Below are 72,089 nucleotides of genomic sequence, written 5' to 3'. Positions count from 1 at the left end.
GGGTTGACTTTTTACAAAATTGAGCTGGCACTGTGGCCCCAGAATCAGGATCTGAAATCTTCTGGGGCAAATGGGCACAGAAGATCATGGATATTTGCTCATGGTGTTTAAAAGCCAACTTCTACTCTGTTACACCACTGTAAATTGGTAATTAAATACATCACATTATACTGTAGATGTAATGTAATATACATGGGCATGTATGCGAGCTGAAGGGTTGTTTTGGATAGATAGGAGACAATGATGTCACGCTTAGATTAAACCAATAGAAGTTGGTTTTGTGTAGTACTTTTCATACTCCTAGTAGCCCAAGGTGCTTCACAAAACCTTATATAATCACAGCATAGTGCATATTTCAGGGTCACACCTTTTCTTTAGGGCTCAATCAAAAGCCCATTGGAATCAATGGAAAACTCCCATTGACTTGAATGAGCTTTGGATCAGATCCTCAGTGCACAATCCTGTTGGCTTTTATTGGAGGTTTAGTTGCAGCAATGTTTCCGAGTGTGTTCTTTTGCATCATATTGGGGAGGGGGGAGGGTCAGAGCGAGAACCTGATATCCAAACTGTAGGCTGAATCCGGTGGGGTGCTGGGTATCCCTTAGAGATGCTGAGCATCCTCAATCCCCATTGACGTCAGTCAAGTCAACAGTTCTCAGGATCAAGCTCAGTACTAGTAATGGGATGGAACAAAACTGTTCCCACAATGAAATGTCCTATGATACAATGCCACACAATCAGATGACATGGAGACTTGTTCTTCAGTGGCAGTCATTCAAGAGAGAGGAATAATGTGGAAAGATAATAGAGCCAACATTTTCAATTTGCCAAGAGTTAAGTTCCATATTTTGGCCTGCTTTTCAGAAAGTTCATTCAAGTCTCTATGAGCCGGAGGTGCTCAGCACCTCTGAAGATCAGGCTGGTTTTATTTAGGTGCCTAGATATAGATGTAGAAGCCTAACTTCAGTCTTTCAGGTTTGAAAATGTTGGCCTAAATGTGTGGCGAGCATATAAATGTGTGATGCACTCTCGTGTTATGGAAACCCAAAGGGTTAATGTTAACCAGTACAATGTCATCTCTTAGGTCACTAAGGAGCACCCATGAAAGGTTTTCCCTTATCAGGAGTCTCCCTTATTCATGTCTGTTCAAACATTTACATTTTCAAGTATATCAAAAGATCCTTTGCTTCTGACAGGCTCTGTGCACTGCATGTGCCATGAGACAAGCAACTTTTGCCCTAGTAATTACTTATGTATGGTGATAACCATAGCAACATCCCAGGTAGATAATGTCATGCAAATTACTGCAGCTCCGGGGGTAGAAGATGTTAATACAGCATGTACTTGCACCCTGGTCTTCAACATTTTGCAGAGACTTCCCCGCCCGCCCCCCCGAATACATGTTGTTTTAAAATTTGATTTCAACCTCCTCACTATGATCAAAAGGGAGAATAAGTCCTCGTCCTAGTTTCTCATTGATATTCACATAGAGGGAGAGTAGGAAAGTCCTTCTGTGGTTCTGTCCTGAATAATTTTGTATGCATAGTGGAACTTCCATAGTGTGCATAGGGCATTAAAGTCCAGATACTTGGGTACATTTTGGAAGCACAGGTTCTGCATAAGTAAAACTGAAGTGGGGGATGAACCTTGGCAGGGGGTTAACCACAGATGTTTTCACTGAGGTGTAAACCTCCCCAAATCATTTACAGAGATGATGGGAAAGTGGCTTTGCTTTTCAAAGCATCCTGCTGTGGCTGAAGCCTTAGCAGAGCCAATTTATTGCCACCAAAATGAAGAAAGCAGAGAGGAAGCTGCTAAAAGTTACTACTCCTTTTGAGTCACAATCAGAGCACTAGCGTGCACACGCACACACACACACACACACACACACACACACACTGAGAGTGATAAATCTATACAGATTCTAATCTGCCTATAAGCTACTCCATGTGTGACTTTAGTTATAACATTGTGAGATTATAATAGAAATAACTTTAGATATAACTAGTGGCTTTTGTTAAAGAGGTAGAGACCAAAGCAGGAAAAGGTAAAGGTTTTCTTTTTATGGTAAAGAATGTGATCCACTGATTAATTTCACCTTTCTAGTTAAATATTGGTAATGTGAGTATTATTCCTGTGATCAGTGTCACAAGTACTGATTGCCAAAGGCTGATCTGTCCCAGACCATTAAGTCATGATATTTCCATTAATGAGAGAGTAAGATTTTAAAGAGGACTTTCTGGTAACTTTCAGATTCAGAGTCTGCTAGGAGCTGAAAGAGATACATGTAGCTAGATTCCAATTTGCAAGCAAGATACTGTCAGAACAAATTGAACTATTTATCAGGCCAGCATTGAACAGGCTCTATCATAAAAATACAAACTCCAACTTGTGCTTCTTGTGGTAGAAAATGGAGACTGAATTAGTGAAATAATTGAACAACCTGATTTACCCCAAAGGTAGTAAAGTTGGAAAGTGTAAATTAAATGGAGTTAAAATATTAGTAATCTGTATCCTCGAGTGTATGGTACAGAGAGATTGTGAACTGTTAATTTACAGATCTGCCTGTAAAGGCCAGGTTGGAAGGCTTAATCTTTTTCTTTCTTATTTATATTTGAGGAAAGACCTAGTACTTTGGTCACTGGGCCACATACTGGTCAGTCATGCCAGCATAGATCTGGAGTAGCTCTATTAACTTCAGTGAAATCTGAGAGCAGAATTTAGCCCATTTACTGTTAATCAAGTCTGTTGTTAAACCTCCTAACAGTGCTCAGGGCTACAAAGGTCCCTGACTTGAGCTAGAGATTTTGAACAAAAATCTAATGAAATGTCTATTTAATAAAAATGGACTGCACCACAAAGAAACTTACAAACTCAGTGATCTAATTTATTTGACAGAGACTGTTGAAAGTAATTGACAGCTGGAGTTTTGTCTACTTTTATCGACCTTGCATAGACCATACACTTATTTGCCATTTCTTTCTTTCTCTGTCTTCAGTCTTAAAAATCTTGCAGTGGTGCCTTGAGGGTGGTCTCTCACCAGACTCCAGATGACAATGAAGAGAATGGTGAATTCCTTCAGTTTCCAGGGACTAGATAAACTTGGAATCAATGAAAGTGAAGAACCTTTTCAAAATGAAGTTTCTAATATTTGCACCCCTGAAACCTTCTGAAACCAGTTGGCCAGTTTGTTCTGGTGATAATTATCCATCTCTTTGGGGGTTTTTTCCCCCCATTCTGAGGTTGACTTCTCTGGAGAAATACTGAACTCGTTCAGGGAGGGACAATATCTTTCAAAATAAACATAGCTAATTTTCAAGAGGTTGTGCAGTCTCAGTCTGATGGCAGGCCTCCAGCAGCTGCATAATACCATGTTTTACCCCCCCCCCAGGGGCCCCCCTCTACTTTGGTATTTAGAGTATAGGCTTGTGTTGGAGAGAGATACTCTTAACACTTGAATTAAAAATGAAAGAGACAAGTGTAATATGGAAATGTCTGCCACAACTATTAAGAACTTCTGGGGAAGATTAATAATAACAACAACCCAATACTTAGCACTTCCATAATGACTTCCATCTAAGGATCACAAACCACTTCACAGAAATGAATTGCTTAAGCATCAAAGCACCTTTGTACGGTAGATAAGTATTATCCCCATTTTACAGATGAGAAAACTGCTGCACAAAGAAGGGACTTACAGAAGGTTTACCCAGCAGGTTGGTGCCACATGTGCAATTAAGATCCACAGTTTTATGACTCTCAGTCCCCTGCTCTAACCATTAAACAATGTTGTTTCCCTAACTATACTTCACAGCTTAAACCTTTGTTTTTGTTTTTTGTTAAAAGTTGTCAAGGGAAGAGTCTGCCAGTATGTGAAAGTGCTATGTTGATCAGATATACAAGTTAGCAAAGCACCTATGTCTTAACAGGTGGCTAAAAAATAAAAATTGGAACTATATGTCAAAATGATGCATGTTGAATAGAGAATGATTTATGTGGATAATTTTTATTTACTTTTCCTCCTCCTCACAGTTTCCTGCCTCACTGGCTGCTCACTTTTGCTTGCTGTTCCAGGAAACTTTGCATTATCACATGCAGCAACACACCTGAAGAGAGAAATTCTTTTGTCATTAGTAATAATTATAAAACCAATTCTATGATAAACCTGTTCTTGACCACAACCACTCCCTCTTGAAACTAGAAGTCTCTCTCTCTCTCTCTCTCTCACACACACACACACACTCTCTCTCTCTCTCTCTCTCTCTCCCATCTATTGAATGCTTTAATCAAGGGTGACTTCACCATGCACAAAGGCCAAATATAAATGGGTTTTGTGCAGGAAACTACATAGGCACTGCGAGGAGGTGGCCTTTGGGCCCACAAAGACCATAGCTACAGGGAAAATTCAGCTTTCATTTGTAGCTCTGTTCTTTCACAAAATATCATTAGAATTGAAAACTGCTTGCTCGGTTTGAAAGTTTGTCACTGATTTATTTCCCGATTCCTCTTTCTCCCCTGCCTCAGTCCCTTTACCCTACCACCACCAGAAGGGGGCTGAACTGAGGCTGACTCAGCTGGGATCCCTGAAGACTAACATGAAAACAAAGCCTCCAAGGAGGAAGTCTGGAGGTGCTGCTCCACTCCAGAGCAGGAACCTTTGCCAGGTACCCAAACTCCAGCTGAGGGTATCGTGATGGGCCCTGTTGGACTGTTAAAGCAGTGAACCTGGGGAGGGCTGCAGGACATTACTGAAGACATTGAGATAGTCCTGGTTGGACCGTATACTCTGGAAGGGGTTTGTATTGTTTTCGCACACAGACTGTTTGTGACTCAGCCGGAGGACTGAGTCACTGAAGACCCTCCTGATGAGTGCAGTGTCCAATGGGACACTATGAGTGGAGAAACTGAGAAAAATTGCAGGCATGCACACAATTGGGTCGGGGTGCTCACAAGAGGTGGGTGCCACCCCATTACAGTGTGGAAATAAGTTGCTGTCACACATTCTGTGCATTTGGGAAGTTATTCTGCCTTTCAGATGATCATTTCACTGTTAAGGTTTTGCAGTAGAGTCCAAGTTTGATTAAGTTGGGGTACACATTGCTTGTTGACAGCCTTATGAAGCCTTGGAATACGTTATTAACAGTGATGTAGGCAATAGGAAGTTGCAGAGGAATGGCCAATTCTTTCCCCTTAACTTCTTATGTCTGTATTTTTAAGATTTTGGGTGGATGGGATGTGTCCTGCCACAACCTTAACTGTCAGTAAATGTAGTTTTTGTTTGCTAATAAAATCTAATAACTATAAACCCCTGAAGTAATGCCACTTCAGAAGTGAAACATATTGGTGATTATAAGGACCTCATCCAAAGCCCGCTGTAATCAATGGAAAGGGCTCTACTGCTGTCAGTAGGTTTGGTTCAGCTCCTAGCTGTGCAAAGTAACACTGCACAACAGTTTAGGACAGAAAGTGAAGAATACCATAAACTAGAAAAATCTACATTTGAATTCTTTTTGGATCACTAAGGTCATTTCAAAGAAAAATTATAAACAAATAATAAACTACACAGACACTTAAATACCCAAGTAATGTACATTACTATAATAATGGAGAAGGCTGCTCTTTTAAACAAACAAATGAAATTGAAATGGGCATCTCAACTGAATTGTACTTAATATCACATTCAAATTCTTTGTCCTTTAGATCTTTAAAATTCTAACTTGACTGTTAAGGATGCAAAAGTTTAATTAGACAAAAGCTTGCTCGCAAGAGGAAACAAATCATCTAAATTTCTTCAGACAATAACATATGAACATCTAGAGACTTGTTTGAAAGATTTCATGCAATGCCTTGCACATTTAACTCATGTTTGCACACAATAAAAGTTTTATGAGGTTCGTAGTATATTGGCTGTTCATAATTTACAAGCCAGTCAAACAGAATACACAATAGTTGCAAAGTTCTAATTTTGTGTTTGTGTGTAAGCACAAACTTGCAAAAAGGGTTGGTACCTTTAAAAATGGGAATGTGGATTTCCCTTAATTAACAATTATCTTGTTTTTGTTTTTCAGCTATCAAAGCTGCAACACACCAGCTCTTAATTCATCACATGTATAGTGGTGTAGTAGGTATAGAAAGCTGCAACTTCTATAGAAACACATATTAGCAAGTGCCAGAGCTGTGAAGTGAGTAGAAGATTATTTAGTTTATCTAAATAATCTGATAGCTATAGTACACAGTTGTAAATGTCAATGAGCCAGACAGGCTAATTCCTTGCTTGTGAAGTAGTGTTAGTATGCACATTATATGTGGTTTATGCTAAAATATAAATACAGGATTACCTCTTAGGTCGTGAAATGGAATTGTATATGAAATAAACATTACATCGAGGGTCCTCCATGACTGAAAACTGTTTATGTCAAATACAGTTAGTTTAGTAGGGTTGATGGGCTTTATTCAAGGTTCCTAGAATTTATCTGCCAACCATAAATAATTATTTAACAACTAATAGGGCAAGGCCAGAAATATAATAGCTTTTATGTTGAAATTAACATCAAGTGATCTGTAGACATCTGCTCAGCAAGCCAAACGTAGTCCACGTGTTGTATGTTTTGCATCACTGCCTCAAAATAACAAGCGGCGTTTATATTTGGAGGGGCAGTTTTCCTTGTTAAAATGAAGAAAAAAAAATACACTGATAGAAAAATCACTTGCACTATTAGGATCAAATGTGTGGTGAACATTAAATAGCCTTACAAATTTAAATAATGCTTGATGTAGAGATTTCAGGTTTGCAGATGCTCTTGTTTCCTGATGTGGAGGCAGTGTTGGTCAAAAATAAAAAGAAGTGGCTCTGGTTGTCAGAAAAAATTGTTACCCCTGGGCTGAGGGAGTTTAGCTATTCAAGCTCAGCTGCGGTCTAGAGAGTGTGGAAGCCTAGACCTCAGCAAACTGGGCCTGTTTTTTCCAAAATAATCAAAAAGACAGATTTCCAGAAGGGGACTGAAAATGTGATGTGGGAATGGTCCTTCCTAAAAGAACCAACAAAGCTGTATCTTCTAGAGGGTCTGTGCAACCCACACTGTCTTGTATATGGTCTAAAGTGGATATTCCAGTCCGTTCACCTAGACCGCTGCTTCAATTCCCACTGGCTTCCAGAGCCATTGCAGGTACTCGTCACTGTTCAGAACCACATCCTCATTACTTTGAACTTTCACTGGGGCCCTGACCTTCTTTCTGCTTTTAACTGAAAAGTATTAAAGAGTTTCCAAGTTGCTGAGTTGCATGGTTTGTTAGGGAAGGTCTGTAAAATGCAGGAACTGCAAAAGCAATCTTATTTGCTTTATGCAAGAATTGACAGATTTCCATTGTAGCTGTCAATAGTTAACGTTTTTATTTCTGTATTTACTTTTATTAATGAAAAGAATAAATCAATATAACTTTTTTGACTAACCTGAACAATAATGAATGAATAAATTAGCAAATGGTAAAGGCTAACCACCTAAGATAGTACCATCCCAAAACACAATTAACGTATGTAGAAATGGAGCTGACGTTAGTAACCAGGCCTGTTTTGGATGGTACAATAGGAGATTCAAGGCTGTGGCTTGCCATTGAAACAAAATATAATGCTCTGACTCAGAACATGCCACTCTATGGCATGGGGTTATGTCTACACAGCAATGTAAGCCTGTCTGTGGGCCTTGGCTCAAGGCTACCCCACCCTTGCATCTATGCTGACCCAGGGTCCCAGGACCCTGGCAGGAGGGTCCGAGCTCAAGTCAAGGCAGGACCTAGGGCAGGGGTTGGCAACCTACGGCACGCATGCCACCTTTGGCGCGTGAGCCAATTTTTGCCTGGCACGCAGCTGCCAGCCATGCTCAGCGCGTGGCCAGCTGAGTGAACGGAACCCCAGGCTGGCAGAGGCTGAGCGGGGCCGGCGGCTGGGACCGCAGACCAGCGGCAGGTGCGCCCTCTGGGTCCCCCCTCACTGTGCTTGGGTTCTGTGGATCCCAGGAATGTGAGCCGCCGGGGCACGGGGCCCTCAGCCTGCTGCGGGAGGGGCAGCGGCAGCAGCTCACACTCCCGGGAGCCGCAGAGCCTGAGCGTGGTGAGGGAGGAGCTGGGGGGCGCACGGGGGCCGCCGCCCGCATGCATCCGCTGCAGCCCGGCCAGGCGCATCCCCTGGCTCCCCCTTCACCGCGCTCGGGTTCTGCGGCTCCCGGACATGTGAGCCGCCGCCACTGCCCCTGTTGCAGCTCCCCCTGCTCTCCCCCCCCGCCCGCTGCCTCAGCACTCCACGTGGAGCCAGCGTTGGACCGGCATGGGCCTGGTAAGGGGAGTCCCGGGGGCAGTCAAGGAGCAGGGGGAGGATTGGATGGGTTGGGAGTTCTGGGAGTCCTGTCAGGGGGCAAGGAGTGGTTAGATGGGGCATGGGAGTCCCAGGGGTCTGTCTGGGGGCGGGGGTGTGGATAAGGGTTGGGGCAGTCAGGGGACAGGTAGGGGGTAGGGTCCTAGGGGAGCAGTTAGGTTGGGGGGGTCTCAGGAGGGGGCAGACAGGGGACAAGGAGCAGGGGGGGTTGGGGGTTCTGACCGGGGCAATCGGGGTGGGAAGTGGGAGGGAGTGGATGGAGGCGGGGTTAGGGCAGGGCTCTCCCCTCTTTTTTTCATTGCTGAAATATGGTAACCCTAGGCAAGGGGGGAGCCTGGGGGTGCATGGGGGCTGGCACCCACATACATCCACTGCAGCCTGCAGGAGCCCCCGGGGGGGGGCGCCAGGCCACAGCCTGGGCAGGAGGAGCAGGGCGGGGGCGCAGCTGCTCCCCGCTAGTGATGCCACCGCCTTTGCAGAGCTGCTGCCCCCCTGCACCGTGCCAACTCCTCCATGGCTGGGGCTCGCTGCTGCCGCAAGCGGGTCGCTCTGGCTCTCCAGTGCCACCGGAAGGCGGCTCCTCCCTGCCGAGCTGCTGCAGTGGCCCAAGCCCGGCAAAGCCAGTGAGTGGACTCAGGGCGGGGGCCACCTGGGTGGGGGGGGAGGGCTTGCGGGGGGGACTGTGCACCCTCCAGGGGAGTTCAGGGGGCAGGGACAGGGGAACCTGGTCTGGGGAGCAGCCCCTGGGCATGGCTGGCCCCTGGGGTCTATAAAGGCTCATTGGGATTTGCCCCTCAATGAACCAGTGTGCGGGGGGGGGGGTTTACAAGGTGGAAGTTTTGCCTAAGGCGCAAAATATCCTTGTACCGGCCCTGCCCCAGGGGGTGTGTGCGCCCCAGGTTAAGAGCCACTGCACTAAACTGATAAGATCTGCATTTTAATTTAATTTTAAATGAAGCTTCTTAAACATTTTTTAAAAACTTGTTTACTTTACATACAACAATGGTTTATACACTTAGAGAGACCTTCTAAAAACATTAAAATGTATTATCGGCACGTGAAACCTTAAATTAGAGTGAATAAATGAAGACTTGGCACACCACTTCTGAAAGGTTGCCGACCCCTGACCTAGAGTCTGACCCCTATTGCTTTGCAGTGTAGCTACAGTCCAGCTTGACTCAGGTCCTGGGAGTGAGCCAGACGTATCCACAACTCCATGAGACAACTTCCTTTGTCCTCTCTATCTCAACAATCTGCATCGATTCTATTGAAAATGGAAACTGCCCCCCACTTCTCCCCATAGGCAATTGGCGGCAGCAGCAATTCAGGCTAGCATTAACCAGTTGTCTTCTGATCGTGGATCTGCAAGAAAACTATCAGAGAGCCTCCTGGGTTTGCAAAGGAGAGCAAACCAAGCAAGACATTTGCAAAACAAGCTGCTTCCTTGTAGCATACAGGGCAGGCAGTAAAGTTTTTCCATGATGCACCACATTCCTAGAGCTAGAATGGCCACATTTTGGGAGGGGTGTGTGCTAGGGATTCTGGGATGCGGTTACTTTGAGATGCAGATCTCCACACTGCAGTTTGGACACCAGATCCCTAGGTTCAAGCAGAGGTCAGAAAAATTCTTAACCCAGGGTTAAAATACAATGTGGACTCTTAAGCCCAGGGTCCCCTAACATGGGTCAGCTGACGTGACTCCCACTACCCTAGGCTTACAGTTCAGTGTAGACACCCTGGGAAGTCCACTTCCATTGAACTCAGTAGAAGTTTTGCTATTGACTTCAGTGTAAATAGGCTTTTTTGAAGGAAAGGAGGATCAGATCCTCTGCTACCCTCACTTTCTCTGCCTCAACGCCAGAGAACGTCAGGGGGGGCAAGTGAGGCAATTTGCCCCAGGCCCCCACAAGAGTTTTTCGGGGCCTCTGGAGCTGGGTCCTTCACTCGCTCCGGGGGCCTTGGAAAACTCTCGCCGGGCCTGGGCCCCCGGAGCTTCCGCTCCGGGTCTTCAGCGGCGGGAGGGTCCTTCCACTCCCGAGTGGAAGGACCCCCCGCTGCCGAATTACCGCTGAAGTGGGACCTGCCGCCAAAGTGCTGGGTCCCGCTTCGGCAGTAATTCGGCGGCGGGGGGCCCGTGCCGCGGGTCTTTGGGGCACTTTGGTGGCGGGTCCCGGAGCAGAAGGACCCCCCTCCAAATCACTGCCAAAGCGAGGGCCCCCCGCCACTGAAGACCCCAGTCCTCCTGAATCCTCTGGGCAGCCCTGGAGTACGTTAGAGCAATTTAGGGCTGCTGTACCTTACACTAGCTGTCCAGGTCTCCAAAGGTCTGATGGGGAGGGCATAGAGGAATACATAGTGCTCTGGCCAAACCCCACCTGCTCCCTGTGACTGGGACTGCAGGAACGAAGCACAGTATTGGTCTAGGCAAGCTCTACACCCACTGCTGACTCCTCCCACCAAGCAAGTGACAAGTAGTCTCTTTTCTCTTGGCAGTGACTGGGTAGTGCAAAGGTAGTGGAATGGGCCAGAAAAGCTGGCCGGGGATGAAAAAAGGCTGGCTTGGTTAATCTAAGACATTTCCCCAAGGAGCCAGATTGTGATTTTGATGTTCCCTGGAGCATTTCCAAACTACACATGAATAACAAGAAGAAATTCCCTTGGTGTGAAATTTACCTTGTTGTGAAGGACCCATGCTAGACTTTCTGTAGCACCTTAGCTCACCAGTTGGGCTTCAGAGGGGCAGGGAGCTGCTGAGAGGAGGAACTGTTTTCTCACTCATCCCACATAACCCTCCACAGAGAGCAATATTGAGGATTGGCTGGGGGAGGAGCTATGAGGTCCATCATTCTTTAGATATAGCAGCCCTAACACTGGCACAAGTGGTGAGGTGAGGCTGTGGACATTGCTCCAACTTTGTGAACTGGAATAATGCCCTTGGCAGGGCTGCATTGCAGCCCTGCACCTAATTTGGTGGGGCGGGTTGGGTTTTGCCTCCCTACCCCATATGATTCTGATGACTCAGGTTTTATGTGGATGAAGTGAACAGTGACTTAAATGAAGTGGTGCATAACTTGCTATTAGAACTCAAGCTTTAGAGCTACACTGAGGATTCATAATAGCCTATTTTGCTGCACCAAAATGATTAAATTACCCTATATAGTACAGAATACATGGCAAAGCTGTAATTTTTATATGATTCAGAATGCGACATTATTGTATTTCAGCACGGGCAACAGTGTAATTTCCACACAGTCACTGCTTTGTCTTCCATGAAAAACAAACTCTCGACAAGCAGATGCAAAAAGTCTGCTGAAGATTTAGTATTATTGATGTTTACGGTATTTATTGTGGTGCTGCCTATTAATTACTGCATTTAGAGCACCCCCATCTTCTGTGAGGGGTGGGCGTCTATTTGGAAAGATGCTTCTCGAGAAAGTGTTGACACTAATTCAGCATCACTGTGTTTCTAAAGACTTTTGGGGCTGATTCTGCTTTGATGTGCCAGTGCAAATCAGGACTAACTCCACTGAAGAAAATGGGGTAAAGTTGGGATGAGAGAAGAATCAGACCCTTTGATTTCAACGATTCCTTACAATTCTGCCCTAGTACAGGCTGGTGGAGAATGGGACACTATTGATCCCCAGTTTTCATATCTGAGGGTGAGCAGAAAGCATGAGGGGTGTTATTCTTAGGGTACGTCTACACTATGGGACTATTCCGAATTTGCATAAACCGGTTTTGTAAAACAGATTGTATAAAATCGAGTGCGCGCGGCCACACTAAACACATTAAATCGGTGGTGTGCGTCCACGGTCCGAGGCTAGCATCAACTTCTGGAGCGTTGCACTGTGGGTAGCTATTCCGTAGCTATCCCATAGTTCCCGCAGCCTCCCCCGCCCCTTGGAATTTCCGGGTTGAGATCCCAGTGCCTGATGGGGCAATAATCATTGTCGCAGGTGGTTCTGGGTAAATGTCGTCAGTCACTCCTTCCTCTGGGAAAGCAACGGCAGACAAGCATTTCGCGCCTTTTTTCCCTGGATTGCCCTGGCAGATGCCATAGCATGGCAATCATGGAGCCTGTTTTGCCTTTTGTGACTGTCACCGTATGTGTACTAGATGCCGCTGACAGAGGCGATTCAGCAGCGCTATACAGCAGCATGCTTTTGCTTTTGCATGACAGCAGAGATGGTTATCAGCCATACTGTACCATCTACCAATCCATAAATTGGTAATAAGATGATCATGGCTACCAGTCCTTTTGCACTGTTCCATTTGCTGTCATAAGTGCCCCTGGCTGCTCTTAGCCAGGGGCGCAAAAGCCAAAATTGGGAATGACTCCCTGAGTCAATCCCTCCTTTTTGGTATCTAAAAATAGAATCAGTCCTGCCTAGAATATGGGCAAGTGTACTAGAGAACCACTGTATCAGAGAACCAGAGAGCACAGCTGCTCTGTGTCAGATCCTGCAGAAATTATGAGCTGTATTCTATTCACAGGGGGTGCTCCTGCAACAACCCCACCTGTTGATTCCGTTCTTCCGTCAGCCTTCCTGGGCTACCGTAGCATTGTCCCCCCACTTGTGTGATGAAGTAATAAAGAATGCAGGAATAAGGCACATTGACTTGTTAGTGAGATATGAGTGGAAGGCAGCCTCCAGCTGCTATGATAGTCCAGACAGGACAGTAAGGAGTGTGTAGGAGAGGAGCCCAGCATCCCTCTGCTAGTTCAGGGGCACTTGAATCTTTTCTTTACACATGAAGGGTGGGGGCTGATGGAGCTCAGCCCCCTGTTGCTATGACGACGATGGTTATCAGCCATACTGTACCATCTACCAGGAAAAATTAGGACCAGGTGCCCTTGATCGACCTAACAGATGCTAGTCAGGATGGTTACCAGTCCTTTTGCACTGCCCCATGTGCCAATAGGCTGATGACGAGGACGGGTACCGGTCGTATTGTACCATCAGCCAGCCATAGCGTGGGGGGAGCAAGGATGTTGGTGTTGAGTGCTGCACCATCGCGTCTATCTGCAGCATTCAGTAAAGATAGGGTGACATGTAAAAGAGTCAAGAGAGGATTGTTTTCCCTTTCACTTCTGGGGGTGGGGGGGGTGCGTAAATTGCCGAGCTATGCCCTGACCCACCGCGGACACTGTTTTTGACCCTAGAAGCATTTGGAGCTCAGCCAAGAATGCAAATGCTTTTCAGAGACTGCAGGAACTGTGGGATAGCTTGAGTCCTCCAGTCCATGAGCGTCCATTTGATTCTTTGGCTTTCCGTTATGCTTGTCACGCAGCAGTGCGCTGAGCCCCTGCTATGGCATCTGTCTGGAGATATTTAAAAAATGATTTTGAATTTCGTCTTCTGTAACGGAGCGCTGATAGAACAGATTTGCCTGCCCTTACAGTGATCACGTCCGCATCGTCCATGTGGGAGCTCTTTCTTTATTTTGATTTTTAACTGCATCACCACCCGTGCTGATCAGAGCTCCACGCTGGGCAAACGAAATATTCAAAAGTTCGCGGGGATTTTCCTGGCTACCTGGCCACTGCATCCGAGTTCAGATTGCTGTCCAGAGCGGTCAGTGGTGCACTGTGGGATACCACCCGGAGGCCAATACCGTCGATCTGCGGCCACACTAACCCCAATCCGATATGGTAATACCGATATTAGCCCTACTCCTCTCGTTAGGGAGGAGTACAGAAACCGGTTTAAAGAGCCCTTTATACCGATATAAAGGGCCTCTTAATGTGGACGGTTGTGGCGTTAAATCGGTTTTACGCTCCTAAAACCGGTTTAAACGCATAGTGTAGACCAGGCCTTATATTCTACCAGGCCAAATACTGTTCAGTATTCCACTGCTGTTATGGAGGCTGGGTCTGTCATTTAGAATCTGTTTGCATGGTGTCTGAGCCGAGGGGGCTCTGATAGCTAGCCTCTGCCAGAATACAAATATTTCTGCTTCTCCCCTCTCTCTGGTGGGCCTAATGCTGGTTCTATGTATTTGGACAGTAAGTGTGAAAATCACTTGATGGAAGGGCACCAGTTTCTTCAGTCAGTTTCCTCTCAGCACCAGCTGCAGCACAAGACACCAGCTGATCAGATTCTTCCCTTCACACTCCCCCTACTCTCACCCCTTAAAAAAGAAAAACTGGTGTTACTGCCACAGTTCCGGTCCCAACACTTTTGCCAGCTGTGGGCACTCTTGTGAAGTTTCAATGTGTGCCAATTCCTATGAAAGGGGTGTCAGAGGATCCACTCCCAACTCTTGGCACCAGCCCCCACCCCCGACTGACCCCTCCCGGACTGTGCTTGCCTGTGTAAAAATTGTGCTGTTGGCTCCTTCTGGCATACATTGAGGCTGTCTGTGCACTGTATTGTAATACAGTTTTATTTCACAGGGGTTTTATGGAGGATGGGAGGGCTTATCTGGTGCTAATTTTAGTGTCTTTCAACTCAGTGTGCTGTTTATGAAGTGTGACATCAAACAGATGATCTGCCCTCTAGGAAAACTATGGTAGATAATGGCCTAAGAATTTCCCAGTGTGGCTGGTGTTTCATGCATCTGTCTCTGACTGTGATCTCTTTGGGGCAGGTGCTCTGTTATCTCTGATTTATATACATTGTCAGTGATAAATAAACAAGGCTAACTCTTACTGTTATCACGGGAAGAGACAAAGAGAAAAATGGACTTGACATTTCGTGTCATTTAAAAGATGTTGCTGTTTGGGTTGCTGTGAGAATGCCCCGTGTTACTCCTGGGTGGCAGTAAAGGGCAAGGTCACCTGCTGCAGGCATATTAAAATGAGTGTTCTACAGCCAGCCATGACTCATGAGAGTTGTTGGCCGGCCAGCCGGCCGGCCGTGGAGTGAGTGCTGTTGGAGGATGATATCACAAAGGAATTTCAGCATGGTGATGCTGAGCACTGCCACACCTAACTTTTAGGCACCTGGAAAATCACTGGGATTCACAAGGCTTGAGTTCTGTACCTACGCACCTTATACAATGACTGGGTGGGGACAGATTGGCACCCAAGAATGGGATTCACAAAAGCCTTCCTACTTGGTGACTCCTTGCCTAAACTAGCCAATGGGAGATGCTAACCAGAGGGATATGTGCTAAGCCCGGCCCCTCTCTTGGAGATAAATGCCAACGTCCAGGCTTCCGGGGAGACTTGAGCCGGGGTCTCCCACATCCCCAGTAAGTATCCTAACTAATGGGCTAAAGTTTCTGAAGGAGTTCCTTCTGCTCTTCCTCCTCCTCCTCATCCCCTCCCCAGGTCATTTTGTGTAAGCTCTGACCCTTTTCTGTGCTTTGGCATCACTTGTATAGGTTGTTGTGGCAGTGAAGTCCCACTGAATCGAACCAAACATCTGGGACAATCCAGATGTTGTTCACTTGTAATTAGGGTGACGGTGAAGAAAATATTGGGACACATGGCAGGGGGGTCCGCCGGCGGAGCAAAAAACCACAGTGCTGCTGGCAGAGCGAAATTTTGGGACAAATTGCATCCTGACCAAAGATCGGTCGGGATGCGGGACAACCGCCCAAATATCGGGACGGTCCCAATTTTATCGGGACGTCTGGTCACCCTACTTGTAATCAAGTGAAAATCTCTCACCTCTGAACTACTTCTGCTTTACAGTACATCTAGAGCCTGTTCCTGCACCCCTTATGTGAATAGTTTCAACAACTTCAATGCCACTTTTCATGAAATGTAATCTCAATGTTTGGGCTAAGAAATTGTGATTCAATGGTACCTTCCTGGATACCAGTTTGAACGCACTTCCCACAACCCTGTTAACTCTATTAAGATTTGGTTAGTAAGGTTAACAAGGTGAAGGTTTATTAAGGTTACATGAATGTAACTGCACACAGAATTGGGTTTTCTTGTATTTAGAATTAATTGACTTTGCTCTGCAATGTCTGGTATGATTTGTCACACTTTATATGTAGGATGGAGCAATACATTTAAAACCCAAACCTCAGCTGGTTGTATTAAAGCCAACAGAGCTTTGCCAATTTACACAAAGCTGAGGATCTGACCCAGATGCGGTATGAAATTAGGGCCAATATTTTCAAACCTGGGTGCCTAAAATCAGTCACCTAAATATTTACTTATCCACTTATATAAAAGTGGATTGATTTCCAGAATTCCCACAAATCTCATTGAGGCCAATGGGAGCTAGAGGTGAACAGTGTTTTTCAAAATCAAGCTGATATTTTTATTTAAGTGCCTACATATGGATTTAGGAGCCTAACTTTACACATCCAGGTTTGAAAATATCGCCCTGTATCCTTTTCACTTCAGTTTCAAGATTGAAATGACATTATTAACTGCAACTATCCCTTCTAGTCAAGGCTGACACTGCAGTAGCTCCACCTGCTGGAGGATAAAAAGAGAAGAATGTATGTATGTATTTAATTCATTCTGGTTTAAAAGATATAATAGCGTACTTCAAATATTATATTTTAGCAGATTATATTATGCCACTTCTTCAAACAATCCCCCCTTCTCTTCTTTTCCTCATTAATAATACCCACACCCTCCCTCCTGAACTATTATCGTGTGTGTTGCCTTGTATTTGTCTTATCTTATTTAGATTCTAAGCTCTTTGGAGCAGGGCATATGTCTTATCTATGCTTGTAAAGCACTGTGTAAATTTATTCACTATATAAATGTTTGATAATAATAACAATGATCTTTTGTTTTTACTAGCTATGCAGTCACAGTGTTCTGTGTGAATCTAAATGAGGAAAAAAATAGCAATGTTATCACCGAATAATTAGGGTATTTAAGGTGATTTGTAACTAACCTAAGGAGCGCTGCTTTATATATTTGTTTTTCTAAAATAAATAAATAAATCACTGTAAATATCTGCCTGAAAAATGTGAAAGAGAATCTGCTAAAGAGAGACTCCACTGCTGAACTACAATTCTAAAAAAATCAATGGTTAAACTCTATTTGTGGACTCTTTGTTATAGTTATTTATTTATTTTTAAAGTGTTTGATAATTTTAATAATCAGTAATAGCACTTATTAAGCATACTGTATTCACAAAAGAATAAGACAACTTTGGAGCAGGAAATAACTGTTGTGATTCTTTTCTCTCTCACCTTTGCTATTTTTAGACATCAGTTCATTAAGGAACTTAAGCATGTGCCTAACTTTAAGAATATGAGCAGTCTCATTGAAGTCAACAGGAGTATACATCTATTTAAGTATCTTGTTGAATCAGGGCCTAAAACCCTCAATTTTCCTCTTTCAAGAACAAATCTACATTAACTTTGTCAGCATCTCCATAACAACCTTATTTTTAGAACTGTTCCCTAGTCTGCAACGTGACAGTCTACATCGCATCTTGGGATTTGAGATGGTTCAAGCTGCAAAATTTGAGTCTGCAACCAGATTCCAAATATACTATATTTCACAGGCGTTTATACCCATCTCTACCTAGGAATGAGCAATGTGTGGGCTTATATTCCCAAACAAATAACTAAGTTCAGATGGAGCTAAGGTTAAGTGTTTTAGTAACTTAAGAGTAAAAATAAAATGTTTTGGGGTGTTAATTTAATTTCATTTATTAGTGATGTGAATACAGTTCAATTCTGAGAGTATTTTGAGAGGAAAAGGAAAGAGCTTCTTCTGAGTCATCTAATCAATCTGTCGCGGCAAGACTGGTTTATACATACAGCTTTAAAAAGAATCATACTATTTTAAGTGTTTGCATGTTATGCAGTGTGGGAGGAGGACTGTCTCTCTCAAAGGTTTCAGCTACATGTATGGAATGAGTGCTAATAGATGGGGAAGGAGTTCAAAAGTTAACAAAACCAAAAATATTTAGGGCCAGAGTGCTAGCTGGTGTAAGTAGGCATTCATCATAATCAATCATAGTATGATTTGCCTCAGACAGACAGTCTGGCCCTTTAGCTTTTAGGAGAAAGGCTTGGATTTCCTAGACTGGTAAGCTTTTCTGTTTCTGCCTCTAACTGATCCATTTTGTGTCTTTGTGATTAGTGGGTGAAAGTCAGCCAGAGGTGAAAGTACGCTGGTATGGTCTGGTATGGCGTACCGGCAAGAGCCAGTACGCTGTGCCGGACTGCACCAGCTTCCGGGGGGGATTTAAAGGGCCCGGTGCACCGGCCGCTGCGGGGAGCCCCAAGCCCTCTAAATCCCGGCCCCAGCCCAGCTGCCGGAGCTGCGGGGGAGAGGGGATTTAAAGGGCTCAGGGCTCCATTGCGGCCAGAGCCCTGGGCCCTTTAATTCACCCCTGAGCCCTGGGGGTTTCCAGCCACCTCTGCAGCTGGGAGCCCCGGGGTGATTTAAACACCCTGGGGCTCCCAGCCACAGCCCACGCCCAGGGTCTTTAAATCTTGAGAGGCCCTGCCTCTTCCTGTTGAGGCCACGCCTCTTCCGGGTGAGGCCACACACCCCCTCAGGACTCCGGCTGTTCCAGTAAGTCCTGTAAGTTACTTTCACCCCTGAAGTCAGCCATACTTTAAAGACTTAAATGAGTCTCTAGTGGTGCATAGGCCTAGTGCTGGCTTTCTGCATGATGTGAATTAGGGAGAGACTTTTAATTTAGTAAATGTGTCATGGATTGCAGTGATTCCAGAAATGCAATGCATGTACATGCATAACAAAGAAAAGAGGAAAATATGGCTACACTACTTTTTGCTTTTGGAAAGTCCCACCTGAGTGTGTTCGACTTAAATACTTCTCACTGTGACCTCACAAACTGCAATCACCATTCACAGTCCTGTATCGCACATGATGTAAGAAAATGTCAGTTTAAATTATCCTTCTAGGTACATTAGACACTGATTTCATGTTATTACCACATAGCATATAAACAGTGTAAGTGCTTGTTTTACTTATAGACAACTTTATCCTTCACTTCATGGGAATAATAATATTCACTTAACCAAGGGTCTAGCGGGACATCTGTGTGGCAACTAAGTGTTGTGACATGTGTCCTAGTGCCCAAAAAATTCATATGCTACCACTAGGATGTAAATAGGGTTTAAGAATTGTAAACATTTAACCTATTAATAGTCTATCGGTTAAACGGTTAACCCTTAAGGAGTTCACATAGGCGGAGAACTAGGGGTTATGGGGGTGCTGCAGCACCCCCACGTTTTATGCAGCGCTCTGCTGCCGCCCCAGGCCTGCATCCCGGCTGCGGGCACAGGGCCAGCAGCCGGGATGCTGGGCGCCGGGCAGCAGTGAGTTTAATCGTGAACCAAAGCCGATAAGATTGATGCTTATTGGTTAACTGGTTAACCAGTTAAACTTTTACATCTCTCTAGCTACCACAAAACATACTTCTATTTCTGGAAAATGAAAATAGAGGGAATGAGATAACTGAAGTCTGTTTATGGTTTAGGGACTTTTGTAGGCAAGTGGGTCATGCTTTATTATTATAAGGTTTATATAGTTTATGGAAGTTTGATAAATGATTTATAGATGTGCTAAGTGTGTTGCAGACATGGGTATATGCATTATAGAAGGTTAAAAACACATCAATAGAAGGTATTTTAGATAATTAAAAGCCACGGTCTTACACAAACTTATCAGTCAGCTTATTGGCCTATAACAATTGATCAACCATTTATTAAAACATCTATTAAATAGTTTATAAAAGGCTAATAAATTATTATAAGTGGAACCCTATGAGCAAGTGTGACCAGCAGCTTAATAGATGTACATTTACTGTCTTCATGTGGGCTTCTGTCATGTCTGCGTACAGTTTAAGAATGTTCTGTAGGGGAAGAGGAGTGATGTAGGGATGGGCTCAAGCCAAACAAGTTGAGTGGTGCGCTGATCTGGGATTTTGGCTGGGGTTGCTATACTCCAAAAATACTGATCTGAATATTCCCAAAGCTCAGCAGCATTTGGATGTGGCATTTTGGGTTGAGACAGAAAGGAGAACCGGTGGCAGTGTTTGCCAAGTTGAAAGCTAAATGAATATTGAAGAGTTGTGTCAGTTCAACTCTGCCGGTGTGCTCGCAGCAGTGCTGTTTAAATATTGTGACTTTCAGAGAGGTTAGCTTTGCTGGTACACTTACATTTTCTTCAAGTTAAAAAGCAGGCCCTTTGAACAAGAGAGACCATTAAGTAATGTTTAATCGGTGGAAGTATTGCATTGGGGTGGGATTTCCAAAAGCAACAGTTAATGGGAGTTGGGCACGTAACTCTTTTAGATGCTTTTGAAAATACCACCCTTAATTGTTTAATACAATTGAAAAGGAAATATGAGTGACGGCTTCAGGCCAGCCAAATTAAGGACTAAATTTTGCTCTCTGATACCATCTTCAATGAGAGTTGCATGCATTTCTCTGAGGGTGTTGTGTCTGAAAACCCAATCTTGCATAGTGCTAAGCAGCTCCTGGAGGAGCTGATTTCAATGAAAGTCGTTGCTTGCAGGATCAAGCTATTGGAGCATAAATTCTGCAGCTTTATTGGGAATAGCAGTACTGCAATTTCATTGGGAACAACATTACAAAGTCAAGTGGAAGTAACATCACAATTCTACTGCCAACCAGTACGCTCTCTATAAATATCTAGAGATTAACTACTGTTTAAGTAGTAATAAAACTGAAACCTTTCTGATATAATGCCAAATATTTAATAAATGAATGTCAATAGAGCCTATATAAATTTACATTTTCTTATATAAAACTACAATGTTATTTCTGGTCATTCAAGCCTTTTTGAAATCCAACTACATTGTAACATATTTCACAGGATAATTATATACCATTAACTTCTTGCCTTACCTTCCATTCATATCATCATGTGACCCCTTGTTCCAGATATTGCAAAAAAGTGGAACCATCAATTTATCCTATTGCCTTCTTAAGCTCAAAAGCTTTGGAGGTTTGAGTTGAGTAAACTTCCAAAAGTTTAAATGCTTCTCTGAACCTCTTAAATTTGATGCAGGAAATTTTATGGCCCTGTCTTTTGGGAGATTAGACTAGATTATAAAAGTCCCTTATGGCCTTAAAAATCGATGAATCTAGGAGTCAAAATGTGAGCCTCAAACCTGCAAAGACTTACATATGTGCTTAATTTTAAGTATGTAAATACCCTATTGGACTCTGGAAATGTCATGAGAAAATATGCTGCCTCATGAAATTTTATCTTCTGGGCAGGTCAGAAACGTCACAAAACCAACTTTTCTTCTGGTATATTTCTATTTCTAACTCCTTTGAGAGTGAGCACAATTTGGATGTGACATGGAGTGCAGGAAAAAGTCAAATATGAACAAGCAGAAACCCTTATTATCCACTGCCCACATGATGAGTATCTGGAACTTGCATATCTATTTGAATAAGCAGAGGAAAATTTGAGATGTGCCACTCTTATGCCATATGGTTTCTGATCACAAATTCATCTTTAGTATATTGCTGTATGCTTACCAAAAAATGTTCAGTTCATCCAAACCCGTTTTGTGTCATAGCACTTTTTAAAAATCAAATTATTTTTGCCTTTGTGATAGTCTGGTTGCTTAAAAAAACTGAGGTGTTTTCTTTTCTCTCTTTTTTCTTATATTTTATTTTGGAATTTCACCTAGCTTGTTATGAGAACAATTTATTACATTTCTATCTATATTGGAGTATTTTGACAAAGAATGTGAATGAACTTGGTGGTGCATTAAACCAAAGAAATGAAAGATGTTTTTGACTTTAAAGAAAAAGATTAGAAGCACTGTAAAGGATCAAAATATATTATATGCTCTAAGGCCTGATTCAACAAAGCACTTAAGTTTTTTGCTGTATAGGGTTGGGATTATGCTCAGGTTCATTGCTATATTGAGAACTGAGTAGGTCACAAAACTCTTTACTTGTTTCTCTAGAAAATGTTTATTTTTCTTTCTTCTGAAATATGAGCCTAATTTGCTCCTCATTGGTTTTGTGTGATTCATTAGATTCGTTTACCCACAGCTCCACCAGGGAAATTCTTACTGGAGAACGGTGCATTTTGTGCTTGAACACCTCCTAAAAAGAATTTCAACTACAATAAGTTCTGATAGCAGTCCCTGGAAATAGGTCTGTTCTCTGGGTTTCCTACTGTGATTCTTGCTCCTTTTTTTTGTTAAGGCATCAAAAACATTGTAATCTTTCTCCTTTAACAACTTCACAATCAAGTCTCAGTATTTCTTACACAATTTGCATTATTCATGAAGCTCTGCATTAATCAGAAAGACTCAAAGTTTTAAAAGTTTTTATATTTGAACATCTGTCTCTCTTGGTGCATGCACTTGGTTAACAATGGAACATTGCTTGCATGCTCTTCCACATCCTAACTCATCCTTTATTCACATGTGCTTTATGCATTAGACATACTCTCTATTCTTCCTCCCTCTTTATCACTTAGAATATGTATGCTGATGCCAAACAAATTCAAGCAGCAGCAGGTTTTTTTTTTTAAAAGGAGATAATGGAAAAATGATAAAGCGTGGAAGCATTCTGTTTCTTTTAAATACCACAGCCTCATTTGTTTTTCAAACTAGAACAATATTATAAGAGGGTCTTAAGCAAGCCTAACTAGCTGTGTTGAGATAATGTACTTCCATATACCTTTGGTCCAAAGATTGTAAGGGTTTTACAAACATTAACTAACTAGGCCTTATAACATCCTATGAGGTAGGTAACTATATTACACCCATTTTACAGGAGGAAGAATATCACAGTGAGCTGTCTTTTTAAAAGCAGGCCTGAGTCCAGTCCATCTCCCAAGTCCTGGCCCTTTAAGAACAGTTGTTCTGGGATTCGTTGCTTCCCAGAAGGATCCTGTGACAACAGCCTAAAACAAAGCCTGCTGAAGGAAGGGGTCTACGCTATAAAAGAGCTGCCTGCGACTTGGAACAATGAAAGACTTAGGGAGTCTCTATTGTGGTGTGGGGAAGATGCCATGAAAAGGAGATGCGGGGGGAAGGGGTGTGGTCAGAAGCTGGGAAAGGCGCAGAGAGAGGTCTGAGAAGTCTGAGGAAGGAACTCAAAATGGGCTATTGGAAAGAAGCCTGAGAAAATACTGGGGTGAAAGTGCAGGAGGCTGGTAAGTAAGCAAGTGTAGGAAGTGGCCTGAAGAAAAGTGAAGCAGGGGTGTGGAGTGGAGTGGACAGGCACTGAATGGTTGATGTCCCTGGGCCAGAGCCCAAAGTAGACAGGAGCCTCGTCTCCTTATAATACTCCTAGAGGAGGTGTTGAAAACCCTGCAAGGGAAGGGGTTTAAAGAAGAATGTGTGACGTGACAAAGAGATTGGATGGAAGGTTTGGATTTTTGTTTTATTTGGTCTATTTTTTGTAAACTTTCCTTTTCCCTGGAAGGGGAGGTCTTTTGATTTGGCTGGAGAAGTAAAATCATGAATGCACCAACTACACCAATAAAACCTGTCAGCCAGCAGATAAACCAAAGCTGTAACCTGACATTGGGGTGAGGTCAATGACTACAGCAAAGTCATTGAGGAGGTAAGTGACTTGCCTACAGCTATGCAGTGAATATACAGTGGAACTGTATCTCCTAACATCCTTGTGTCAACCTTTTTCTTTGAGGCCCCCGCAAACGTGCTATAAAAACTCCATGGTCCACCTGTGCCACAATAACTGGCTTTCTGCATATAAAAACCAGGTAGCAAGGGGTAGCAAGCAGGGCAATTGCCCAGGGCCCTATGCCACAGGGGGCACCGTTAAGCTAAGTTGCTCAGGCTTCTGCTTCAGCCCCAGGTGGTGGGGCTTAGGGCCCCAGGCTTTCTGTCCTGGGCTCCAGCAAGTATAACACTGGTCCTGATTGGCAGCCCTCCTGAAACTTGCTTGCACCCTCCCACCCCCAAGGGGCGTGGACCCCTGGTTGAGCACTACTGATGTACAGTATATCTCAGCTGCAATGGAGAATACTTTGTTTGCTTCATAAGCTTATTTCATGTTATACTATAATTGATTTACAGCAATAAACTTTGTAGTAGTGAGGAAAATCTAATTAATGAAAGAGATTATTTAGCTAAAAATTTAAAATGGAATGCAAAACAGTGGTCTGTTTATGGGAACTCTAGCATTCCTTGTTCTTGAACTCAGAATATGAATTATCTGCTTTGTTACCTTTTTCTGCTATTTTTCTTGTTCCCATCTAGTATCTGGCTATAAGGCAAACATCCTAACTTACTGATCACCCTGAAAGAAAGGAAGGAGAATAAAAAATGGATATGTGTAGTTAGGAGGAAGTGACTTAAATTCAACTCTTGCTCATGTCAGTGGTACAATTGAAGTTCACTTTCAGATACTCGTGTTCTGTAGAAGCTAATGGAGTTACTCTGGATTTACATCAGTGTCAGTAAAAACAAAGGTTAGCCCACAGACGTCAGTGGGACTATTCATCTGAGCTAGAGCCATGGGAGGAGTTTCCTTGATAGCTCTGGCACACTTAGCATATATGACTTATAGGATCATAGAATCGAAGGACTGGAAGGGACCTTGAGAGATCATCTAGTCCAGTCCCCTGCACTCATGGCAGGGGTTATTATTATCTAGACCATCCCTGACAGATGTTTATATAACTTGCTCTTAAAAATCTCCAATAATGGAGATTTCACAACCTTCCTAAGTAATTTATTCCAGTGCTTAACCACCCAGACAGGAAGTTTTTTGTAATGTCCAACCTAAACTGCCCTCGCTGCAATTTAAGCCCATTGCTTCTTGTCCTATCCTCAGAGGTTAAGAAGAACATTTTTCTCCTTCCTTCTTGTAGCAAACTTTTATGTACTTGAAAACTGTTATGTCCCCTCTCAGACTTCTCTTCTCCAGACTAAACAAACTCAATTTTTTCAATCTTCCCCAGAGGTCATGTTTTCTACACTTTTAATCATTTTTGTTGTGGACAAACTGGAGAAAGTCCAGAGGAGAACATCTTTCCTAAAATGTAGTGCCTAGAACTGGACACAATATTCCAGCCAAGGCCTTATCAGCGTAGAGCAGAAGAATTACTTAACGTGTCTTGCTTATAACACTCCTGCTAATACATGCCAGAATGATGTTTGCTTTTTTTGCAACAGTGTTACACTGTTGACTCATATTTAGCTTGTGTTTCAGTATGGCCCCCAGATCCCTTTCTGCAGTGCTCCATCCTAGGCAGCCATTTCCCACTTTGTATGTGTGTGTAGATGAGCGGACTCACCCCTGTGGCGCCTCCTGTTGGTGACTTCTGGGAATTAGCTCAGTTCCAGCTCCAGAGCACCCTCTGCAGGCCAGTGATCCACCTGTCCTCTGGCCCCCGTGTCCCTCCCTGGACCCGGTGCCCTTTTTCCTGGGGTTCTGCCCCCTGGCAGTAACCCTTCAGTCCTAGGGTCTCCCCTCCCCAGGGAACCCCCACCCACTATTCCCACCTCACCTCAGTATCAGGCTACTGCCAGTCATTGTCTAGCCCCCATGCCCTGGGGCAGACTGCAGTATCAGCCTACTCATCACTGGCAAGGTTGGGTTTGGACCTGCTGCCTTGGCCTACCCCGGGCTGCCTTCTGCAACCCCCAGTACCTGTTAGCCCAATGCTAGGCCACAGCCTGGGGCTTTGCAGGCTAGAGCTCCCCAGCTCCTCTGCCTTTCCCCAGCCCTGCTTCACTCAGGTACCTTGTGTCTAGCTCCCTGCAGCCAGGCCCCTCTCTCTCTACAGAGACTCAGACTGTCTCTCTGTTTGGGCTGCTGGCTCACAGCCTCTTATAGGGGCCAGCTGGGCCTCATTGGGGCATGGCCCCAGCTGCAGCCACTTCCCCCAATCAACGCAGCCTAAAAGCTGCTTTCTCCAGCCACAGCCCCCTCCCAGGGCTGTTTTTACCCTTTCAGGGCAGGAGCGGGGATCCACCCCGCTACAGTATGCAACTGATAGTTTCTTCCTAAGTAGAATACTTCGCATTTTTTCCTCTTGAATTTCATCCTATTTACTTTAGACCAGTTCTCCAGTTTGTCCAGATCATTTTGAATTTTAATCCTGTCCTCCAAAGCACTTGCAACCCCTTCCACCTTGGTATTGTCTGAAAACTTGGAGTGTACTCTCTATGCCATTATCTAAATAATTGATGGAGATATTGAACAGAACCAGACCGAGGACTGATCTCTGTGGGACCTCACTCGATACGCCCTTCCAGCTTGGCTGTGAATCACTGATAACTACTCTCTGGGAATGGTTTTCCAACCAGTAATGCACCCACTTTATAATTACAACCAAAAAAACTATTTCATATGATTGATTGGCTAAAATGGAAGACCAAAGTAAAAATAGAATTCAAAGCAATGCTTTGTGAACATGGATTGAGACACTATTAAGTACACAGGATTTCTCCCAGTGGATCAGACTATTGGTCCATTTAGTCTGGCCTGTGGCTTCCAGCAGTAACCAATACCTGGTGCTTCAGAGGAATGCCTGAGCCTCCCTTGCCACTGCCATAATACACCACCCAACTGTGTAACTCTGTAAATGGAGCACCTTCCTGAACCACCCCTTCATCCCCCACTCCCAGCCAGTTGCCATTTAGCAGAGAACAAATGGTCCTTAACCTCCCATTCCAGATAACTCAAAAATGTCATCATATTTAAAAACAATTCATTGACTTAATCTCTGGTATTTTTCCCCAAGGTAAGCTAATGCCATGTCATTAAACCAATATTTCATAGCATGCTCCTTGATGAGTAAACTAAAAATCAGGATCATATGATAATAAAACTCATTATTCTACTCATATGAAACAAGGAAGCGATTCACCAATCTTCCGTTCTGAAATATTCATAAGTTTTATTTTCTTTTCCTACTGACACAAACAGTCAAAAACCCAGCCTGGAGGAAATGTCCTTCGTTTTTGGAAAATGAGTTGGTAATTTATTCAAATAAATCTGTGTAGTCATTTTGAATTAGCACATTGTGGAATCTACTAATAAAATGAAGTCAGTTTACATTTTAAACAACCTTTAATATTTGTAAAAGTAAATATCCCTTAATTTCTCAGCAATTTAGATGTAATGAAAATTGTCAGAAATTTTAATTTCTCACCATTTAGCTCACTCACAATGGCTGTCAAATAGTCAAGTGATATGACGTAAAGTACTGCTAATCGTTTCAGCACAAGACAGTACTTCAAAGGTAAGGCAAAGGATGTGCAGACACTAATGAAATTTTATTATCAGAACATAGAATTAGGATTGTGACAGGAGACAATGGTGGCAGTGACATGCAGTTAGAGTGTTAAGCTTCTGAAGTCTCCAAACCGAATCTTGCCGACAAAAATAGCTGGAGCTTTGACTTCTGAATAATCCTAAATGGAAATTGAATGGTCACAGTTTATGAAATGAGCAAACTATAGGACATTACAATAAAGGCTTATCCTGTATTTTCAGGCTATTAACTGGGTGTCCGTTATATCCTGGAATAATGGTGTGGTCAGCAATCCATATGTTGGTTTTGTGATGGGCATGTATTTTTGTAATTCCTGGGGAAACATGGAAAGATCAGAAGGCAGAGCAATATGCTGATCTGTAAGCACGCACTCTTTCACACATCACTGAAAATAGCTCTTGTTTTGCATTATCAAACCAAAGCTGTCTATATAATTGTAAGGAGTCTTTCTGCATAGGTGAGCAGGTGATCTATTTCCAAACTATAAGAAGTTGATTGGGACTGTCAAATATCAAAGGGGGGTGTTAATTGACTTATAGCCTTCTGTTGCTATTTTTGTGTCCGCTTTTATAAAATTAAAAGAAAATCTGTTTTACACAATCACGAGAGTCTGATATAGGACCAAATTTTACCCAGTGGGGTTGCAAAGATATAAGTGATGACTGGATTTGGTGTTAGTGGGTTGCCCTGAATGTAGCTTCTTAATAATTGTAGAGCAGTTTTGTCCCCCTCGCTCTCCACTCTCCTCAAATTAAAAAGTTGATTGTCCTTGGGAATCTGTGTTGAGTGTGTGTCTACTTGTGTATCCCATCCACTGAGGGGAAAATGACACCAACTACATGTTCAATAAATTCAGCCTTTTCTTAATTTCAGTTTAACTTGGTAAAGCAGAAGCCAGTGTTTGGAGCATTTTCTTTTTCATTATATGGGACTGCTTTGCACATCAGGTTTTCTCTTAACCCACTGATAACAGACACATTAAGTTAGAGTTTCAGGGTGAGTCATCCTGGCAGGGACATCTGAGCTAAAAGATATCTGGGAAGAGTTTGCCGAAAGAAGGCACCAGTGACCATATTATGGGTTCCACCAGCCGTGATAGAGTTAATGAGGCCATGAGGCCAATAAGATTACCTGGCATCACCTGAGCGAGGGAGGGGCCAGGGTTAACTGAAATTGAAGCAGATAAGTAAGGGCCGGGACACTATTATAAAGCCAGGAAGCTGAAAGTAGAAGGGGGACTATGTGGGGGGAGTCTGCAGTCTCTGCCTAGGGGGAGGAGGAGGAAGTCCAGGAGGAGAGTAATCCCTGGGATCCAAGAAAGAGGGTGGGGGAAGGGTTAGGAGAGGGTGTAGTAGTCACAGGGAGTAGTGTAAGCTCCAGTGGTAAACCCAGAAACAGGCAAGAAGATAGAGAGGATGGAGCCCAGGGAAACAGCAACAGGGACTGAGGCTAAGCAGACATGGATTGCTGGTTGTAGGGTTCCTGGGCTGGAACATGGTTTAATGGGTGGGCCTGGGTTCCCCTGCTGGCCACTGGAGGCGGGAGGCAGGCTTACAGGGCCCCTGAATACCTTGGCCATGGTCTCCACTGAATCCCTTTTACCTCACACAATCCAACAGTTTGCGCTTTGCAATCACTAGCTCTACTTCTCAGATGCCTCTGCAGAGCTTCTGCTAGATTTGGGGTATTAAATCACCAGAGGTGTTTTGCCCATAAAGATTGGGCTGGGAAAAGGCTATTTCCAAGCTATACTTTGCCACTGCAGAGTTGTCCATTACAATCTATTTTTTAATCTAGTTTTCAATGTGGATAAGTTTTCCATTATTTTCTTTAGGAGACTGCACAGGGGGAGGGATAGCTCAGTGGCTTGAGTATTGGCCTGCCAAACCCAGGGTTATGACTTCAATCTTTGAGGGAGCCATTTAAGGAACTGGGGTCTCACAGTGAGAGAGTTTTCTTAAGATATCAAATAAGTTCACACCATTTTAGAAAGTTTAAACCCAATCATTTTATTAGGAGTACCATAGAACTGAATAACACAGTTTTCTAACTAAACAGATTAGGTGACAGTTTGTATCACTAAAATCTAATCTCAGATTTTCACTCCATTTGGCTGGATGGACCTCCTGAATTTAGATTCCTTGTCAGTTCAGTCTGTGCTTGGTGCTTCCTGTTCAGGCCTATCTCAGTCTAATTCCAGTGAACGTGTCTGTTCCATAACTTCCTTCAAGTGGCAATCCTTTTTTCTCCATCTATTGCTTCTGCATTTTCTCTCCCCCACTCTTTTATTCTCCAAACCCTCCCTTTTCTACCCCTCCGTGTCACCCTTTTCTCTCTTTCTGCTTCAAGGCATTCCACAGTACCTCCAGATGATTGTTCTCACCTATGCCATCTCCAGACAGTTCTAGGTAATACATGTTCACCTATGCTCAAACAAGGTGCCTCTGACCACCACGCCCACAGAGTTGAGCACAAAAATGTAAGGATTCAAACTTTGCTAACACAGAGTCTTGCAAAAAGCAAACTTTAAACCTGAATGCTTGAATATTGGCTGAAAATGAATTGCATGTTGTATATCCACACGTTTATATATTTACAATTAGCACTATATTGGTTAGTTGTGCAAGTCATCAAATCAGGCATAAGAACAGTACCATGTGACTTGCATAAGTAACCAACATAGTACAAATTGCCATTACAAGTAAGTACATAGTGCAAATTATGTTTGGGGCAGAGGTGGTACCTTATATGGTTTGCAAACACTTAAAACATTGTGGGCAATACCACAATCATAGTAATAAATACAGCACAGATTTTGAATTGTAATATTCACAGCCCTTTCAATCAGGGAACAGAAATGGTGTCATGTTACTTATGTGACCAGCCAACACTACATGAATTGTGAATATTTGCAACAAACCAGTCTAGAGGTCAGGGATTAATTACGGGAAAATCACTGATTTTGAAGGAATACATTTGAGAATTTAACAATTAGTTAATGGACAACTTTTAAAATGAATTTAAAAAGTGGTCATAAAAATAACTCCTTGTGGTTATTTGCTCAGGAAGGTAGAATGGTCCATGATCTAGCCTGGGATTTGGGAGAATTGGATTCAATTTCATGCTCCTCTTCAGATTTCCTGTCTAACCTGAGGCATGTCATTTGACACTCTGTACCTCAGTTCCTCCTCTGTAATAGCACTTCCTCTTCTCACAGGGGTGTTGTGAAGATAAATACACTAAAGACTGCGATACTCAAATACTATAGTATTGGGGTCATATAATTATCTGATAGCTCTATAGTGCTTCTTGCCACAGTCCCCAACACTAGACTGATACTTACATCACCTGAGATGAGATCTCAGTGGGGGCCCATGTGAATGCAGGGGTCTGTCTGCAGGATGCTTATTGCAAGATACATACCCAGGGAAAACTGGAGGGAAGAGAATAAGTGAATTCTCAGTAAAAATCCTCATACCGCTCCTCACTGCTTTCCTAAGGCATCTTAACAATGACGCTTATCCTGATCTGGGAGACCTCTTGCTCATTGTTTTCATGGATGTTTTGGAAAGGCTGTTCATCAAACCAAATGGGATGTAATTAAAATTCAGATTTATTTTTTTAAAAAGACAGTCTTAGTGTGACCAAGTGGGGAATACTAATCTTGACAACAAACATCTATCAAGAGAAAGTTTTCCTTCTTTTCTTGACCTTTACATTCATATTGGAATGCCTGTCTAGAACTCCATTCTTCAGATTTTATCTAATACTTCTGGCTGTAGTATTGCAAACCAAAGTTTATTCTAGGAGGAAGTGACAATGTAGGACCAGCCTGGTCCTTTGTCTCTGAGTACATACGAACTGCCCATGCTCAACAGTGAACGTTGAAGCGAGAATGATGAACACTGAAAAAAATGCAATGCAGAAGCCAGTATTGGTGGTAGGTGCAATAGTTGCTTTTATTTATCCATTTCAAAGGGTTGATTTCTAGACTGGGTACTGAAACACAATTATATGTTGTGAATACTTTTGGGGGGGGGAGACTTTTCCCCCAACCTGTTTATATGCTGTACCCAAAGAGGGCCAGATCCACCAACACTAGCAGTGCTTAATTAGCTTAACTAGCTAATTAAGGTGAGTTTATGGCTGCTTGGCATTGCCAAAGGAGCACAAAGCAGCTGGAGTATATAGATAAATAGGGCCCAAAGACTTTTAGAATAATTCCACTTATGCCAAATGTAGACCCTTCTCCACCCACCCAAAATGTTTTCTTTATCAACAGTACTTTGTGTTAGTGGCCAGTCTTACCTTTGGAGTAAAGAATTCATTCTACACCCAACATAGAAGGCATCAGCCCTGATTCTCCCCTGAATGGAGTGAAACAGGCTTAAGTGAGAACAGAATCAGGCCCATAGTATCAACAGTCTGTGGATGAGAAACCTTGTTTTCGATAATGAACTGTCATTAAAATCTCATGTTGAAGAGTATTTATATTTTCAACTTGTGCTTTTCAAGAGATTAGTTATTGGAAGCAGGAGCCCTGTGTGCAGATGGAAATTACGCAGGATTTTTTTTCTTTTAATTTAACAGTTTCTCTGCAGATAATAGAAAATCTGCAGAACTTTTAGATGTCTGATCCAGTGCTGTTTGTTGGGCTGGGATAAGTAAATAATTATAAATCTATCTCTCTCTTAATAGAGTTGATAATGCAAGCACAATATTTGGCAAGGAAAAAAACCCCTCGAAATTGTCATAAACCTCTTCTCTTCACCTTTAATACAACCTCTTGGTTTTTAATTACTCCTGTAAAGTGAGAGCAATCACAGGATCCTCCTGTGACATTTTCAAGTTTTCTGTCTGCTCCACTTACGAGAAACAAATGGGTCCGCTCAGCTCCATCTAGATTGAGTTTTTCATGAAGTCATTACTTCTGTCACAGGGACTATTTTCAAATTGAAAAATCTGAAACAATAAATGATGGTGAAGCAGTTAATAACTGTTAAGAAATCACATTTGGAAAATTGCATTTAAGCAATAACCTTTCTCCCTGTAATTAAATGACAGAAAGGTCCTGGTTTTAATTAAGTCAGCAATTTATAGTTATGAAGCTATACTTCACTATGCAGATTAGAAGATGATAGGTCACAGAACACCCTGAGTGCATTTTTAGCGGAGCTGATCTGGTAATTACTCCACTGTTCAGTGGTGACCACATTGAACCATATCTCTAGATTAAACAATTTTCTTTTCCCTGCTCCATGATGTATAACTAGGATGAGTAAATGTACCACTAGGAGTGCATCGAGCATCTTTAAATTAAAATGGATTTTAAATGAGGGGGCATGAGCGAAGGAAGTAATGTTTGAAGAACAGCGGTAGAAATGAATGGGCCACTAGTCAAGGCTTGCGAGCAGAGAATATATCATTGTTTTACAGGGCTTTCTATCTTGTGCTTGAATGTTTGGTGCAGATTTATGAGGAAGTAAAATGCTAATGTTAGTGTATTTATAAACATATGATGGGGATTTCATCTATAATTTATTCCCAGGCTCTGCATTATGCAGCCTATGAAAGAAAATGAAATGCTGTGTTGGACAGCAAAAGGGTTCATTAATACAGCTTTCACATTTTATTTAACTAACCCCCAGCTCATATTACACATTGATTATTACATTGTGAGATGTTTTTGAACACTTATTGTGTTCTTTTCCCCAGGCCTTTTGCTAGATACTTCAGTAGAATTTCAGCAGTGTTCAACTGTCTTATTTCGACTAGCACTAAGTTATATTCAGTTGGCCTGCAGGCATATAAACAATGTATGTATATTTATGTTTTTTTATCTGCAAGAGTTAGGGGTGTAGAGGTATGGCTTGGTTATTAATGTTTTCATTAAAATGTGGTGTTTTAGGGTTAGCTACTAATTAAACAGCCTGTAATCAAATTGGATCACTGCAGCACTTGTGATAGAATATTCATATTGTACAAGGATTATCAAATTAGTTTTGTAGAATATAAGCACTTAAATAGAGCTTTGTCACTTCTTCTACCTCCTTTACTGAACAATAAAGTCATTTTGTAGTGACTGATATTCATTAATGTACCAAGTTCCCTGGTGTAAATCAGCAGCACTCCATTAAAATCAAGGGAGCTTTGCCAGTTTACACCAGCATTACACTTGACTCACAAAATACCGTCTTACTGTATACTGCAATACTGGGGGTAGATGGTGGAGACAGGAAAAGCCAGTTACAAGATGATAGTAATCAGACTGGACATGAGCACCTACTGATATTAAGTGACTAGAGCAGATGATGTTTTTCCATTTTACTGGTACAAGACACTTGTTTATAATTATCTGGGAGTAACTTTCATTTTATTCTGTTCGCTCTTCTGTTTTAGCTTCAAAAACATTTTTGCATACCTTCTCATGTGTTCATTAAGTTTTAGAAGTGCCGTACAGATAACTCTATCTAACTTCATAGATTGAAAAACAATCTCTATTAGATTAAAGAATATGCATGGAAATAAAATAGGATTGTTAACAGATGTTCTTATTGAACATTATCTAACCAGAGAATCTTGACACTGTAGATAATAAATTGGTCACAGATACACAGGACTCTTAACTGCACTTAGTGATGCAATAGCCATTGTGGTGACCTTCTGAATTTCACCCATGTGACTGAAAGTGGAACTCCAGGATCTGTTCTGCTTTCACTTACACCTTATGTGTCTCAGATTTTTCAGAATTCCAAAGCAAGTGACATTACGTAGCTCTCTCATTTCAGGCCAGATCCAGCTCCCACTGGAGTCAGTGGAAGGTTCTCATTGATTTCAATGAGAGATGGATTAAACTCCAAGTTAGGCAAAGTCAGTATTCTTCCATTAAAGTGTGTATGTTTTTTAGGATTGAATCTGTCTGAACAGGGCAAGGAAAAGAGAAGGAAAAACATACCCAAATAAGAAAATTACTCTGAGAGTTCTAGTCTGTTTTGGCTATAGACACTTACGTGGAGCCATGTCCTCTTCCAGCTGTTGATGTTGACCTTCTGCATGGATCAAACAGTTACTACTCTAAACGATGTTCTACCCTGGGTTGTTTAAATATGTTATGAATTATATGAATATGGGAAGGATTTTGATAATTTCGAGACCAGATATTTTGAAAGGGTCCTAGGTGTCTTTTTAAAAAACCTGAGATTTCTAATAAACCTAATTCTGGTACATGGGAAGAAAATATGACAAGAATGGAACAACTTCTTATTGCACTCACTCTGTTTCTTTGCTCTCATGTTGAACAGTTTGACATTTAAATGTAAAGCAGTGTCTGTGACTACATATCCACCACCATATTTAATCTGAATGGACAGACACAAACGATCCCACCTACTCCTCCATGTAAATATACTATCTGTGAGGCACAGGATCTGGAGAATACAAAGGATGTCTAATTTTAATGAGAGATTCATTTGGGTCTCTCTTGTTTAAATTGTGTTGCAAATCTTGGTCACATTGCAGTTAATGGGCAGTCAGCCCAAAGTGAGTGACAGTCCAGTATAATCCATATGCTTTATCCATTTGTCAAAGTCTTTAAAAAGTTGATAAATACAGAATTAAAGATCAGCACAGTGATCAACAGTTATCCAGCAGAGAGGCTTTTAGGTTCAATGATGCTGACATATTTTCACACCAGTGAATTGTCTTCAGAAAAAGTCCCTAATATGTTAGGTTAAAGACATAATTTCTTTAGGCATGTGGGTCCTCATCTCTTTATTAACAAATGAAACAAGGAGTCCTTGTGGCACCTTAGAGACTCACAAATTTATTTGGGCATAAGCTTTCGTGGGCTATAACCCGCTTCATCAGATGCATGGAGTGAAAAATACGGTAGGCAGGTATAAATACACAGCACATGAAAAGATGGGAGTTGCCTTACCAAGTGGGGGGGTCAGTGCTAATGAGGCCAATTCAATTAGGGTGGTTGTGGCCCATTTCCAACAGTTGAGAAGAAAGGGTGAATATCAACAGAGGGAAAATTACTTTTTGTAGTGCTAATGAGGCCAATTCAATCAATCTTTATCAACAAATGTTTTTATGATTGTAGCTATTGAAGAAAATCCCTTTTTCCACTAATGGTTGAGCTCCTCTATGGACACTACATTATCTTGTGGGGAAGAAGCTCAATACATGTCTTGTGCTGAGGGAGTAAAGTGCTGCAGATCAAATGGTAGCGTTTGTTGCTCACTCTTGCAGTAGTTGCCTGGTTTTCAGAGAGTGGTAAAAAGTAATGATCACCTTGGCATCCAAATCTTCAACGTACCTTTTGCCATAGAACCTGAAAGAGTGTAGTAAAGGAAGTAGAGGCCACAATGTTTTCTAAACAGTAAAACTGGCAGATGTTAGGAGTGCTAGAAGTAGTAGGCTAAAGGCCCAAACTTGCACTTCTTGTGCATCCAAGTTCACACGGGGGAAGCGATAATCTCAGAAGGGTGTCCACTGTACATTAGAGCTTGGATCTTAATGTTTCAGTTTACCTTTAAACTAAGATCACAAACGGAATTTCTGTAAATGTAAGAATATCCTCAGATTGCATTTTAAGACAAAAACAGATCCTTTCTTGATTTATTTGCCTCCCACTACATTAATTTATGATTCTACATTCTCCTACAATAGCTGGAATCACTAGGACTTAAAGCAGAAAATTCCTTTGCTTTCCTTGCACTAAGTAAGCCCAGGGGAACATTCCTTGAAAACAAGCCATCATAGTGCCTTTAAAAGAGTGTTGGGGCATAGCATACACTGACAGTCTGAGGGCTCTGTATGGGACGTATCCTGCAATTAACATATACTTGCCATGCAAGGACACCTAAACTACTAAATGGAAATGTCACTGTAAAACAGGACATTCTTGCTATGTTATCTGCTAGAGACACCTACAATTAAGGTGGACAGAAAGAAAGAATTTGAATTAAGAAGAGAGACATTCTTGGTGACAGTGGAAATCATAAAGGGAGAAGTGGATAAATTCTTATACAACTCAGAGGGAAAAGTGAATTTGAAGCAATATAACAAAAACTGTCAAGCGATGCTGGCATGGCGCTGGTTCAGGAGTAAAGGTGGTTTTGTGTTTTAATTTTTGATGAGCACTGTCTTTTGCAACCATTTAAGTCATGGCAGCTTGGCAAGAATATCATGGAAACTGTAGAAAAATAGAAACTATCAAAATGTTATCTCCAGTCATACCTGCTTTATTAAGCTACAGACATTGACTGCAATATCTGTTGGCTTACAAGAATAAAACTGGTTAAAATCTCTACTGCTATTCAGGTTTTGATTTAACCCTCAACATCTTATATTGAAATAATGATTAATATGTTTTATTAATTAAACGGTTAAGTTACTATGCTCACAGGAAGGTAGCAATATCTAGAGGTTCAAGCAAAGGAATGGGAGTCAGGATATTTTTTTATTATTCCTGGTTTTGCCACTGATTGTGTATATGAGATACCTTAGTACCATTTATCTTACAAAAGGATATTGGCAGATTTCCTTATCCCCCTCCTCGTAACACAAGACTGTTTTTTGTTTTGTTTTGTTTTTTTACCCCTCTTGGATATTTTCAGTTCAAGACTACACCGTATGGGCCATGGCAACCTTTCAATGGGATCATGAATAAAGTTCTCAGTTCACATTATCAATATGGCTGTGCCTACCTTGATATCATTATCTGTAGCTCCACATGGGAAGATCACCTACAACCTATGAGGGCAATATGAGGATTCCTACAAGAAGCCGGTCTCACAGCTAACCCCACAAAAATGTAAATTAGCAACCACATAGATGACCCATCCAGGATACCAGCAGGAGGCAGACTCTTGAAGACAATAATCAGTAAAGTGCAGACTCTAACCACGTGCCTTATCCCCACAGACAAAGACAAGTGAGGCAGTTCCTGGACCTGGCTGGATACTGATCTGAAGCTTATCCCTAGCTTTGCATTGATCACTGCTCCCAAATGGACCGTGTAAAAGGCAGTAATCCTAGGAAGATCCACTGGGATACAAAGTGTGAAATGGCTTTATGCACCTTGAAGGCACTCCTTTGTCAGACACCCCTGTCCATTTTAATCCCATCTTTTCCCAGGAATTTTATTTTATAGCTGGATGCCTCAGATGTCAGCCTTGGTGCCGTGCTTTCACAGGATTTGCAGGTGAGAAGCATCCAGGCCTGTACTGAAATAGAAAATATTCCCCAGGGAGAGAGCCTAATTCTTATTGAGGGAAGAGGCCTGGGATTTTAAGTGGGCAATAGATTCTCTCAGGTACTACCCGCTGGTCAGCCTATTCTCACTGATCACCAATTGTGCCCTCTTATGTTGGTTGAATACCACAAAAGACTCAAACCCACATATAAGGCCCTCTCCCAATCAGGAGAAGACTAACAACCTCCCTCTAGGTTCAACCAATACTAAATAGGCACAATACCAAATAGGCTTGTCACAAGCAGGGGCAGCAACAAGGAGGAAAGCCGCCATGTCCTACAAGTAGCAGACTCTTGCTACAGAGCAGCTGAGAGAGAAATAGTTGACAAGCATCCATCACACACGAGGACTTAACAGACTCACCACAAGCTGATCACCACATGACAGAAGCTGAAGATAAACCCTGAACCAGGGTCTGGCCACACTGGATTGCCACAAACAAACCAGACCTTTATAGGAAACTCAGACTGAAGACTCCAACTCTGAGAACCTAGAAAGGCTGGAGTAAGTTTCCCAAGTGGAGAAAGGACTTCAGAAGGGGAAGAGACTCTGAAACTGGCCAAGCATGATCCCAGAGAAAGGCCTAGCCTATCACGGGATTTGGCGGGGAGGGGATGAGGGAGACCAGGAGATGGGATCAGTGGGTTAGAAGATGAGAGCATATGAGAAACTTCTGTATTTGTGACAGAAGAGATGGAGGGGGACAGAGCTGGGGAAGGAACGCAAGCAGAGGATACAAAGAAGGTCATGTCACTTTTTTTGTCAATTTTCTCTTGGAAGAAATTGACAGTTGCTAGTCAGCTGCTAGGTGGTATTCCACATGAAACACACTGGGCCCAGTAATCCATTCCACTTTTCCTCCTTTGCCCCACCTGCAAAGGGGACAAAAGCCATCCTTCCAGCTGGGGGAATCCCCCATGACCCAGCAGCTTCTACCCACCATTTCCTTCCAGCCCCCAGCATAGTGGGTGTGGCAGGAACACCTCTATATTCCTTATCACAGCTGCTGGAATGGTCCCTTGGGATGATGGGCTTTCAGGAGTAAATCAGACCAGTCCTAAGGCTGCTTTAAGTCACACAGGGGCCACAAATGGGAAGCTACAAAGGGCTAACTCTATTGCCCTCCCCCTCAGGTCCGATACTGAGTACAGCTTAGTTGGATCCAGAATTGGGGCCATTAATGTTAAAATTAGGCATGTTCTGATGCCTACCTGATTATTACTGTTCATAGGTCCGGTAGTATCCCCTTCACTCTGCAGACTAGGTCCCTAATTCACCACTGGCATCAGCTCAAGGGCTATGCAAAGTATCCACAATAACATCTGAAAACTGCAATTGCTGAGTCACTTTACTGTGATTTAGTGAATTTCCTCCAGGTTTCTGACAGTGCATTGAGGTTTTGAAACTTTCACTCAAATATTTTTTCAAACATAACCTAAAATTTTTCCATAGTATTTTCTTGATAGTTAATGATCTCTGCTTCAGGACATTTGTCATATGTTGGGTCTAAGATTTCTGTCCTTTGCTTGTAAGTCTGAGAACTGATTTGTGGGGTTTATTCTGATGTGCTAACAATGCTAATCAGGGTCCCTGGAATGCACTAAGGATTTTCTATCTGTTTTTTGATATTTTACTGCCTTTTCTGCTAACACACTTGGCTGTGTTTGAACTGACGTTTCTGAATATTACCAAAATGAGTCACTTATGAATTGTGTGCCATTTTTAAAACTTTTCTAGAGTGCCATGCTGAGCAAATTGCAATTTGCAATATTTTACTTAATATTGTAACATACACAAAGTGTTGTGCGACAGGTCAATTTCATAATAATTTTAGTGGCAGTCCACTAATAAGAGGTCATATTTCCCACTTAATTCAAATAGATTTCAGCCACCCTTGCATCCAGGGCACTCTCATGTCATATCAGTGGTCTCTATTGCAGTCTGTTCTGTATGTCTACTGCAGTTATCATAGTGGGATAGTTTATCTCCAGTGGCAGCATTCATGCCTATCAAGAGTAGAACATCTCAGGCATTGTTTTTACACTTCTCAACACCCAAAAAGGAACTGTGTCTCTAGAATGTCTGACCCCATGCTGTGTGAAGTTAGGACTCTATGCACGTTGCCACACAGGATGTGATTCTGTGCAATTTTACCCTTTTAATTCCAACAGAGTTTATGCTTGGAGTTGTCTGGGTGTTTTCTAATGGCTGTCCATCTAGAATTAGTCCTCCTAGCTCTGTAAGATAGGTCTGTGTTCCTCCAAATCTTGTTTTAGAAATGAGTAGTACTAGCACATGTTTAATTGGAACTGCTCTTCCAACACCTCGGCTTCACTATTTATAGATGCTCTTTAAAGCATAGCTGCTAGAAGACACTGCTTATGAGACCTGTACTAGGACAAGGATGATCTGGTGATTAGGATTCTAGCCTGGAATGTGGGATTCATAGAGTCCAAGGCCAGAAGGGACCCTTTTGCTTCTCTGGCCTGCCCTCCTGTATGACACGGGCCAGAGATCTTCCAGGAATTGATTCCTAGAGCGGATCTTTAAGAAAAACGTCCAGTCTTGATTTAAAAATTATCAGCGATGAGAATGCACCACAACCCTTGGTAAGTTGTTCCAGTGACTAAATGGAGATCCAGGTTCAGTTCCTTGCTCTGCTATAGGCTTCCTCTATGACTTTCAGCAAACCCTTTAGGCCCTTCCCAATGACTTGTAGTGCAGGATCAGGGCCTTAATGTCTCTGTGGCTCAGTCCCTGTCTGTAAAGTGGGGATTAACAGTACTTCCTTAGCTCAGGCGTTGCAAGGATAATGCATTAAAGTTTGAGAGGTGCTTAAATATTATGGTAAAGGGTCGGGGGACATATAAGTACTGAAGATACTGACATTTAATGAGTATTACTGTATGATAATTTCATGACCATTTTTTGAAATCCAGGCAGTGATTTGCACACTGTGTTCTGTAATGTGGTTTGCAACTGTTTATGGTCATCTTTGGTGTAAATGGTCACAACTCTATATATGTTGTTCTTATAATAGACTCCTCACTGAGGTATCTCCACTGACTTCATTGAAGCTGCTTCTGCTCACGCTAATGGTGAATATGGCCCACGTACTCTGCCAATCACCCATCACATTTGGGACACAAAGCAAGCCTGAAAGCTATCAATATGTATATAATTCTGTTTGAAGGTTGTTATCTTGGGGCAAGACCAGTGAGGGAAAGGAGATTTTTTTGCATACTCAGGCCAAAACCAGAACATTTAAGTACTTAATTTTTTTCTGGAAGATTTGTCCATTAATTTTAATTAAGCTTTCTCTAGGCTCAAAAGTATGAAGAGCACTATTAAACAAAAGAGAGAGTTTGCTTGTCAGGCATTTTCTCTGCACTCACAGTTCTGTTTCTTTATGGTCAGAGAAACACTTTCAGCCATATGTCTTTAGAGCAATGCTAACACTTAGTGACCAGTTAAGCAAATCCCACTTGTGAAATTCTTGTGGCTGCATTGTGCTGGGAGCCTTCATCTCAGGGCTCTATTCTGTCGCTGCTTGTTTTTTCACATTAAATGAAGTGACTTAGATGGGATATGTGGATTGGTGATGTATTGTATGGGGAATTCTCTGCCATTGAAAGGTTGTACAGTGTGAAACTAAATCCTTGAGAAGAGACAGGAATTTGCATATATTCCTCTCCTCTAAAAAGCAAGTTATCAAACCTTTTTGATTTGCTGGACCCCAAACTGCGAGGGGAGGAGGTACGTAAATCAGGCTGTGGGTTGCCTCCCGTACTGTTTCTGCTATCCAAGTGGGAGATCTGATCAGCCACTGAGTTGTAGAACTTGTGTGTGACTCGGACTCAAAGCTGTTTGCTTTCCTTAGACCCTCTCCAGCTTCCTCTGGAATCAATGGGAGTTGTTCCATTGACTTCAGTGTGCATTGGTTTGACCATATCTAATGCTTCAGTTTGGATGAAATACTGCACCACCAGAACTCCTGACACTTTTCCCCATTTACTGAAACTGAACTAAACCCCTTCCCCAGATCCTGAAGTTTCAGATAAGGGTTTGAAACTTCAGGATTCCTACTTTTTGCCATGCTGAAACCCAGAAGTACCTTGTCCTTTGCCCTAAGAGGTATGTGGGGAGTTCCAACCATTCGGCTTCCCTGTCTTAGGCTCCATGTCTCCCACATAGTACCTAGACACCCACTCTCACTTACCTTGTGCTAGGGTGACCAGATGTCCTGATTTTATAGGGACAGTCCTGATATTTGGGGATTTTTCTTATATAGGTCCTAACTACCCCCCACGCCCTGTCCCGATTTTTCATACTTGCTATCTGGTCACCCTATCTTGTGCTGTGTTCTGGGGTTGAGGCCTAACCCTCCACCTGGGCGTACTCCTGGATGTGTTACTACCTAATCTGTACCAGCATAACCTCTATTTGAATAATATCAGAATCAGTTCTGGATTTCATTGCTTATCACACCTCTCTTTCGTACTGCCTATTACTACCCAGTAGTAATAGCTCACAGTGCTTGGCCTGGCTTCTCTTGTAATCTGCCTGTATAGTTATGCTTGGCTTTCTTTGGCTCAAGAACTAAATGACCATACAATAAATTGTGTTGTCTTGAGCAGGACTGTTCTGTTTCCTATGATGTTACAATAAGGGCCACATTTCAAAGGTATTAGGTATCTAAAGATGCAGATAGGTGCTTAACTCCCATTGAAATGAGTGGGAGTTAAGCACCTAGGACCTGTGAAAATCCCACTGAGTGCCTATCTATATATTTAGGCACCTAAATACCTTAATAAATCTGGTCCTTCCTTCCCTCACTTTGGACAGAATTTTCTTTAACCTAGACAGCATGGTTCATTACACTTCCACAGTTATTACTGCCACCTTTAACTTATTTTTTTTATTATGATGTCAAATCTACTCAGTGATTACATTTAAACTATTCCGGGCATAGCATAGGCACATAGCATCTCTCCTTTGTGAACTTGGCATAGTATCAGACATTAGTAAATCAGGGTTGAGATACTTCTGAGCAAACAAAATATCATGAATTTACTGCAATTTTTGCTGTATAGAAAGTGAATTTGTAGGGGGTTCTTTGTTTGTTTTTAGCCCTCTTTGAGACCCAATACTGTTTCTTGTTACTGTCTGTCTTTGATCCAGTGAAAATATCTGTCCAGTGTGCTAATATTTCATTTGACTGTAGGTCCATGTAATTTACAGTGACAGAAAGTCAATATGACTCTGCTGGTGCAGCTCAGCAAGATTTGTATGTGTTACCTCATGAAGTTGTAGATAAGATTTTTTTTTAATAATATGGATCTGATAATAATTTATTTGGTTAACAAAAAAATGTGTGAACATCAGTCCACCTAGGCAAAACATTGGCTTTGGGAAAATAATTTGTATCAATTCAAATTTCCAATTTAATGCATAAACAACAATGTGCAAACATGTGAACCTTACAGATTCATAGAAACAACACTAGATTGGCTAAGCTGGTAAGTAATGTGAAAATCAATCTATTCAAGTGCTCTCTATGGTTGCAAGTTTTAAAAATGCAGGCAACTCTTCCCCATTCTCACCTTCCATCCTCGTCCTCCCTCTTGATGCCCAGTGTTGGAATTACCAAATCTTCTCTGAAAGATAACAGTTTTAAAGAAGTAAAATAAATCTTCTTGGTTCATGTACATTTTTCTGGTTTTAAAATCATCAAACCAACATTTTGGCCTTAAGCTACTTTAAGTTCAAGTATCCAAAATAATTATGCTTTAAATTGTTAAAACTTCTCTAATTGATATTCCATTTTGCTGTGTTTTGCTGAATCAGACACTTAAGAGCATGCTTCAGGTATTATTGAGACTAGAACACATTTTAAGCACAAGCTTAAGTGCTTTGCTAAATTGGTGTCTTGGTTTCCTGGCCACAATTCTGGTAGTCTTTATTAATCCATGTGATTGATGTATGCTTCTCCTGTATTTATTTGTGGGTTGTAAAATCTGCCAGAGTAACTGTAGATGGAGCTTAAAACACTCACTTTTAACTTTGTGCATGTCTCTGATTTGGATGCTTTGAACGGAAATATGAAAACTTGTGTTCACAGTTATTGCTTTGCTGAAAGAGGCATTATTGCAGGCTTCATCCTTGTGACAGGCCATATGATACCGCAGTCTCAAAAGACAACAAAACTTTCAATAAGTTTTCAGTGAGCAAAAGCAGGGCATCTGCCTTGCCTTTCTTGTATTTCTAGCTACTCTTTGCCAGCATCCTGCCATTTCAGGAACATCTTGGACATATGGTGAGTAGAGCGCCAATGCACTGTAACCTACTACTTCAGTTGATATGTTAGCAAGTTGCTGACCCACTGCAGCTCATTCATGAAATTTCAGCTGTGACAGAATGAATGCCCAGAGTGGTCACTGATTAGACTGCCACTCCTAATATATTCTCATCCCTGCAGTTATCAAGCAGGAAACCAGTGACAAGTAAATCTAGGCAGCGTGGGAAATACAGAATGTGAAACACTCACAGACCTGGAGCATAGTATAGCATTTACTGTGACTGTTACTGTGTACGACATCACAACACAGTGGTTTGAATCTCCAAAAGATACCCCGACACCTTGGAAAAAAGGCAAACCTCACACCACATTTGAAATTTGTATTCCCATATTTTCCCATAAAAGTAGAACAGGAAATACATTCAAATATTCCCAGGCCAGAAGGGACCATTGCAATCATCTAATCTGACCTCCTGTATAACACAGGCCATAGAACTTCCCCAAAATAATTCCTAGAGCATATTCTTTAGAAAAAAAATCCAATCTTGATTTAAAAATCAACAGTGATAGGGAATCGACCATGACCCTTGGTAAATTGTTCCAATGGTTAATTACACTCACCATTTAAAAACTTACATTTTATTTCCAGTCTGAAATGATGGCAAGATCTGACTTTGAAATTTCAGGGCCATTTCCTGAATCTCTTAGTCACTATTTATCAAGGCAAAACTCTTATTAATGTCACTGGGAGTTTTGCTTGAATGTAGGAGTACCGACAGCAGGATTTGATGCAATGGTTTTGTCTGGGGAAATGGTCTAGTGGTCAGAGCACCAGAGTTGACATATTTATACTCTCTGGAAACAAGCATTTGAATTTTCACAGGGCTAACTCAACTCTTCACATATTTGAGGTAGATAAAGTAGATTCCTTACAGCTTATTGTGTGGGACCCTCTGAGTCAGACCTTTTAAAAATTAGTTTTTTTCCATTCCGTTTTGTCAAATTTCTTTACACTTTAGTCCTCTTTTTCTTTTACAGTTAGAATCCAATCATTTTCTCTTATCTACCCATATTTTAAACATTGTAGAAATCCACAGATCATTTCCAGCAAACTTTTCATCTGCTTGACCAACAAATAGTAGCTTTTCTGTGTCTAACTCTTCTCAATGTGCAGCCATTTAATAGCATTTTTTGATTCCGTTCATCATGCATATTCCCTGGATTGCCAAGTAGAATAACAATACATTTAGCAAAGTTAGCTCTTTTTTTGAGAGAGAGAGAATGAAAATATAGAAGTATATGTATATATATATCATCCTCGCTTGCTCTCTGTGAGGAGAGTATTATGGATGTACCCATACACTGTATGAATGTATATTACAGGCATATAGATATAAGCATAGCCTTAAAATAGTATTCTTACATTTAGCTATAAATATCTCCACAAATACAGCAATTGGTGCAAGGCATTATGGGGGTATTAGATATAAGCAAAAAGCTCCTGTGCCTGGTATTTAGGCAGTATCTCAGCATCCCCATCAAGTTCATTCCTGTCTCAAGACTGATGACAGGTTTCATAGTGGTAGCCATGTTAGTCTGTATCAGCAAAAACAACGAGGAGTCCTTGTGGCACCTTAGGGACTAACAAATTTATTTGGGCATAAGCTTTTGTGGGCTAGAACCCACTTCATCAGCTGCATGAAGTGAAAAATACAGGAGCAGGTATATATACATGAAAGGATGGGGGTTGCTTTACCAAGTGTGAGGTCAGTCTAATGAGATAAATCAATTAACAGCAGGATACCAAGGGAAGAAAAATAACTACACCAACATTCCACACAAAGATGGACTACAAGCCATCAGGAATAGCATCCCTGATATCATCACTCCAAACCTGGTGGCTGAACTTTATGACTTTGTCCTCACCCACAACTATTTCAGATTTGGGGACAATTTTAAGTCAGCAGGACTGCTATGGATACCCACATGGCCCCTCAGTATGCCAACATTTTTATGACTGACTTAGAACGCTTCCTCAGCTCTCATCTCCTTACGCCCCTTCTCTACTTGCGCTACATTGATGACATCATCATCTGGACCCATGGGAAGGAGGCCCTTAAGGAATTCCACCAAGATTTCAACGATTTCCACCCTACCATCAACCTCAGCCTGGACCAGTCCACACAAAAGGTCCACTTCCTAGACACTACAGTGCTAATAAGCGATGGCCATATAAACACCACCTTATACTGGAAACCTACTGACCGCGATACTTACCTACATGCCTCCAGCTTTCATCCAGACCACATCACACGATGTGGTCTGAATACCCCCATTGCTAGCAGCCAAGCTCTAAGATGCAACCGCATTTGCTCCAATCCCTCAGATAGAGACAAACACCTACAGAATCTCTATCAAGCATTCTTAAAACTTCAATACACCTGGTGAGGTGAAGAAACAGATTGACAGAGCCAGAAGGGTACCAATAAGTCACCTACTACGAGAGGCCCAACAAAGAAAGTAACAGAACGCCACTAGCCATCACCTACAGCCCCCAACTAAAACCTCTCCAGTGCATCATCAAGGATCTACAACCTATTCTGAAGGACGATCCCTCACTCTCACAGACCCTGTGAGCCAGGCCAGTCCTTGCTTACAGACAGCCCCCCAACCTGAAGCAAATACTCACCAGCAACTACATACCACACAACAAAAACACCAACCCAGGAACCAAACCCTGCTACAAACCCCAGTGCCAACGCTGTCCACATATCTATTCAAGGGACACCATCATAGATGTGTACCACATCAGCCACACCATCCAGGGCTCATTCACCTGCACATCTACCAATGTGACATGTGCCAGCAATGCCCCTCTGCCATGTACATTGGCCAGACCAGACAGTTTCTACGCAAAAGAATAAATGGACACAAATCTGACATCAGGAATCATAATATTCAAAAACCAGTAGGAGAACACTTCATTCTCTCTGGTCACTCAATAACAGACCTAAAAGTGGCAATTCTTCAACAAAAAAACTTGAAAAACAGACTCCAACGTGAAGCTGCAGAACTAGAATTAATTTGCAAACTGGATACCATCAGATTAGGCCTGAATAAAGACTGGGAGTGGTTGGGTCATTACAAAACCTAAACTTAATTTCCCCAATACTAATTTCTCCCTGCTATCTCTCACACCTTTTTGTCAACTGTCTGTAATGGGCCACTCTCTTACCACTTCAAAAGTTATTTTTCCTCCTTTGGTATCCTGCTGTTAATTGATTTATCTCATTAGACTGACCTAACACTTGGTAAAGCAACCCCATCCTTTCATGTATTTATACCTACTCCTGTATATTTCACTTAATGCATCTGATGAAGTGAGTTCTAGCCCACGAAAGCTTATGCCCAAATAAATTTGTTCGTCTCTCTAAGGTGTCACAAGGACTCCTCCTCGTTGTTTCTGTCAATACTGATGGGAATTCTCTAGGACTCTTTCATAGACTCAAGATTACTGCAGTGCATCACAGTCTGGCATTTCCCCTTTCTGCCCCCTGACAGTTCTGCTCCCTGCCCAGATAATCCCCTATTCCCAGTGGAGTCATAGAGAGGAATCCTCAGGAGTGGTGCAAAAGGGACTTAACCAGAGCCGTAATGTAGTTCTTTGTTACTTCCAAAACACTACAGGTTGTGAATATGCCACATCTGAACACTATCTTCCTTTCAAAATTATCTGGAGGATGGAGATAGTTTTTTGCGACAACTTATTTATGGATGGGGTATAATTCATAAGCGTATATAAAATGCTTTTGCAATCCTCAGAAAGAAGACCTTCTTTACAAAAAGTTCCTAATATAAAGGAGGAGATTGCAGTTTTTAGGTGAGAGAGCTTGCATGACAGTCATTTCTTCCTGCAGTCATTTTGTCTTGTACCTCCAGTCAAAGGTGATATGAACAGGGGGAAACTTGTACCTAGGTGCCTGGAGTCTACCACAAAAGCTCTATAATGCATAGAGTACATTTCAGGTCACTATTGCATGCTTGAGTGCATTTTTAATTCCTTTTTTAAACACCAATCACTTCAAGTAGAGTGCATAGAGTTCATGACACAAACACATCTGGATTTCAGTTGTTGATCTGAAATATTCACCGTCCAATATGGTAAAAGCAGCTGTTGGATTGGCAATCATAGTAGATGTGAATGATCACATGGGAAGTCCCATATGTAGCTTAGCTGAGAGCAACACAGCATACCAGACTGTCTTAAATTGTGTTCTGGATTTATGAATGTTTGCTTATCCACCTTATTCATCATTCCTCCTCCACTATAGAAGTAGAAGATTATTATAAATTTTGAAATGGTTCCTTAAATTCCAGAATTAAATGTTATAGCAAACTGGTGTGGACAGAACTCAGGATCTTAATCAGACAGACTTAAGTTGAGATGAAAACTTTAAAAATCACTCCCTTTTTTGGTATTCGCATAACTCACATATTTGTGCAAAGCGAGCACTTCTGCAAAAGGCCAAAAACTTCAAACTTGAGGGACTGATAATTAAAATATGCTGAGAATCTATACTTTCCACTGAAGTAGTTAGAAGCCGTGAATGCTCATTACCTTTGAAAATCAGGCAAAGAATGCCTAAATCTAGGTGCCTAAATCCATATTTATCTATGTAAAAGTGGCCTAATTTTTCAGATGCTTAGCATCCACAGCACCCATTCACTTCAATGGGAGCTTTGCTTGCGTGAGGACTACAGGTTTTGGCCTTCTCACGTATGTTGTTACTAGAGAGCCCACAACATGATACGGAGGCCGGAAGGGAGGAGGATGTGGGCTAAGAAAAACATTCTAGATTTTTAGTAACAAAACTGAATTAATGTAATCTGAATGTGCTCCTCTGCATTGAAAGTTTCAGGCCATCATAGTTACTGGCAAGGTAATAAATTATGGGCCCAGTGCTAATCCTTGGGACCAGAACTTCTGTGCCTGATGCAGCATAGGAAGGAATGGGGTAGCATAAAGTAATTTTTTAGGCCACCTTTAAACCCTTCTGATCCAGAGTGGTAAATGACCATGTCCAATAATACAGAGCCAGATTCTGTCCCTTTCTGTTGCCCGTCTATGCTTCTCTGCTGGTGTAAAAGGGTTACAGCATCTCCTTGCAGAATGCATCATGTGCAGGAGCAATGCAGAGTCAACACAGGAAGTCCTACACAGTAGCATGCAGCATACAATGGTGGGAAAAGGAATGGCTGGAGTCTCCTGCATTGTGACTACAGTTGGCTGTAGCTCATGAGCACTGTGATAGAGTGTCTGCCCCACACAAGAATAGAAAGGGTTAACCTCAGCAGTGAGCAAGGGAGGTGAGTCTTCCAAGTGGCCCCGGGAAGCTGAGTAAGTCACAGCCAATCAGGGAGGAGTTGCAGGGAGCAACCAATCTGGGCCTGGCAGGCTCAGGGCAAGGCAGGGCCAGTCACTGGGTTCCTAGCAGATGGATGGAAGCTAGCACCATGGACAGAGCAGTGGCTGGCAAGGACCAGGGGAGTGATAGGGAGCTCCTGGCTGGCTGCTAGGACTGACATGCTAAGGCCCTGAGGTAAGGGTGAAGAAGGTGCTAGGCCCACAGGATAGTGGCCAAGAGAAATATACTGAGAACTTGGAGGGGATGCAGTATGTGGCTGCCATCTACAGGGTCCCAGGGTTGGGACCTGGAATAGTGGGTGGGTCCATGTCACCCCCACTCACCACTGGGGAAGTGGCTGGACAGTTGGACAGCCGCACTAAACCCCCAAAAGGCGGGAGCACAGATGGTGACACGGCCACAGGGCTGTGCCATGAAGAAAATGCTGCAGTCCCTGGAGTGATATGGGTCAGAGAGCAGACGTGACAGCAGGCAAGGCACCATCAGGGGAGGTCATACTGACCTGCAGAGCTAATGCCCAAGACAGCCAGCAGGAGGCACCAGTGTGGTGAGTGGAGGCTCATCATAGACATCCTTTCAAGTCCTAAAATTAGGAAGGCACAAAGGGGGCCATAAAGCCACCTCCTGAGACTCTCAGTACAGAATATGGACATTGTAATTACACAAATAATTTTTATGTAAAATATATAGATTATCCCCAAGTACTCACCACAGCTGACTGTCTTGTTTTTTGTGAGCATCACAAAAATTATTTTTAGAGGGGATTTGAATTCAGAGAGGGTACACTTGGGACAGGCATGACTAAACAGGTCTTTGAGGCTGGCATCACTGGCTGAACAGAGACAAGAGGAGGGCAATGTACAAAAGGATTTTGCAAGGACTTGAAGATAAAGGTCTAATACCTGAAGCTGAACCAGTAGAGGAGAGAAAGCTGCAGAGAGATTCAAAGGAGAACAGGTGACAGGTAAATCATGAGAATTTCCTGGTCTTTTGGTCAAACAAAGCTGGCATCCTTATGTGCTGGAGTTAGTAAAATCTATAATGTTGCTATATAACATTGGTAGCAGATAACCACCTTGCATCTCAAGGTAATTGCCACATATTCATCTGGGGTCAAATTCTGTTCTTGGTTGCCCTTCTGAAAGCAGAATTTTATTTCTGAATTTTTGGGGGGGGGGGAGAAGAGTAAAAAAACTAAAATAAGTGGGAGTGCAAATGGCCAGGAATTCCGTTCTTATTAACAGATAAGAAATAAATTAATAGATATTGAACAATAAGTAACAATGTGAAGTAAAATCCCTATAGGCAGGGTGTCTCCTTAGAAAATCAAATACTGAAGAAGCAAAATCTCATGCTGCACCTGATTATTAGAGAGCATCAAGAGATGGGGAATGACAAGTAAAGAGGATGATGTTATATCCTGGGAAGATTGTGGCTGTGAAGATACTAGGAGAACTTGGGAGGTCTTTATTCATTACCAGACTGACAGCAGATGATGACGGTGTGTCTGTCACAACCGTATCTTGCCAGGGAAAAGGCCAGTTTCACAAATTATGCACTGTAAGGGTCATTGAATATTTTTGAGAGAAACATTATACTTCACAGTCTGTTGTATCTGTTTTTTGATTGTCACATACAAAATCTTTATTTCCTCAGTGTGTACCTTTTTGTTACATGTCCCCACAGAATACTGTGCCTGTACTTTAAGTGCATTTATTCAGAAAGGAAGTATAGTATCTGTATACAACATAATTATGGTCATGTTCAAAACTTATACTTTTCTGGGCTTACTTCATGAAAGATCAACTTTCTGCTTGCTTGGATTTAGTTTGAGATCAGCTGAAAAAAGTCCAGGGTGCCCATCTTACAAGTGAAATAGCTGTCGTTCACTTTTCCCACAGTGCTAGAGTGGTTGCTTTTTCCCCCACTTCATACCTAATGAAAACAGATACTGAAAACAGGGAGGTGGGGAACTCTATGAAAATAAGTGTTCCTGGCTGTCATTCAAAACACATTTATCTGTTTAAAAAAATAAAAAGACGATTTTTTCCAAAACCTTCTCTGTAGGTTAAGCCTGCTTACAACAGAGTTGAATAAAAAGCAAATTCTGAATTTACCATGGCACAATCCCGCCCCATACAATCAGGGGCCTGTTCTCACACTATTTCTGACAGTCTTTTCTGAAAGAAAACACCTCAAGATCAAGTACTAGAGACACTTCCCCCACCCCTGGTCTCTTACAGGACAAACATTACAACAGTAGAAATATCCAATCTTCATTGGTCATTTTAATTTTATTTCATTCCCAGCTATCTTTTCCCTCTTTAATTTCTACCCTCTGCCTCAAAAAAATATTTACAAATGGCAATGTTCTATAAAGGCTGCGTGGGTTTTAAGAGACAACTGCAGTCTAATGTATCTGGTGTGTCAGTTTCTGTTCCATGCTACTGTTTTGTTCTGCAGTGGGAAAGGAGAAAAAATAGCATCAACTGCAATTCTGTTGGGTAAACATCACTGTGAATTCTAGCTGGTATGAGCAGTCCCTCACTGGTCAAAAAACACCCGTAGCTGATGTCTGTGCCACTGCCTTGTCCTGACTTGCACATTCTAATAGTAACTTGTTAAGGTTACAGTAGGATGAGATGATCAGACACTTAGCTGGTGTTTATATATACAAGATGGGTTAATTCGGCAAGATTACATATTTGTTTAAAAGTCATTAAATATTCCTCTCCACGGAAATCTTTGCATTCAAATTCAGTAAAAATACAGACACCGAAGTTGGGATATAACCAAAATTCAACTGTTTGTTAAATAAAGAGAAGAAAGTTCTTAGAGTCTGCAAATACTTGACACAAGTTCTACAAACCACAATTATTGGCAAACATACCACACTTCCCAACTTTGTCTCCCAGTACAGATTAAATTTTCTCTTCCTCACCCACGATTGTTGTCTCCATTTTACCACTGTACAGACTTGACGTCAAAAATGCTGAGTCATGAAACTGAGGTTATGGAGAACTATATTTATATCAAAGATATGCCAGATAGGCTTACTGCACTATTGCTTATCCTGTGTTTCTCATTCTAAGACGGTGCTTCACATTTGGGCCCTGGTAGTCTGCTAGTAAAGAACTCAAAGGCTTAAAAGTATAAAATAGTTCACCTTGTAGCCTGTCAAGATAATTTTGCATCTCCTCCCTATGCAACAGCAAGGTTTTATATTGTGTCTAAACAAGGTAGTTACATGCTGAGTTGAAACTGACTTTTGTTCTACCTGATGCAAAGCAGCAATAATCCTGCAGAGTTTCCTGAATTTGCTATCTTTCTCCAACAGATGGCAGTGCATTTCTCCTGTAGTTAGCCAAAAGTTTAAAAACATTTTGTTAAAAATAGATGCCCCACATTCTTAATTGTCAAATCTTTTTCTATTTATTGTTAGACACAAATCAAAAGCTGTTTAGATCTTGGGTAAGCTCACTGTACAATAGATAAAAACATGTTTTAAAAAACCCAGACACTTTTGTAGTTTATTAAACAAACTTGTAATACCAGAAAATGCTGAACAACTTGTGTTTAGACACAGGCATCCCAATTATTTATTAAGTGTGAAAATTTAGTTGCAAAAAGTTGAGTGCCTACTGTTAGGCACCTAAATCCAGGTGTAGATTTCTTAAAGAAATGTGGCCTAATTCTTGGAGCCGAGCGCTCACAATTCGAGAATCTATGGAAATCTGGCCACATTTATTTGGGTGACTTAGGTACCAAAATTTGAAAATGTTGATCTTTATCATGAAGAAGTCATATTGTGAGCTTCTAGGGCAGGAATTTTTTATTATGTGATTGTAAAGTAGCTAATGCAGTGGGGGCACTGATCATGATTGGAGCCTCTTGGTGGTCCTGAATATGGAAATGGAAGCATTTCGGAGAAAGCTACAGTGAAGGCTCTTCACTGAATCCATTTTTTCCCTAATCCTCTAAATTTAGTTTCCAGGACCTTTCTCTCTTACTTCTCTGCATTTTTGGTACCAATATGTATCACAACCATGGGCTTGCTCTAGCACTCACTGGATGTTTGTCTAAATGCCTTGTGAGATCCATCATCTTCACACCCAGGAGACAAGTCACTTGAATGGAATCAAGGTCACTAACACCATGATATCGATTGGCCTGATTCTCTACCGCTTTGCATCTTGTGTAGTCATTTACACCTGTGCAAAGAAGATGTAAATATTACCACTCTGACCTAGCAACCAACTTGGATTCTCCTTTTGCACAGGTGTAAATGACTGCACAAGGTGAAAGACAGTGGTCAGCCTTGATATTTCTAATGTTCACACTCTATCACCAGGGCCTGTCTCTCTGAACTCTATTCACAACTTTGGGAGTCACCTACAAACATGTTTAAATATTCTTCAGCATTATTGCCCAATTAAACCAATAAGGAAGTATGGTTAAGTACAAGTAAGAATCTCAAAAGCGCTCAGGGTTAGCTTAACTCTGCCCCCATTGAAGTCAATGGGAGTTTTACTTTTAAATTATCAGTATGAGGTGTTATAGTTGCTTTTCGGTAACCTTATTGGAAAAAAATCCCTAGACATGATATCTTTGGGATAAGTTCTTATCCTGGTGGCTATCAGCCACTCCTTATCCTGTCAAGAAACTGGCCTGCTATTCTGCAATCACATTGCTTCCTGTCAATGGATATGATTTGTAGACACAAGGAGCTGACTTCAATATCTGTTACTGTTTTCCTGCTGGTTTGAGGATACTTCCCTCTTTAATTCCAATAGCATTTGTAACACAGTAACAATTCTGCTAAAGTTTTAAAGGTGAAAAGGGGAGCAATATGTCAGCATCAAAAGCCTCTGGCTGGGGTCCTTCTCTTAGGTACAGAGGCTCAGCCCCCAACTATCTACCAGCAAGTGAGCCTAAGGTACCCATGACATAGGAGAAGGCCTCAAGTCCAGCTGGAGGATTGGCAGCTGTGGCAAAGGAGAAGATGTCCTTAGCGGATGGTTAGTAGTTGGTTAATTCTCAGCCTGCTGCTTGTAGCTTATATGAACTGTTTGGCTGTTCACTGGAATTTGAGCTGAATTCCTCAGTGTTTGATAGGTGTGGTATAATTTTAAAACAGTTATCCAGCAACAGTCACTGATGGGCTCTGTTCTTCCATGGATCTCAGTTAAGATTCTGAATACTGAAAAGGGAGAGCCCCTACTCACTCTCATCCGTTCTATGGATACTCTTTTGTACAGCTTTGCTGTAGTATACAATAGTCTTAAATCTGGAAATCCAGTGGAGAAAAGCCCACTTAAAGCCATTTAATATTTTGCAGACCATAACAAAGGGAGGGCTGGGGAGTTCACTATTTCTAAGAGAGGAGATACCTGTGCATAACCAACTTTCCCCACATTCCAAGGAAACTTAAAAGACCAAACGATCCCAAGGAAACAGCAATGTTTTCATTTATATTGAATGTGACAAATGTGGGAAAGCTATTTAATAACTATTAATAAGTTATCTGGATCTGTCACTACCATACTGTTTCTGTACCATCTATAGGGAGTGGATATTTAACCATAGGGGGTCTGCCTGGGAAGCAGAGCCTGCCCATCTAAGGCACCTGATAGAAAATACATAAAAGTTGATAAGAGACAATATAAGAATGAGTAGTCTTACTAGCTCTACTCCTGGGCAGCAATCAAGGTCAATTTGAACAAGGTGGGGGATCTGGCTGAGGCCTTGTCTTCACTAGGGAAAAAGGAGTGTTCTTATCTTGAGTCCGCTACTTGAATTAACCAACATGAGGTATAGGGTAACCAGACGTCCCGATAAAATCGGGACTGTCACTATATTTAGTTGTTTGTCCCGCGTCCCGACCGACGTATGGTCAGGACGCCATTTGTCCCGATAATTTTGCTTCGGCGGCAGCCCCGCCCGCTATGTGTCCTGATATTTTGTTCTTGTCATCTGGTCACCCTAATGAGGTAATATGAGGTGCTATCCTAGTAAAGACAAGGCAGTTTGCAGTTTTTCACACAAGTTAGCAGGCTGAGGTAATACTAGGCTCTTTCATAGTCTCTAAGTCTACTTGTTAACTTGTGTGAAAAATGCAAACTGCCTTGTCTTAACTAACTAGAGGTAAAATCATAGTAAACTTGAATTAGGAACACACCTCTATTCCTAGCTAAGATGTACTTGAAAAAGATCCAAAGAAACAGAAGAGAAAGTTAGTTGGTTTGGTTCCAGTAACTTAAGAGGCTTTCAGTGAAGCATAAGTTTAGATGAGACTGACTATGCCTGTAGGCTGTTCGTTGCTTAAAATCTTTTTTTCTCTAATGCTTTGTTCCAACTGCTAAATAAAAATACTTTGTTTTAAGAAAGCTGGTGGTAAATGTCACCAGTCAGAGTGCCCAGAGAGAGGAAATGCAGGTGCCTGAAACCCAGTCAGACCAAGATGGTGGTCAGCAGTTGGTACATACAGGGTGGTGTTTCCTGGTCCTGGTCTAAGAGTGGAAGAATTGCAAGAATCCACCACAAGAGAGGTGAGGTCAAGAGGCCTAGCACCTGAAGTGGGTGCTCTCAGAGAGACCAGAAAGTGGACAGAAGTTAAGCAAGGCCAGTAACCATGACACTGCAATATTGCACTCGGTGGTGTCAGGAACCTACTTTAGATTGTGCATGTTCTCCTTTCAGAGGAGGTTGTGTGCTTTGTTGACCATGCATAAGGAAACCATTTTGATAACGAGTATATGAAAACATGAAACACAGATGAAGGAGTTTCTATTCCACTGGGTCACTTGCAGCCAAAGGAAAGTGACAGTTCTGGAAATTAATAAGATGTCATGTAGTGTTCTTTAAATGCACAGATTCTGTGAAACCTTGTGCCAGAGGCCAGCAAGAGATCAGATGCAATCATCAGCTGTATCATAGTACCTGGACAGCCAATTCTGTGTTTTTCCTTCATTTCTCTTTCTCTTGAAAGATGAGATTCTTTAGGGCTCTCCTTCCAGAGCAAAGAAAAATTAACAAGAAGTGAATGAAAAGATGAATTTCACATGGGAAAGAATTGTGTGATTTTCCACCCCCCCATCCATTTAATGGTTAGCCTTTTTCCATCCTCCCTAATTTCAGCTATCTATGAATGTCATTGAAACTGGCAATCAGTTTATTGTGAAACTAATTTCATTTATATTATTAAACAACTATTTAACTACTACTACCGTACTAGTTGCTTTGGTGTTGCTCAGTATCTGCTAAGTGCTCAACAGTCACAAAAAAAGGCACAATCCCTTCCTCACAGGGCCTGCATTTTGCAAGACAAACCTGACAGATAGTGTGGGTAGGAAAAAGGATATACAATAAACAAATCAAGAGGCCAGCTGGTAATTGTCCATGGCCAGATAACGTGGGATCTTCCTGCTGGTATAAATCAGTACAGCTCCATTGACTTCAATGAAGCTATGCCAATTTACACCAGGTGAGCATCTGACACTTATAATATTTTCATGTGTTCTTATAGGATATGTAGCATATTCTGTCATCTCACACACTTAAAAAAGCCAATTGGTTAGTTTCTTGTAGGTTTCATGGTAGGAATGGGTCTTCAGGAGGAATTTGAACATGGAGAAGGAAGTGATCTTGTAAACCAGAACAGGAAAGACATTCCCACACAGTGGTGTGATGGAGGAAAGAATTGAGATGCTTGGGGAAAAACTGGACAAATGAGACATTGAGTCTGGTATTGGGGGACTGCAGTGGCTGGGAGGGGGTGCATGTGTCACAAGATAAAAGGGGAATAAGGACAACCTGGGGAATTACAGACCAGTCAGCTTAACTACAGTACTCAGAAAGATAATGGAGCAAATAATCAAGCAATCAATAATCAGCAAACGCCTAGAAGATAATGTGATACATAACAGTCAACATGAATTTGTCAAGAACAAATCATGTCAAACAAACCACTAGCTTACTTTGACAGAGTAACAATCCTTGTGGCATTGCAGCAAGCGGTAGATGTGGTATATCTTCACTTTAGTAAGGCTTTTGATATTGTTTAACATGACCTTCTCGTAAACAAACTAGGGAAATACAGCCTAAATGGAGCTACTATAAGATAGGTGCATAACTGATTGGAAAACAGTTCCCAGAGAGTAATTATCAGTGGTTTATAGTTGAGCTGGAAGGGCATATTGAGTGCGATCCCTAAGAGATCAGTTCTGGTTCTGGTTCTGTTCAATATCTTAATCAATGATTTAGATAATAGCATAGAGACTACACTTATAAAGTTTGTGGATGATACCAAGCTGGGAAGGGTTGCAAGTGCTTTGGAAGATAGGATTAAAATTCAAAATGATCTGGACAAACTGGAGAAATGGTCTGAAGTAAATAGGATGAAGCTCAAGAGGGGCAAATGCCAAAGTACTCCACTTAGGAAGGAACAATCAATTGCACACATACAAAATGGGAAATGACTACCAAGGAAGGAGCACTGCAGAAAGGGATCTGGGGGCCATACTGGAACACAAGCTAAATATGAGTCAACAGTGTAACACTGTTGCAAAACAAGCAAACATCATTCTGACATGTATTAGCAGGAGTGTTGTAAGCAAGATACGAGAAGTAATTCTTCCGCTCTACTCTACGCTGATAAGGTCTTAACTGGAGTATTGTGTCCAGTTCTAGGCACCATCTTTTAGGAAAGATGTGGACAAACTGGAGAAAGTCCTGAGGAGAGCAACAAAAATTATTAAAGGTCTTAAAAACATGACCTATGAGGAAAGATTGAAAACACTGGATTTGTTTAGTCTGGAGAAGAGAAGTCTGAGAGGGGACATAACAGTTTTCCAGTACATAAAAGGTTGCTACAAGGAGGAGGGAGAAAAATTGTTCTCCTTAGCCTCTGAGGATAGGACATGAAGCAATGGGCTAAAATTGCAGCAAGAGAGGTTTAGGCTGGACATTAGGAAAAACTTCTTAACTGTCTGGGTGGTTGAACACTGGAATAAATTGCCAAAGGAGGTGGAATCTCCATCATTGGGGATTTTTAAGAGCAGGTTGGACAAACACTTCTCAGGGATGGTCTAGATAATACTTTGAGTGCAGGGGACTGGACTAGAAGCCATTTCAAGCAATGGTGCTGGAACAATTTGTATAGTGGGGGTGCTGAGAGCCATTGAACCAATCTGTAAACCCTGTATATGATGGAAACCACTGCAAGCCAGGGCATGCTGCAGCACCCCCAGACCCTACTTCCTCACTTATGCAAACTTTTTGGCTTGAGGACCACATCGGGGGTGGGCAAATTTTTTGGCCTGAGGGCCACATTGGGGTTCTGAAATTATATGGAGGGCCGAGTAGGGAAGGCTGTGTCTCTCCAAACAGCCTTGCCCCCACCCCCTATCCACCCCCACTCAAAACCCCCTGACCCATCCAACCCCCCCTTCTCCTTATCCCCTGACCTGGGACCCCGTGCCCTAACTGCCTCCCTGGGACTCCACCCCCTATCCAACTGCCCCCTGCTCCCTGTCCTGACTGCCCCACAGGAGCCCCTGCCCCTTATCCAATCCCCCCACTCCCCTACCCCTTACCATGCCACTCAGAGCACCAGGACTGGCAGCCGCGCTACCTGGCCGGAGCCAGCCACACCACCACGCTGCCTGGCAGGAGCTCGCAGCCCCACCACCCAGAGTGCTGGCAGCACGATGAGCTGAGGATGGGGGACAGCAGGGGAGAGGTGGGGGCTAGCCTTCCTGGCCGGGAGCTCAATGGCCGGGCAGGCCAGTCCTGCAGGCCGGATGTGGCCCACAGGCCGTAGTTTGCCCAACTCTGTTCTAAAATAAGGGTGGAAAGGAGGTGGGGCAGAGTTATAGAGGACCTTAAAGGCAAAAACAAAAACTTGAACTTGATGTGGTGGAGAATGGGAAGATAGTGGAGGGATTCAAAAGCAGGTAACATGATCAGATCAGGCAAGGAAGCAGCAACGTGGCTGTCAGGGAAGCCAGGAAAGAAGAGGTGATGCAAGTCGGGACAAAAGTGTTAGCACTGAATTGGAGAAAAATGGATGTTGGGAATGTTTTAGAGGGAAAAGTGGTAGGTTTGGGGGACAGCCTAGATGTGAGGGTGAAAGAGATTAAATATCAAAGAGGACTTCAGATTGTGAGCCTACATGACAGGGAAAATGATGGTGCTATCAGTGGTGACAATGAATGAGGGTGTCAAGCTGTCCTGTAGCGGCTCAAGAGCATGGATATCAACAACAGGGCAACCTGTTAGGAAACAGCACACAAACCCCAAATTGATTGTGAGTTCTGTATTTAGATTTCAGCAACCAGTTATCAAGTGTAAAACTCCTCCGGCACTATAACATCCTTAACATGGAGTCACAGACAGTCTCTTTGGGTACTCTGACCTGTCTCATTATCCATGTAACCCTACCTTTGTGATCGATGATCCCTTACATCAAAGATCACAGCAATATTCAGGTTACTCCCAGTCCCAAAGGACCAGTCACTTACCCCAGGTCAATTGCACTTTAGATCTCACACCAAAGACAATGCTTGTAGCCAGTTCTATATTAAACTATCTAAAGATTTATTGTATAGGAAAAGGAAATGAGAATTATTTACAAGGTTAAAGCAGGTAAACCTACACACACACACACACAAGTTCCAATCTTAAATTTCAAATAATAATAGAAGCTTCGATAGTAAGCAAGCTCTATAGGTCCTATTGGGCTAACCTAGGGTAAGCACTGTGGCTCTTTCGCTTATGCTTAGTAATCCTGGCCCCTCAGAGTCCAAGCAGAATAAAGCTACAGTTGTTCCTTGTTAGGGCTTTTTAATCCCTTCCCCCCTTGCACTTTGAGCTACAAACTCAGCTGATGGAAGGAATTCACTTGCACAACTTGATGTTCCACAATAGTTGCGGGATGTTCAGCCGTGTTGGGATCACCTCACATGCACCATACATACAAGGTCATGCTGTGTGGAAGACAGCTTCCATGCGGCGTGATATCACACGTGTGGTGCTTGTGAGGTCACACTGAGTGGAGGGACCCCATTTTGCTCTTCAGAATGGAGTTCACTATGCTGTCTGGGGTCCTGGGAGGAAATTATTAAAATGGGGTCTTGCTGGCAAAAAGTTTGGGAGCCCCTGGGTTAATGGTTCTCTCCTGTCTGTTCACACAGTTACAGAGGCTTACAATGGAAATGCGCAAATATTACCTTATAACATGGGATACAGATGTTATAAATGAGATTAATGCATGCAGAAATTTACAAGCATGCAATGAAGTCTAAATACTAATGCCTATTTTAACAATACTAACACAGAGGTGAACCAGATGGATTCTGGCTATGTGTTAATCAGTATTCAAGTGAGGCGGGGGATATTGGCATGGGCTGCCACCTGGTTTGCTAGTGTCACAGAGGAAGTTACTCAATGAATTTTTTTCAGAGAGAAGCCGTGTAGCAGCCACCTTAGATATTAATTGGTAGGGTTGGGAGATGAAGGGGAAGGTTTGAGTTAAGAGAGGAGGAGGAAAAACACCAGCAAAAGAGGAAGATGATAGGTGAGAGAGAAGCCTGGGAGAATACACTCAACCTTGGTGTGGCTTATTTCATAGTGGCAGACTGAAACCTCTGTGGGAGACAGGTGAGCAGAGATATCTAGGACAGGTGGGCACCTTGGCATTCTGCATTCTCTGCTACCTAGTAGGCCAATCACAGAGAGGGGCTGTGTACCCTGAGCAGGGGAAAACTGCTCCTTCTTAATGACAGTGACTTTGTAGGGTAAATAGAAATGGTCTTAATAAGCACACAAATATAATAGAAACATCAAGTATCAGGGAGCTTGGGTCTGGGTGTCAAGGAGACTAGAACAGTGTTCCCTTTGGATTACTCACAAATGAAGAAAAATAAATCTTTGCAGTAGCTCCTGGGAATCCACAAAAGATACAGCCTTTCCTCTGAACATAAGAGTGACAGCAGCATCTGCTGAACTACTTGAGAACATGGCATAGATTCAGATGAAGCAAGCATGTGCCATGTGACTCCAATCAGCTGATGTGGCTCAAACAGCCAGCCATCAGGTACAGCAATGAAATTCTGTAAAGCACCATGAACATTTGGTTTTGTGGATAGTTACTGGCAAAACTTATTTGGAGAGTTCTTGATATTCTGTTAAACCTATAAATTTTTACCAAATTCACTGCCATTGCACAAATGGTCAAACAATTAGTAGATTGGCAAATTTCCTCTTATGACTTTCACAAGAAGTTTGGCTCAGCTGTATATTTCATAAAACTTACACACATATGAGATATATATATTTGATTAGCTGAAATCACATTTTCAAGTTCTGATAGAAAAACTAAGCAATACTAAGTTTCAAACGTGCTCCCACCAGAAATGTGAGCAAGAATCGGAGTACAACAATTTTATTTTTACGTATATCTGCTAATCAAGATAATAACCTCTTTGCACTAAATTCTCCTCTCCACAAAAACAAATCCTTATCCCCTTTTTGTGAAATTTAGAGAGCAATGTGTGTAATTAAATATGATCTAGGTTATCACAGTTATAAGAACCCTGTTGTGCATCAGCATAATAATAATACATATGATATTCCTACCCAGACAGAACTCTTTGTTCGTTTAAGAGGTATCTACATGTGAATGCAATAACTTTAGCCACCAAATATGCATCTCTCATTCTAAATTAGCACTTAATATTATTCCAATGAATTTAATTTTGGAAGGACTTTTATTATAACAGATCAGATACTTAGAGAATGTTTGAATGTGCAGTAGGACTGGTAATGATATATATAGGTGATTTATTTATTTAACTGTTAAAAGCACCAAAGCCTATTTTAGCTCCCTGTATCAATTTCTGTATACATGAATTATGAGATCCTGAATAATGAACATGTTATTTAAATTGTGCTGTGACACTACATAGTGCTGAGAAGTCATTTTCTACAGTTCACTATTCTCATAGTCAATGGTGCTTGACTTGATTACCAGTTCCTCACAGCCAGAGTAGATCTGGGCAGTGGTTTAGATTTGTTAAAAATTAGTTAGATAAAATTGTCCTGAATGAAATAGAGTAGATTAGGGATTTCATTCCAGTTGGTTGTTTCTTAGGTAGATGTTAATTTCAAAGCGTAAAATACACATACTACATTATATTTTGATAGCAATTTAAAACAAGAGTAAAAGAACAGCTGCTCGCAAAGGCTAGATTCTTACCTGGACTATGCAAGGACTGATGGACAGTAAGAATCCTTTTTACATCCTAATGTGGGCTATGTGGATCTTGGGTCCAGGTGAATAGATGTCAGAGGGCACTGCACTGCCATGTACTCCTGTTCTGAAGTGAGTTGGTAGAGAAGGAGTGGGTAATGGACAGATTCTTAGCACTAGCCAACAACTTGCTGGCTAGCTCTTTGAGCAGCCATAGGGATGTCCTAGTTTGCTAGTGGTATAGGCCAGTGACAAATGATTACCTTCACCCCCACCTCACCTGGAGAAAAGAGAAAGCCGAGGCATCATGACTCAAGGGATGTGTCTGAGTCATAGTGCCTCCCATGGTTATGCCTGTGGTTGTGCTGTTTATGCAAAACACCTTGCCCAGGGCTATGCCTGAAGTAAAAATCCAGCCCTGAACTGATTAGCCCTGTATGCCCCATGTGACTGAGACTGGCCCAATATATTTGTTCCCAAACTTCATGCCCATTCATCAAATACCTTGTCACAAAAATTAGTATGTAGGTGCTCTTGAGAGCATGTCTGCTGTAAGAATCCCATTGCTTGACATGTATTGTACATTTAACAAGTACTTTTACAATCCTCGTGATCTTTCTGAAATCTAGGCAGTGTTTTGCACATTGGTTTCTGTAATGTGGCAGTTTATGGTCTGTTTCCATCTGAACTGATTTCTGCCCATAAACACACTCATAAAACTGCTCACGACCAAAAACAATTGCAGCATTTCTTTCTCTACCTGAGCACAGTTCTGTTGTATTTCAGTCAGTGCTTTTCAAGCATATCCAGTTGGAGATCATCTTGCAGAATGACAGCCACCAATCGATGTGAGTTTAAATTGACTGAGATCTTATGCTCTCTATCAACCTCAAAGTACTTCAGTACTGGTGCTTCTGTGACAAGTTTCTCTAATTGTCAAAAGGTTTTGTTGTCGCTTTTATCCATGTGTTATTCTGCACTGTACTCAAGCAACATTATGAATGGAGCATTTAATTTGTGATAAACTAAGGATGAGTAACAAGCCCATGAATCTCTTCAAGGCCTCCTGGTTTGAGGATCTTTCTGTTTGTACAGTAGTCTCCAAGTTTCTTGGTTGTGGTCAAATACGTGTGTCACTGAATATGTCTCCTAATTTCATTCAATCCCATCTGACATTTGTGCCTGTTCAATTTAAGGTTCTTTTCTTTGACACATTGCAGAAAATCATTCTCCCATAAGTCTCATTGTAGGGTTTATTATTTCTTCCACCCCATTCAAATCCTCAAAGATATGGGACAACTTTGGTATACCTGAGGTGGTCCAGAAGGGAAGGAAGATGCTTAAATGTAGATGTACCAAGCAGGAAGTTGAAGGTGTGGAGTTTTGCTCTTTTTGTATACAGTCGGAGCTGCCAAAACCAATTATTTAATTCCAAAACTGAAAATACTCTTGCATTTTGAAATGTATACCTGACTTCTTCAGTACTTTATTCAGTTCTTTTTAGAGCTATACAAATCCTTAATTTGTTTGGTTTATTATGGTAACCATTTTATTAACTCAGTCAGTTGGTGTGTGAATTTGCTCAGTAGCGTCTAATTTACCATGCTTCAGGATTAGCTTTTACTTTAGCTTTCAGTGCTAATGAGATGTTGCATGGTGTACTTTTTGGTTGCATATATGCACATATTTCAGTATGATGCATTGTATTACTAACAGTTTCCAGTTCATTAAATACTGCATCAAATTTCTTTAGGAATATCCTTTTACATCCTGTTCAGTGGACAAGTTATACATCCATTTGGTCTTCTGTATTTCCAGACTGCCATTCAACCCAATCACATGTAGGCCTTCCTGTTCCATTATTTCAAATTCTACTGAGTAGTATCTGTTTTTATACACAAGTGATAGTATTAGGGTGACCAGATGTCCCATTTTTAAAGGGACAGTCCCGTTTTTGGGGACTTTTTCTTATATAGGCACCTATTCCCCCCCCCATCCCGTTTTTTCACAGTTGCACTCTGGTCACCCTAGATAGTGTGACATTGCCACACATGCTCATTTTGTGCTTTCTATTTGAAGCAAGCTTAGTTTTCCATTTTGTCATTGGGCAGTCATTATTTTTGTATGCACTTGCTGTGATTCTGCTGCACCTAGTTCCAGTATCTGCTGAAATTTACTTTTTTGTTCATTGATTTACAGTCTCAAAAGCAATCTGTTCAGAAGCTCATTTGTCAATGTATTAAGAGAAGCAATGGGAAATGTTGCAGGCTCCTTCTACAGTTTTCTGATAGGTTCCTTTCTAGGTTGGGGGTTCTGGAAGCTTCAGTAGCTCCATTTTTGCCAAAGATCTGAGACTATGAGTTGGTCTACGTTGCACACAAGGACTACGCTAATAGGAACTAGGTTACCATTTCATTCGCAGCAGCAGAGTCTACACAGGGCAATTAGAGCACAACACTTTAGAGTGCTCTGCAACTCACCTCCCTGTAGTTTGAACTGTGGGGCTGGACAGGCAAGCCTTGTGCAATATAGTGCATGTGCAGGAGTGCTGGCAAGAGAGAGCTATTTATTTCCTGGACTATGTCATGCTGCCTGCTTCCCAATGTCCTTTTACCACAGACAGGATCAAGAGAGGCCCTCCAACTGGAGCCCCCTTGGTATAAAAGAGAAGTGGGCCTCCTGGGTTTGGAATTCACACTCCCTCCTTTGTCAGAAACAGCTAGACTCTAACCACCTTCAGGGTGCGCTGCAAAACTTCTGTCTTTGCTCAGGCATTTGAAAATAGGGGGGTGGGGCTCACTGGAAGGCTGGTGTTGCTGGAGGAAGAGGGAGATCTGAGATTTCAGATGGCTGGTTCGGTGGCAGTGGGTTATATTGAACAGTACAGCTGCACTTTAGTGGGGGCGTAGGTGAGGTGTTTCAAGTCATGTCAGGGATGGATAGATACATTTTTAAAAAGAATTTGTGCAAATTGGAAAAAAAAAAAAGATGATGTGGGTCATTGTTACCAAGTGTTATACTTCTGTCACTGACCCCCACTGGCTAATCTTACACTCCCTCCCCTGTTGGCTGTGCACAGAGAGAGCAGTCTCTGGGCTCTCTGAGGGTAGGGACTGCAAGTGATTCTGGCCCTTGTATAGCCCTTAAAACCGGGATGCAAGTCATCTTCCACCTCCCTCACCTGTACTAAGGCCAGGGACAATCCAGCCCTTACTATAATCTGCCCCCATCCCAAACTTTTGCAATCAGCTCAGTTGCCTAATAGGATACTGTCCTTTTAAAACATCTATATTCTGAAATACAGGAATTCTCGTGACACACATTTGAAGCAGTTAATGATCAAACAGCATTTTTTAATTTGTCTTGATTCATGTGAAAGTAATTTGAATCCACATTAGTATTCTGTGAACTGATCATTAACATTTTTCAACTGATTTTGTAAACATATATTGCTGTTAAAATAAATAGAAACAGGAGAGGAGTAGAGTTGGTGTAGCTGAGGCATGAAAGCATACACATTTACATGCAAGACAAAATACAAGCATCGAAATGGGGAAGCATCTCAAAGTTAATTTCTAGCAATGTTCTCATAATGCCATAATTTTCATAAAACCTAAAAACAGTGGCTTGCAATTCTAACATAAAATTGTTAATGCTACTACTACTTTATCCTTCCAGAGCACTTTCCAAGTGAGGAGCTCAAAGTGCTTTATGAACTCTCACAGCATCTCCAAAAGGTGGTAAGTATCTTTATCCCCCGTGTACAAGTCAGAAAAATGGGCATGGAGAGGCCAAGGGCTAGATCCACAAAGGGATTTAGGCATTGCAATGCTCAGCATTGGGTTTCCCACCTCTCAAGCAAGTGCTCTAACCAGTATACTATGGGATATTGCAGTGTAGGGCTCTCTGTCTCTCCTGTTGAAGCTGTTCTGCTGGGTAGAACTAATTAAATATGTAGTGGGCCAGAGAGAGAGAATGACCCTATGGCCTAGTGGTTAGCATATTCACCTCAGAGATAGGGAACCCAAATTCAAATCCCTTTGCCACATTGGGCCCAGGGAGAAATTGAACCTGGCTCTGCACATCAGTGCCCTAACCACTTGGCTCATGGTTATAAAGGGGGATGGCAGTTGGGGGGAATAGAACCCAGATCTCCCGACTCTAATCCCTTTGCAAAGTTAAACTAGGAAAATTTTCAGAAAATTAACTAAGGAGGAGTCGGTCAGACAGCCATACAAATCCAGAAGTGCTGTGGTCTACTGGATAGCTCACTGGACTGGGGCTCAGGCGACTTGAGTGCCACTCCCAGTTCTATCACTGGGCGGCTTTGGGCAAGATACTTCACCTCTCTGTGCCTCAGTTTTCCCATCTGTAAAAAGGGAATAGTGATAATAACCACCTTTGTGAAGTGCTTGGAGCTCTATTAAGGAAATGTGCTACATCAGCACTAGATATCTTATTTATTGTATTTGGAGCATGGGGAAGGGACAGTATCTCTTCCTCTGTGTTTTTATATCCTCATGTGCAGTGGGATCCCAATCTTTGAGTGAGCCTGGAGCACTACTCTAATACCAATAATAATCTCTTTAAAAAAAAAAAAAAGCTGCAATCATTTGGCTCAGTACAATTCTTTACACCGGTGCTTCTCAAAGTTGGGCCACCATTTCTTCAGGGAAAGCCCTGGCAGTCCGGGCAGTTTGTTTACCTGCCACGTCTGCAGATTAGGCTGATAGTGGCTCCCACTGGCCGCGGTTTGCCGCTCCAGGCCAATGGGGGCTGCGGGAAGGGTGGCCAGCACATCCCTCGGCCCGCGCTGCTTCCTGCAGCCCCCCATTGGCCTGGTGCGGTGAACCGCGGCCAGTGGGAGCCACGATCGGCCGAACCTGCGGACGCAGCAGGTAAACAAACCAGCCCGGACTGCCAGGGGCTTTCCCTGAACAAGCGGCGGATCGGCTTTGAGAAGCACTGCTTTACACATTCACTTGTCTCCACACATAAACTAGGGATTGTATTAGAGATGATGTTAAAATGGTGCTTCTGAGCATTCTTTTAGTGGTAGCTGTGCTGCTCCAAGATGACATTATTTGAGGCACTTCCAACGTGAGGACTTAGGACCAGATCTTGGGCAGCAGCTGGAGACTACTTGGCACAGCTAAGGAGAGGGAGTGCAAAGGTGGCTTTACATCATTCCCCTGATCCTAGGGCCATCTGGGGACCAGTGTCATCTGTAATTTATACCAGCTGCCAACAGGCCAAACTGCACCTGGAGAACAGGACCCTGCTGGTCTTGGAACTAATCAAGATCCAAAAACATAGTGGTGGGTTTTGATTCTGAGATTTGAATTCAACATTTGGTAACCACAAAATTTAGGAGCTGTTAGCTCAGATTTGAGGGTCCACTTCTATCTAAAACCTTTTTCTGTAACAAATTATCAAAGATCTTGTAGAAATATAGGCACATTACTGCAGCTACCACAACTTTGCCTATTTTCTTATTCATCTTTTGTAGAAATCAATCGGATTTCTTGGGTCAGATCTAGTTGTGCTGAAATAGGTATCACCATGTTCTGAACTTCCCTTTTACTTCTAACTCAGCTTCTTCTTTTGTCATGTTCTGGGTGCTTTGAAACATTTCTTCCCCTAAAAATCAACCACCTTATTTTGAAATTTTAAATTCTGGTTTAACACAAAGAAGATTTTTGCAAATACTGCAAACACTGTTGCTGATTGGCAGGGGTTTCTCAGCTGCGAAGAAGCATAAAGTGCATCTTGAAGCAGAGATGTGAATTCATGTCAAATGAAATCTGTGCAGGGGTCCCCTATATTATAGAGCACGATTCAACATGCATTATAGATAGTAATGATCTGACCACACACTTGTGTATTACCTTCTAATTAGAGATGCACTGAAGTACCAAATATAATGCACCAAAACTAGCTTCCTTAGGATTGCAGTTATCTTCTACATAAATGCACTTTCAACCAACAGCATATAAAAAGAGCAATGATGACATCCAGAGGACAGATAGTTTAATCATAGGTACTGTAGGTATTCTCAGCAAATATCCTGGGGATATATCCCTCACCTACTTTTCCTATTTAAAGTCTGTTCCTATTAAATCAGTTATTGATGGCCTGCTGAGTTCCTCTAATTCTTATATCTTATGAAACTGACTTTGCAAAGTTGAGCATTTCACCTCCACTGGAAAAAGTACATGCACAAGATAAACTTTTTTATTAGCTACATTATTTTTGTATGTGTTATCAGTTAATCAAATTGAAAAGTAAAGTACTCTTTTACTTACCAGTAAGTGTCAGATTAATAACTGTCTGGTTTATTTTACCTTTAAGTTTGCCTAATTTGGTATCTCACAGGGTATGCAATTTCTTGGCTAATCGGTTTTAGTAACCTACTGTACTCTGTTGGGTGTGTTTTGGTTAGGTTTGGTTTTCCTTTGCAACTGGAAGTATATTGGACAAGTTTACCATATGTAGAAACTTCTGTGTGGAAACGACTCTAAATGCTAAAGAAACATCTATGGACTGGTGTCTATTTTATTGACAGATCTGAAAGAGATACATTACCAATGTTTCTCTGTTAAGCACAGCTCCACAATCAGAATTTAATTGAAGCATATTACCTATAATAGGTTCAGATATTTGTGTTCTTCAGCATTTTATGAATTCAGAAACAGATGGGTTATGACCAGGAAGCAGTGGAGAACAGACTGGCGAAAAGCAGGCTGGCTCTCTGACAAGTGCAGGTACAGCTGTGATACGTATTTTATTCAGCATGCCCACCTACTGTATCAGCAGCCTGCTTTACCAGCAATTCAACTACAACTGACTTAATGAAGAGTAGAAGTAAGCATGAATCCAGACTTTCCATGGATCATAACGTTTGAGAACCCAAAAGGATCAACATGATAGAAATCATGCCAAGTTATTTTTTTATTTGTTTTTAATACAAAAAAAATGTATTAGCATTTTGAGAAAATGTCCATTGAGCTATCTGGTGATATTTTAAAAATTCTTCTTTTGAACTTCCAATTATCTTCTCTTTTTAAATTGAGAAAATAAACCTCAGCAGGTACTGTCCTGTTGCTTAAATGACCATAGATGTGCCAGCGTGTATGATAAAATGTAAACTGATGGGAAATAACTTATGATAACAAAATAAATTACACATGAATGATACAGGGATGAGTTATTGAAGGTTTAATGCAAGATGCATGCAAAGGATATGGTAATTGCTTGTGACCTTTGTATTGTGCCTACATAATCCTTGCACCTTTGCTAGTACCATCAGGAAAGAGACATAACAGTGCACTGGAGAATAGGCATTGCAGCTTCTAAACAGAATTAAAAAACTGCCCTGGGCATTCTTTAAAAGGAAAATGTGGATTCTGATATTTTACATATTTGTTCTAAGGTGAAAAGAGGTGCCTATCCACGGCTCTAGGCACAACCTGCCATAAATTAATAGCATGTCATGTAGAATAATCTTGCATTAAGATACATTGTACTTCTCCATCTTGTGTAACATCTCACAGCATAACCTACTGTAACCTACAATAACCATGCAAAGTGAATTTGGAAAAACAACAACCCATAATTATTTTATATAGCGATTATCTGACTTGAAATATTGAGGTAATTATCAAGTTTAAATTTCTATGATCCCTGCAATTTCTATGAAATCTAAAGATGTTGGTAGTTGAGTCCTGGCATATTTCTTAAAGTAAAATTATACCACTTATTCATTTAGAACCAAAAGGTCATAATTAAAGATGTAACAAAGCTAAGTGAGTAATGGGTACATGATTCAAATGAGAAGCAGGATAAATTCCAACACATAACCATAGAGAATACAAAACTGAACAAACTGGCTGCTGAATATCTCTAACCAGGGGCCCTATTCTACAATGCTGAGCCAGACAAGACCCCCACTGACTTCAGTTACATAAATGCAAGGATTGTGGTTTTGTGCCAATATTTCTCCAGAAAATAGCATTCCTGGAAACCCTGTTTTTTGGTAGTGAAATGACTTCTTCACAAATACAGTTAAGAGATGGGCAAAGCCAGTATGTTAGGTTTTGTAAAATCTCAGTTGGATTTTTGTTTTGCAAACCAAGAAGCAGGGAGGTTCAGATCTAGATCTAGATCTAAAGCCTGTAGCACTTCAAAGTTCAGAGAGGTTTGCATAAATGGTTCCAATTTGTGTCCAACTCTACTGAAAAGCTTTACTTGCCCCCTCTCCAAATTAAAACAACTTTTTAAGATCCCAGATCAACAGCTGTGTGTGTGTGTGTGTGTGTGTGTGTGTGTGTGTGTGTGTGTGTGTGTGTGTGTGTGTGTGTGTGTGTAAATTGATTACATTTTAAAACAAAATACTTGGAAAATCAGTATATTTTTAAAAAATGATCCTGCCAAGGCCTGATTTTAAGACTTCTTGCTTGTTCTGCAACAGCTGAAAATATCACAGTTGTCTCAAACAGCACTGGGTCAGGGGACATGCACAGAATCACAAACACAGTCATTGGCAGGTAAACCTAGGAGCTGCTTTTCAAATGCTTGGCTTCTAGGATGATCAGACAACAAGTGTGAAAAATCGGGACAGGGGGTGGGGGGTAATAGGAGCCTATATAAGAAAAAGACCCAAAAATCGGGACTGTCCCTATAAAATCGGGACATCTAGTCACCCTATTGGCTTCACAATGTAATTGTGTTATTGGCGCCTGGGCATACCTTACATTTTGGTTGTGTTTGGGGTGGGGTCCATAAAGATTCCCCCCCCACACACATCCCATTTCTCTTGCCCAAGCATCACAGTTTACCTTTAAGGCAGTTTTATATGTTTCGCTTTATAATTTGTAGTCCAGTAGCACTAACCTCAGTCAGCTCTTTAGTATTTTTGACTCCCTTCTCACGCTGTTCCTCCTCAGGCTTCTGCTGGTCATTCTCATTTCTCTCCTGATGATTTTGTCACTTCTCTTCAATGTAAAACTCAGGGGATCTTATGAGACTCTATAGTGCTACTGTATGTCTGATGTTGGGGCCTCTGCCTGCTGCAATACTCCGCTTCATTTACCTTTCTCATTTCATTCCTTTCCCCATGTTCCAGTGGTGCAGATTGCCACCCTTATTACTTCTATAGGGCTGACAACCCGTCCATCAGACCCTGTCCCCTCCAGCCCACACCAAAATATGTTACCTTTCATGTTAGAGATTTTCTTAAACACCACGAAATCTTCTATGTCCTCTGGAATTTTTCCATCGTGTTTTAAAAGTCCCGTAGCTGTTCCCATGCTGAAAAAACACCTCTGGACCT

General features: G+C 41.9%; 2 long non-coding RNA genes across 4 annotated transcripts; both read right to left on the bottom strand.

Moving 5' to 3' along the window:
• Positions 1-2,927: 2,927 nt before the first annotated feature.
• LOC120404227 lies at positions 2,928-27,524 on the bottom strand. The gene is made up of 4 exons (XR_005597872.1): positions 27,402-27,524; positions 24,467-24,538; positions 4,015-4,106; positions 2,928-3,101 (listed from the first exon to the last, which is right to left on the bottom strand). It is a non-coding gene; the product is annotated as an uncharacterized LOC120404227 (long non-coding RNA).
• Positions 27,525-32,279: 4,755 nt separating this feature from the next.
• LOC120405112 lies at positions 32,280-63,027 on the bottom strand. Of its 3 annotated transcripts, none has more exons than XR_005598376.1 (4): positions 62,765-63,027; positions 52,776-52,863; positions 43,389-43,442; positions 32,280-32,486 (listed from the first exon to the last, which is right to left on the bottom strand). It is a non-coding gene; the product is annotated as an uncharacterized LOC120405112 (long non-coding RNA). The 3 variants fall into 3 exon arrangements; XR_005598374.1 differs by having other exon boundaries at positions 52,787-52,863; XR_005598375.1 differs by lacking the exon at positions 62,765-63,027 and adding an exon at positions 53,578-53,712 and having other exon boundaries at positions 52,787-52,863.
• Positions 63,028-72,089: the final 9,062 nt, after the last annotated feature.

Source organism: Mauremys reevesii, linkage group 4 (assembly GCF_016161935.1).
Source record: "Mauremys reevesii isolate NIE-2019 linkage group 4, ASM1616193v1, whole genome shotgun sequence".
NCBI lineage: Eukaryota > Metazoa > Chordata > Testudines > Geoemydidae > Mauremys > Mauremys reevesii.
Note: the sequence above shows the minus strand (reverse complement) of the source record. Positions and strands in the feature narration are given on the sequence as shown.